Here is a 72,089-nt window from a genome sequence, read left to right on the forward strand (position 1 = left end):
TAGGTCGAAACAGTTCCTCTGATATTTCTAACCGTTGGTTATAGAGCTCAAGTATAAAATCTCACTAGGGGCTACGTTTCTTGACGAGGGGCTTAGCTGAAGAACTAACTCCCCTAAAAGCTAAAGCTCCTCGTACAGAACAAACTAGGCGCTTGGTAACGTTAACCGTATAGATAAACTCAAGGGGCTTGGCTGAAGAGCTAGCTCCCCTAGAGCTAAAGGCAAGCCAAGGCCCCATACAAAGAGAAAACTAGGTTTTGGACAGAACCAAGGCATTGCATAGTCCTCGGACTCAAGCCTGTGGGAAAACCAACTACCTGGATGTGGAAAACTAGGTTTTGGACAGAACCAAGGCATTGCATAGTCCTCGGACTCAAGCCTGTGGGAAAACAACTACCTGGATGGGAAAACTAGGTTTTGGACAGAACCAAGGCATTGCATAGTCCTCGGACTCAAGCCTGTGGGAAAACCAACTACCTGGATGTGGAAAACTAGGTTTTGGACAGAACCAAGGCATTGCATGTCCTCGGACTCAAGCCTGTGGGAAAACCAACTACCTGGATGTGGAAAACTAGGTTTTGGACAGAACCAAGCATTGCATGGTCCTCGACTCAAGCCTTGTGGGAAACATACCTGGATCCAGAACCAAGGCATCATGGGACTCAAGCCTGTGGGAAAACCAACTACCTGGATGTGGAAAACTAGTTTTGGACAGACCAAGGCATTGCATGGTCCTCGGACTCAAGCCTGTGGGAAAACCAACTACCTGGATGTGGAAACTAGGTTTTGGACAGAACCAAGGCATTGCATGGTCCTCGGACTCAAGCCTGTGAAACCAACTACCTGGATGTGGAAAACTAGGTTTTGGACAGAATCAAGGCATTGCATGGTCCTCGGACTCAAGCCTGTGGGAAAACCAACTACTTGGATGTAGAAAACTAGGTTTTGGACAGAACTAAGGCATTGCATGGTCCTCGGACTCAAGCCTGTGGGAAAACCAACTACCTGGATGTGGAAAACTAGGTTTTGGACAGAACCAAGGCATTGCATAGTCCTCGGACTCAAGCCTGTGGGAAAACCAACTACCTGGATGTGGAACCAACTATGGCACGTAAACCTCAAAATCCATCCGAGGAGGACTCCTAGTTCACAAATGGGATAATACCTTGAATGCATAGATTCTACAATCTGCCCTCGAGTCCCTAGTGTCAAAGGGGTTGATCCGGTACGACGCAATTCATTACCCAAAAACACAATCAAAGTTCCTCGCTACTTAGCTACCCTTTCAGACGAATTATTTAGAGATTATCGTTCTCGGACATTGGTCTAGCATGTATCGCGTAGTACTCAGCGCTTATCCTGGTTAGTTCCAAGAATTTAATTTATTGAAAGTTATCATTGTTATACTTGATAATATTTGTGAGTTTGAATTAGTAGGAACCTGTATTAAAGCATTTTTTCTGCTCGGAATATCCTTAAGAGCAAGCTTGCATTTAATATTCATGCATAAAGTAGTTGTTACGGAGAAGAAAGATATGCATAAAGAAATGGACTCATGTTCTATTAAGACAAAGGAACAGTACAGTGTACAATGAAAAGCTGAAACAAGCTTACACTAAAGCTGACTACATAAGTAAAGGGAAATACAAGCGAGTGGAGAGAAAGCCGTGGGGACAGCTCAGAGGAGAGGTTGGCTACTGCGCCAAGTTGTTGTCTAAGGAAACTATTCCTCGACGCTTCTACATGCCCATAACTCAGGCAGCCAAAGAACCTGACCTCAGGCTAACACTATCTACAGAAAAGGCGCAGGGAGCCGAAAGTTGGGAAGCCCCCGCAAGAATTTGCCGGTTACAAGGTAGACAGTGCTGATGGTGGAAATTCCTTCTTCGGACATACCAAAAATCTGGCATGACCAGAACCTGCTTCGGATTTTGACTGAAAGGGGGGGAGACACCCTCCCCCCTCCGTAGAAGTGTAAATTTCTCTTAAGTTTATGCTTTCTTGGCCCGTGCATCACTCCTTCGAGTCTCGGGAGGACACGGCGCCTCCGCGGTGGAGAAAGTTCTTTTTCCCTAACCCTCGCCTCAAACATGATTTCCTAAAGGAGGAAGCTGAAGGGTTTGTGAGTAGGGAAAGTAACTTTCTCTCCTATTTATATCAAAAGATAAGATAGTAGCATTTAATTCACGCAGCGTCCCAAGGAACGCTACAGACAAAATGTCTCTGGCTCGATTTCCAACGTCGTCTGCAACCCTGAAGTTAGAAGAGTCTCGAGAAGGCGCATCTCGAATACTGGGACGCCCAGAAAATATCGCGTGGCCTAAGAATACGGAAATACCCCCTAATTTTGGGCCCAGTCAACTCACGGCCCAGGCCCGATTCAGCACAAGGGCCCGGGGATAGAACCTAGGTCTTGAAAGGTCCTCGGACTCAAGCCTATGGGAAACCAAGTACAAAAGATGAAAATTACAAGTGTCGGACAGAACCTATGTCTTGCATGGTCCTCGGACTCAAGCCTATGGGGAAACCAAATACTTGGGTAAGTAAAGGTTTGAATTTCGTAAGATGGGCTACTTGATAAAAACGTCAAGTCACTTCGTCTACGGCTTAAACACCATAGAAGGTTAAGGCCAATAAGGGGGTAAGGAAGGTGGTGGGACGCCTCAGCATTTAGTCGTATAAGAGGGCTATTCATTTGGCAGGGGATATGTCCTCGGACGGTTATTTCTCACACGGCATCAAGCTTTCGGTTCTCTCCTCGGCTAGTTCCGGGTAAGTACTATTTTTTACGGGTCGGCCTTATTGTGCCAAGCACTTCTATTAAAGCTATGGCGACATCATTTTATTATCAAATATTTTGGTCTTAGTCGTCATTGATTTAGATGCTATATTATTGTGCCGAGCAGCGCTTGCAAATTTATGAAAACATAGAGACATAACATGCGAAATAAGGTAGACAACAATTTTTATTAATATAAAAAATTATTACAACATACAAAAAGGGGCTCAAACGAGCCTATACAAAATGTAAACTGCCTAAGCAACCATTACATCTGTAGTACAGAAAAGTAAACTGTCAAGCGTCTTTTAAACTCGTCTTCAAAGTTTCTCCAATCTCTGCCTCATTGCTGCTCATGCTAAGAGAGGGACTCACTTTAAAAAAGAAAATGAATGAAGAAGAAGGAAATAGTAAGGAAGAAATCAATGACGAAGATGAAGGGGATGAATAAAGAAAATGGAGGACATGAGTAAAGAAGGAGGAGAAGAGGAGAGAGAGATGAAGAGACAAAGAGAGGAACAAAAGATAGAAAAGAAACAGCACCAGGGCAGAACTAGTGCTGGGAAGACAATAAGAAGAGGGAGGGGGAGGGCACCAAGGAGCAAAAGAGGGAGAAACAGAAGCACTTAGCCCCTGCCTCAGCCCTGACTCCTAACACGCCGGTGCCATATTAGGTACGCTCGTGAGGAGCCGGATGGTAACGATCTTGGGTGTTCTCGACTCAGTCACGTCGAAAGTTTGACGTGACGAGTCCCTGCTTCGGATTTTGACTGAAAGAAGGATGAGGTTGATTTTGAGTCTTCGCCATCCTTGTCCCGATCGAGCCATGATAAGCTTTATCGGAACGTGGCGTTTTTGGGAGGGGTGGGGCTTTTGCATCCCTTGTTGTTATGGTAAAGTATTTTACGATTAAGTGTATAAACCAGCAAGTAAACCGAATCCTAAGGGAGGCTAAGTATTCCAGAGTCGCAGGGGGATGAAAAGGGATTTTTGGTAAAAACAATCACCTCCTCCTGTCCTACTTATACAGAGGGCGGAGCGGGGGGCATTTAATAGGTTCAGATCTCCAAAGGAATCAGCAAACCCAAACACGCCGATTCCACTTCTCCACCCCATCAAAATAAACCGTTGAATTAAAGTAGTCTCGTAAATAGTGATTATTCAAAGCGCGTTTTGGATACTCCAAGCGATAAGAACGCCTCAAGCGCGAAATTAAAAACTATCTCGTAGACCGGTGAATCTCTTGGGCATATGAGGAACCGCCAGCATGATTAATAGGCCGAATAGATTGGGCCACAGGAAGAAGTTTGGCGTCACCAAAACCCCCCTGTCCAGCCCAGAGGTTGGACAGCCGGGTTTTGAGGGGCTAATGTAGGGCGTAAAAGATTTATGGGCCAAGCCGAGGAGGATTATGGCCCAAGTTCAACAAAATAGCCTTTGGGTACCGCCGAGGGTAGTTCAGTCCTCGGCAGACCCAAAGTTCCCCCTCGTAAAGAAGGGTAAAAATGGTATAAAACTGAAATTCGGAAAAAAGATCTAAAATATCCGGGGAAAGCTGCTGTTATTATCATTTAATGTTCTGAACCCGACAGGGCCGCATTCTTTGGCTTTTACAACCACCCCCAACGACTTTGGGGGATAGACTGATGGGACAAGTATCAGCTTTGGAAAGATTGACCCTACACGTGGATGAAGGATAAATGGATACAGGCGAGTATAAAAAGAAAACAAAGTAACCTTGGGGAGAGGCTGGGAAAAATGGCCAAGAAACGAGAGCCTCCCAGCCCACCTCCATAAGAAGTACTCTAGGGGTGACGATCATTTAACCTTGTATGAATCCCCTGAAAAACCCACCGCCTATCGATCAAGGCCTAGCCTTTCAAACCCACGCTCTACAAATGATATTGTTAGGGCCATTTTACGTGCGAACCCGACACTGTTACGGTCCGCCACGAATCGTGACCCTACAATTTCAAAACTAATACTTTCAAAGCATTGGTTAACTTCCCCTTTTAAAAATTTAAAAAAAGGTTATGAATCCAAAATCCTTCAAGGGATGTTTAATTCGTCATGATGTTACATTACATCATGATATTACGTTATTATAATCTTATATTAATGTAATCTCAATATAAGAATTTAATATTATATTGTTTAAAAATGTGATAATATTATGATAATGTAATAGATTTTATAATTTTAAATTATGATAATATTAAAAACAATAAACTAAAAATTTTAATATTATATCAACATAATATATATCACACCAAAAGCTCCTTAAAGTCAATTCTGTTTGGTTTCGTAGAATAGTATTGGTGGTTGTCAGTCTAACCAAAGCCAATTTTCTACGAATTGGGACCATATCGGTCATTTTCTAATATTACTGCAGATGTTTCTTCAAAAAAAAAAAGTATTGTTGAAAATGGTATTAAAGGCTATAGCTAGTCAAGCAGTCAGTCACTTTTTTTTGTATTTTTTATATAGCTTCTTTACTACCCACAGAATCACACTCACCCGTCAGACTCAGGCCACCCACTGAGAGTTAGAAGCTTCCAACCTCTTTCCCTGTTCAAAGTCTCCGGGATTCCAACACCAAACAAAGGTCAATCAGTCAATCAATCACAACCTCTTTCACACTATTGGGATTTTAAGACAACCGCTTCGCCTGTCCATGTGCAACTGCCTCACATGGATAAGCACAAACAAATGAAAAAGGAACCTCATGACACTATTTTCCTGTTGTATATACCTCCACGGCTCCACCGCTTCGCCAATCATCTCAAAGGAAAAAAAAAAAAAAAAAATATCATGCAAAAATATCATTTTCACTAATCTCTGTTTTTCTTTCCACCATTAGAAAACTCTATACACTAATCATATGCAGCATAACTCCATTTAACCACTAAGCAAATTATCTATAATGTCACTTTCACTATTTATTAGAAATATCCAGAGTGTCTAAACGAAGTTGCCTAATCTTTACCCATAAAAGATTAAAAAAAAAACACTCGTTTTTAATCATTGTCACAAGGTCCCACCGCTACCACACAGCTATATATGGTTCTTCATATCCCATTCCCACACTCAAAACATTTTGGAACGTGACTATTTCTCCTCATAGTTTATTTAACTCCCTACGTCTTCCTCAGTCCTCACTCCATTCTTTCTCCTTCCTTCACATTAATTTCTCATTCACACTTTTCTTTGTTTCTCTGTTTCTCTCTCTTCACCATGGCTCTCTCCAACACCTTCTCGCTATGTTAGGACCGCCCTTCCCAGGTAATTAATCTCATTCCTAAGCTTTCTGATCCATTAAATTGTTCATATTATATATATTTTTCCCCTTTGATTGAATGAGATTTAGTAATTGAAAGCAGATTTTAGTGATAACCTGGTGATATAATTGTTTTGTTTCATATCATCTGATGCAATGATGATAGAGAACTCTATGTATCTCTAAGATGTTAGCATACCAGATCATATATATATATATATATATATATGTATATGTACAAATAAATAAAATAGTGAAAAAATGCACTACTATATGCATTTTAAGGTTTTGATTTTATGGATAATTAATCTTGAAACTAGCTTATTCTCAAATTAAGAAGGTAAAAGTGAATCAACACTATCTGGTTGGAAGTTTCCAAACACAGATTTTAATTTGTTTTCAAAGTAAATAAAGATAACTTACAAAGTTGATATTGTCAATGGTTTGTTTTCTTTGAACTGAAAGCTAAAAGATTTAATATATATATATATATATATATCTTGATTAAATAATAAAAAGTAAAGACTAAGCAGAATTTCTCTTATTAATTTTTAACAAATTTGTACAAAATAGATAATATCTCAAAAGGTTTAATAAACTAATTTATTTAAAAATCATTCAAGACAAATAAAAAAGAACATTCCAGTATTCCACATGGTTCTTTCCTTTATGTGTATTCTATTTGAGTGTCGTTAGACATATTATGATTTTCTCTGAATTTTTGCAGCCAGAAATCTCAACAAAGGACATGTCGTTTGAGAGCGAGAGTGATCAAAATTTCAGCCTTTCAGGGCCCGTGCATCTCAACAACGTTGACTGGTAAGACCATTAACCAATACTTCACTAACAGGGTGTAATCAACTCCTAGGAATTCTATTCAACAAAAAATGCTAAATCTTATTACACACTTCTTATCACACATTCTATAAATACTTTTTGGGAAATCGTGTTTTGAAAATTTAGGGCTTGCTTGGTATGTGTGTTTAAACAACAGTTTTCATTTTTTTTTTTTTTTTGAAATATGTGTGAGAGAAAAAGTGTGAAAATATGTGTAATATTGTTTAAAAACTGAAAACATGTATTTAAACCACTCTACTAAACAGGGTCTTAATTTTACAATTATATCTGAAATTATGTTTTCAAAATACGATTTCAACGAACATGATAGTATGTGTACGATAATTGTGCAATAGTTAGTGTATGATAATTATTTTTCAACCCAAAAAAAAAAAAAAAAAAAACCTGCAAGTGAATTCTGATGCATCCAAAGAACAAGATGTTCACTTTGACCATTCAAAACTCTCCCTCGATCGTAATCAGCCACAGGGTAGTTATTGAAAAATATATGACAGATTGTGGTCGAAGGCTTTTGGGCTTGACTAGACATATTTTTTTGGCCCAACTAGAAGTTAATCTTTCTCATTCTTTCTTTTTCTTCTTTGGAATTCCATTCCTATTTTTCCTTCTTTTTTTTTTTTTTTTTGGTGTCCTCTGTAAGCTGAAAGTCCATTTCTGAGTAAGAATTTGATCATTTTTTTGCTGGGTTGATGTTGAATTCTAATGTATTATTACATAACTCACTGGAATTTTGGCCCATGAAAAAATAACGGGGGCACATGTCCCATTAAATAGATTGGTTATACCAGGTGCATCATATCTCAAAGTTGTTTGTTATCGTCTAATGTAATATGTTTTTTCCTAACTAGTTGATATATCATGTGGCTTCTGTTCTTGAAATTCTACTTATTAACAAGTAAACTTCACTATATATTTTACTATTTTACAATGTTCTCCATGCGCGCAGGAACAACATGGATCACCGAAGATCGGTTCTCGCCAGCTTGGTTAAAGGAGGATACATTCTTGAACGTGACCGCCAACAACGCCGCCATGAATCTCAAGCTCTTGCTCCATTTTGGTGGGAATCCTTCGATTTCAAATTAAAAGACAAGCTTATCGACCATGATGGCAAGTCCATTTGGCATAAGGATTCCATATTCGGTGCCATTTATGAGTACGAATATCCATCACCAGATTCACCGCGTGATCCAAACATCCCACAATATGTTATTGCCTTTCGCGGCACAATCATGGAGCCAGACACCGTGTTACGTGACAACAACTTAAACTTACAGTGCTTCTTTAACAAACTTCACAAGACTCGCTGCTTTAAAGTTGCAATGGATTATGTTCAAAAAATGGTTGATGAAGGTGCAAGGGTTTGGTTAGCAGGACATTCTCTGGGGTCAGCTATGGCATTGCTTGCAGGAAAGAACATGGCCAAGACAGGTTGTTTTCTTGAAACTTATCTTTTTAACCCTCCATTCTATTCAGTCCCCATAGAGGGTGCGATCAAGAGTGAAGACCTGAAGTTTGTATACCGCTGTTCAAAGAGTGTTTTGAAGGTAGCTCTCGCGGGAATCAGCCGTGCTGTAAATGGTGCCGAATCACATGAACCTTTCGTAGAGCTATCTTCATGGGTTCCTAACCTTTTTGTGAACCCAAATGATCCTATTTGTTTCGAATACATTGGATATTTTTCACACAGGAAGAAGATGGAGGAGTCTGGACTTGGACTAATTGAGAGGATTGCAACAAAGAAGTCCGTAAAGAGTCTATGCTCAAGTGTGGTGGCAAAGGCTTCCCGTTTAGAACCACTGCATCTCCTTCCTTCAGCATATCTGATCATTAATAGGAGTCCATTCCTAGATGATGATAAGGGTCAAAATTTTAGAACATTTCATGAACTTCAACAGTGGTGGAAATGTTTTGCCTGTGAATCTACGCTTTATAAGTACTAACACTACAAGGTGTGTGGGGGCATTAGCTTCAGCCAGGACCTCTACTCCTGATTCATGTGAACCTTATCTTGACATCCATAGAGTTATTACCATTGCAGAGTTCTATCCGACAGAAGATACGTCTCCAGCTAGGCCCCTACCTTTTTGCCACTTGTAAATCCATGGCTTAGGCCCCTATTTTCTTCTAAAATGCATAATATTGTACATTATTTCTAAGCTTTGTGGTCTATAAATAGAGTCCTTGTAACTCAGAAGAGGCAAGAGTGAAGAGAGAAAGGAAACTCTTAGAAGTCCTTGTAAGATTATTAGTCCTAGTAAAATGTTCATCAGTATTTTTTATATCTAATGTAAAAAAGTTGTTGAATCTAATAATATCTCTTAGTTTGTTGTATCTTGTGTTGTGCTCTATCCCATATTCTTCTTAGTGATATATGTTATTAACCAGTTTCCATAATCTTCTTACACCCCCTTTCTCCAGTCTCTAGGTCTTTCTCTCAATAGTTGGTATCAGAGCACCAAATATTTGAAAACTAACAAATATTTTAAAAAGTCAATCTAATTGGGACATCTTTTTAGTTGCCTCATTAAGAAGAACTCTTTTTAAAAAAAGATTGATAAATTTATTTAATGGTAGTTTTATAAATTTATACATTTTTATTAGGCAAAAAAGACAATAAATGATATTCTCTTAAAAAGTTTAACTTTTCAAACAAGACAAACAAATTAGGACGGATGGAATATTTCACTGAGTTATTTGTTAAACCCAACAGTCGATAGTGGCCACATGTTAATATTGGGTTATTTTAATGCACCTTATAGATAATAGTAATACTTAGGGTCTGTTTGGATAGAACTTATTTTGCTGAAACTGAAAACTGAAAACTGAAAACACTATAGCAAAATAATTTTTAAATGTGTAAATAGTACTGTGGGACCCATTTTTAATGAAAAAGTTGATAAAAAGTGGAGTTTGTGGGGGCTCATGAACAGTACATAAGTCACTGTTCATGGCTGAAAAGTCAACAATATGCGGCTGAAAAAAAAAAAAAAAAAAAAAAAAAAAAAGGAAAACGCGGACGCAGACGTGAAACGCACTATCCAAACATACACTTAATGGTGTCAATTTTGTTGTAATGAATTTTGTTTGGTTATAACTTATAAATGCCCCTAACTGGGACAGGATTGTGTTTTGATTTCTCTCGTAACGGAAATGTCATTATCCTCTAGTTAAAATATTTGTTATGGTTCAAATTATACAATTTTGCAACTTTAAGTAATATTATATCAGCTAATAAATTGTTATGAATTAAAATTATGGAAATCCAACAGTTAGATTACATATTCTCTATTTCATTTATTAAATGTTTAAATTTCATTTTTTTTTTTATTGTTAAACTATGCATAAAACATGAATTTATAGATCAAATAGTAAATAAAATCATATTTGCACCAAATTTGACATACTTGTTAAGAACATAAAAAACATATAATCCAACATAGGATTTTTTAAGTATTCATTTAATAAAAAGTTATTAATTAGTATAACTTTGCTTAAAATTATACCTAATATAGTTAACTTGAGCCCAACTATAATTGGTATAACTTTTTGTGTTACACTTGAAATATCTTTTATTTTTTAATATTAAATGAATATATAGCAAGTTTTTAACATTTTGCCATCTCAAAAGTCTATTTTGGCCTTTCATGGGTGCAGAATTTTTTATAGCTTTCTTTTTTCGGGGTGGGGGTTCTCAAGAAAAGGCCGACCTTCTTGTTGTTTCTTTTTTATTTTTTACCCCGGCTAGAAAAACAAAGCTTTAGAGCCTGTTTGGATGAGTGGGTTTTTGAATCATATCACTCAGTTTTCATAACTGAGTTCTCAAAACACGTGAGTCTCACAAAAAATTTTATGTTTGGTTTGGTTTTCAACACTTGTTTCCATCACTCAAAATTCAAAAATTTGAGTTAAGAGTGATGGAAACAGGAAACAGGAAACAGCAAATAGCAAATGAGTGTTTTCAAAAACTGAGAATTGAGTTATGAATTTTGAAAATTGAATTATGAAAACTGAGCTATCTCTAAAGCAAACGGGCCTTAGTAACTTTCAATTGGCATATGTGAATATAGTACACGAACTCTAATGACGTCCCATCCGTATCAATTCCAAATTTTATTGTTGTTCAGCATCTCAATATGTGAGAGACATTTGATCAAGTGAAACCAAGAATATGAAAACTAATAATTGCTAACGTGTCACTTGATCACTCACTGATTTATTTTGCTATGCTGAATTGAGCACTCACTACTATCATTTATTAGTTTTTATATTCTTGGTTTCATATTGTGAAATAACTTATATTTCATTTGATCATGTAGTCCGTTCATACATACCATAAGCTATGTAGTTTGTTTGAGTAGACTAGTGATTGCGAAAATTATTGGTATAGTCTCTGCAGTATGCAATATGCCCACTTAAATGGTTTTCATCCACTTAAAAATCATTATCTTTAATAGGATTTAATAAATTCTAAGCCGCTGGCTTGTTTCTAATTCATTCTGCTTTGATTTGAACCTAATGCAGAATATGGTTATACACTTCGGGTGAATGAAAAGAGCGATATCTATAGCTTTGGGGTGGTCATATTGGAGTTGGTCACAGGTAAATGCCCAACTGATCCTGAGTTTGGGGAGAAAGACTTGGTGAAATGGGTGTCCACCACCATAGATCAGAAAGGAATCGACCATGTAATTGACCCTACACTTGGATCTAAGTACAAAGAAGAGATCAGCAAAATTCTTGACATCGGCCTTCTTTGCGCTGGCTTACTCCCTATTAACCGCCCTGCAATGCGAAAAGTGGTTAAATTGCTGCAGGAAGCAGGGGCAGGAAATAAGTCCAAGAGAGTTCACAAGGACGGGAAGTTCTCCCCTTATTACCAGGAAGATGCCTCTGATCAAGGAGGTAGAGTTTAAACATCCTTATGGTGTTTGGTTTCACGGGAAAAAGAACAGAAAGTACCGAAAGATTGAGAGAGATTTGAGTTCCACATAGTATGTCCACTCTGAAATTGAGGGTAACCATTGGAGCATGTGAAAGTCTAAGATTGTCTCCATTAAAAACACCAAAAAGTTAAAAGCTCTCTAGTTGGTTTAGATAATTGTAGCATTTGCATTCTGAATAATGTCACTAATTTCCAGTTGTAACAATTAAAGTATCTTACTGTAGCTGCTTTTCATAGTTTTTGTTTGGTGGTTTGAACGTGCAAACGTAAAAAATGTCAAAAAAGTTGAGACATGCTTTTCAATTAAGAACAGCTCGGATACTTTTGATTGGTGAACTTCGGCAAAATTCCTAGTTTTTAATGTATGATTTAGATGGTCCCGCTGCTATGATCACTGTGGAAATTCCAACTGGCGGAAAAGTAAGGAGCTTGTTTCATTTAAGTGTTTGTCAGTTTGTGTCTTCGGTGGCCGCCTTCTTTTACCGAATTAATTGGGACCCAACGCTTAGTTACGCTATTGCCTTTTGTCTTTCTTCTTCCGCAACACTTTAAATAGTCAATATGGTGTGAGACCGAGGGCGGGCTCATTATTATTTGAAAATGATAAGATCGAGACCAAAATGTTGACCAAAGAGGCAAGAATCCGAAGAAATAAATTGTAGACCCGGAAGTTAGGGGATATTTGCTAGCATAGTGAGGAGAAACAATATCATAAGTTAAATAAATGTTTAAAAGAATTATTTAAACTAGTATCTCGAGGCTCGATTTCAATTTAAAACTCGAGGGTTAAGGACTTGATTTCCACTTAGTGAGTTGGTAGTATGATGTCATATAGATCTCGAGTCTCATAGACTTAAATTCTAAAAAGCAAAATCGAGTCTCTAAGACTCGATTTTGGAGAACAACACAGCAAGAACGATTTGAAGAACAGATTGAAGAGCCGTCTGGAGCTCCGAAGAACAGAGGAAGAACGAAGAGACGATCTGGTTGATTGAACGTTGGGTGAGCCGATCTGGTTGATTGGACAATTGAACGCTAGGTGGACGATTTGGTCTTTAGATCTGCAACGTTGAAGAACGAAGAGAAGAAGAAGAAGGAAACGCATGCGAGGAAGAAGAACGAAAAAATAAAAATGTGAAACTCGAGTCTTAAAAACTTGAGTTCCACGTGGATATTTTTCCACATCAAATGCCACAGCTTACAAATCGAGACTTAGAAACTCGAGTTTTATCTTGAAACTTGAGTTTTAGACACTCGAGATGCTAGTTTCCCACATTGTTTTGAAATGTGACAACTAATGAAATGGTTTGATATTTAAGGTTATTTTGGGAAAAAAAAATTCCTGAAAGTTATGTTTAGAGTTGGATAGCCTGGTTAGCAATGAATGTCGTAGGCTGTAGCTTGCACTTTAAGGGTTTGTTTGTTTGGATGTGAAATAGGGTGGATGGAAAACTTTGGAGAGAAAATGAGAAGGAAATTTTTTTTGAGTGTGTTTGGTTGGGTGAGGAGGAAGGAAAATAAATGGTGAAGCTCAAGTATTTTCTCTTTGACCTCACTAAAAAGTTTTTCCCAAAAATAGAGAGAACTGAAAGGAGAAAATGAGACTGCTTAATGGACAAAAATGCTCATGTCCACTTCTTATCTTTATTTTTTTTTTCCTTGTTTTTTTTTTTTTTTTTTTTTTTTTTTTTTTTTTTTTTTGTTGTGCCGGGTACGTTCCCCTTTTTTTTTTGGGACATGATTTTTAAAAAATAAATTGGGTGAGTGCTTTTTTTTTTTGTTTGTTTGTCACATTTTTGTTTTAATTGGACATTATTTTTTAACAAGAGTGTATGAGTAAATTTATATAAACTCACTTTTTCCATCTCTCCACTTTTCCACTCCCAACCAAACAAAAAAAGAGAAAAATTAAAATATTTTATATTCTCCCCCTTTTCCATCCACCCCACCATTTTCTATCTTCCCAATTTTTCATCCCTTCAACCAAACAGACCCTTGGTGTGCGTTTGGCATTGGCTTAAAAAGTCAACATTTTTTACTATTCAGCTTATTTTTGTTATTATTTATGGGTTTCACTATAATATTTCAGCTACCTTTTAGTTTTATCTATAGTAATTTAGTAAAAAATTTTCAGTTTCAGCTAAATAAACTGTTCCCTAACATACACTAAAAAAAGAAAAAAAAGAAATACTCAATGTGTTCCATAGCCAACACTCATTTGTAACTAATACCTCACTGAGTAAGTATAAGGTATTCTATGCTCATAGTTAAAAATGGAAAGTTTTATATAGGGTGCAAGAGATTCACCATAAATATGAGAAAAGGAAGCACCACGTCACTATATTTTAGAATACCTAATAATTTTACATACCTTATAGGCATAGTATTTAGGTGCTGTTTCTTAGGTTTCATTTTTAAGATTTTGCCATGTGAATTTTTTTCTCATGGAAATGGAAGTGTATTTTTTAAGTAGTTACATAGCTGAATCTTAAGAAGGGAATTTAAAGAATAACACTTAATTCTCTTTATTATAACTTATTAGAACAAATAATATCATTCCTCAAAAAAAAAGAACAAATAATATCATATGATAAAGAGCGATTATCAAGGGGCAAAGGTCAAATGTTAAAATTTTATCATATTTATAAAAGGAAAAAAAAAGAAGATGTATAATCTTACTATGTTTGCATGGGTCCAATAAACTTTTATGCAACTCGATTGATGAAGCAAGGTCTCAATTGTAGTATAACCCAACTTTGCGGGGATTTTGGAAAAATACTACTAGTTAATAAACTTTTTTGCTCTAATTTTTTGCAAAACTGCACTTAATTCTCATTATTAGAACAAATAATATAGTTCCTCAAAAAAAAAAAAAAAAAATAAAGAAAGAAAGAAAGAAAGATGTATAATCTTATTATGTTTGCATGGGTCCAATAAACTTTTATGCAACTCGATTAATGAAGCAAGGTCTCAATTGTTGTATAACTCAACTTTACGAGGATTTTGAAAAAATACTACTAGTTAATAAAAAAAAATTCTCTAATTCTTTGCAAAACCATATGAGAAAATGTAGAAGCAAGATCTCAATGGTTATATAACCCAACTTTACGGGGATTTTAAAAAAATATTACCAGTTAGGAAACTTTTTTGGTCTAATTCTTTACAAAACTATATGAGAAAATGCGGAATAATGCAATTTTTTAAGAAACTAGCGTAAAAAAATAAAATAAAAAAAGCATGAAATTGGCCAATATAGGTCATTCCTGTTGCACACAGTGTACGTACAGTAATGTCGTACACACTATGTGCAACAATCACTACCCTAAATATATAATGTTGTATTTATGGTTCCTCAAGTACATGGTATGTTTTATTTTAGTTCCTTAAATTTTAAAATGTAACAGTTTAGTTCCTCCTATTTTCTATTCATATATACTGGTGGAATGCTGAGTAACACCAAGTTTAAGTTATCAAAATTGAACCAACATCATATTTTAAAGGAACAAAATGGTCAAAATGCAGTAATAAATGGATAGAAAACAGACTGAGTGATGATATGATATCTTTCTCCTTTTCAAATTTAAATTGACCAAATTGTAACATTTTAAAATTACGTGACCATTGCATCTTGATTAGACCGTATTAAACTAAAAACCCTTAGTATTAATGCATAAATATAAGAAAGTCATAATCGTAAAAAAGAAGAAGAAGCAAGTGATGAATTTTTTCTTTTTCTTTTTACTTTTTAATTATATATATATTAAAAAAAAAAAAAAAACTCTTTCCGACTCAAACACTCATAATATCTTTTAAGAGTAATGATTGGTTCTAGAGTCTAGTTGTACTGGACCCATCTAGATGATGCCATGTGTCCATTGTTGGACATGTATCATCATTTGGATGGGTCCAGTGTAATGAAAATTAGGTCCAATCCAAGTCCATTCTTAAAAATGAGTTTTCAAACTTTTAAAAAACCCTCTATAAATAGGAAGAAAATGTAATTAAAGTGTGTGTTTTGAAAATTGTTGAAAAAAGTTTTTTTTTTTTTAAATGAACTAGCTTTTAGCTTTTTGTAACAGATTTAACATAAAATTAATAAATAAAAAAAACTATATCTTTTGATAAATACTATGCAAACAATCTACCGAAAATAAACAAATTCCCAAACTGACGATGATTCTCTTTTGTTAAAATGTCATTATCGTGTTAGTATGTTAATTCACTTTTTCATTCCAACCACCAAAATCCATGAAATATTTCAGTAGAAAAAACCATTTTCACCATCAATAATCACCATCCCAACAAATCAAGCTAACTAAAATCAAACATCTTCTGAAAAAAAAAATCATAACTTACAACATGGCCTACAAATGTAACAAATCTTCTTTTACATATTCATAGAGATAGACTGTGAATTGTGATTGTTTGTGGGAGAACCTAGAGCTAACAAACACACTGATCAATGGAGAGTCAAGTGATGAACAGTTCACCATCAACAACATAATTGAAGAAGTGTATTCAGGTATAGCCTTCTGTGCCCAATTTTTAAGTTATTTCTTTCTTTAAAAAAATAAAAATCTAAACGTCATGGTTTCCTTTTCAAAACCTACCAAAGTACAGTAACAGTAATTCAACCAAAAGTGGTTACGTAATTAGATGATTGCAATGAAGGTGAGCTGGCCGGTTAGCCCTGCTATTTGTCAAGGAGACGGAGGCCAAGGCAACTATGTTAGGCACTTTGCTAAACTGAGTAAGAAGTACTTTGGCTATTGGAGGGTCAAGGTTTATGACCACCATGAAGAATGAAAGATTAGGAAACATTCTCGTTTTGGAAAATGATTGTAGCCTAGTATAGACCATCCTAGACGTGGTCCAAGGCCCAAGGAGTATGCCACTAACTCAAGTTGTTGATTAAGACGAGGATACCAAATTGCTAAACGACATTCTTGAGGCATTAGAGAGACAAAGTAAAGGGGTTTAGACTAAACATCGGGAGATTGAGGCAGCAAACTTGGCTAATGAGGAAGAAAGCTCTATCGAAGTGAAAATAGGTGGCTGGTTTCCAGTGGAGTTGAAAGATAATTTAATTGCCCTACTTAGAGAATTCCATGATGACTTTGCTTAGCCACCATACTAAAGACATGCTAGGCCTAGACAAAGATATTGTAGTCCACAAAATTCCAATAGAAACCAAGTGCACACATATAAAGGCAGATCCTCCAACATATGAAACTACACATAATTCGTACAATCAAAGAAGAGGTTAAGAAACAAAGAAAGATGGATAGGTTAATTAGTGGAGTATTGGGATTTAAGTAAGGATTGTCCTAAGGACAATTTCTACTCTCTCTCCCCTAAGCTTGGCCGATTACATCGTCCAACTTCATTGCCACTAGGCCCACTACTAAGATCACACCTGTTAGGTTTTCCTATTTTTGTTTGCAGCCCCTTGAGATGGGATTGTATGGTTTTCAATATAATGGATTTAGTTGAAATGGCTGAGTATACTTTGCGTTTTGATTTGGATGGTTAGTGCTACAAAGAGGGTCCAAAAAATATTCAATTTCCAACACTTGTCCAAACCCGAGACCTGATGACCAACCTGCAGATAAGAAGATGTAGAGTTGAGGACACCCCATAGTCAAAGCATTTGCTTCCCATGAGCAGAATGGTATACAAAATGCCAAGGATACAGGTACACCATGATGAAATTTGTATTTCTCCACTACTTCCCTCATCTAAACTGGGTCCATGTATTTCTCCAACCAGTCAATTTCTTCCTAAAACCTTGGCCGACTGACTCTTTTTTAGATAAACAGATAAAGATTTTATTGAAATGAGTAAAAACAGAAACTAGGAGCTGCCTACAGAAAAATTAATATAGCTCTGAGCTCTCCACCATTTTGCTCTACCAGTACTTAACTGCCCTTTTCTTTCACTTTTTCCCCTTTAGTTTATTTTAATCATTCAGCTATTAAAAAAAAGATTTACATGAAAATTTGGAACCGATTTTATCCATTAATTTGAGTTCCAAGTTAAACATTTGATTAAGCTTTTGTAAACCAGACAGAAGGGAGTTTGAACTTCCCTTTAGATAATTTGATAGTTGGGAGGGGGGAAATTCAAACCTGTATAGATTTTCTTCTCTATGGGCCAATCAAGATTCTAAAAAATGCAGATGAAGCAGAAATTATTAGAAACAAGGCAGGATAGACAATGTAAAAGAGCAACAGGGCCAATGTATCTTACTCGATCGATAGAAAATCATCCCTATGTTACATTAACAATTCTTGATGTTCAAGATTGTATCTAAGATGTCAGTAAACAGAGATGCTAGGCTGCCAGGTGATTGGAAAGGCATCATAATGCCAATTTACACAATTGCTGGAATCATCATCACTTTCCACTGTAAATTGAAAAGAAAATCATCAAGAGAGAGAGAGAGAGAGAAGAGTGGCTTTCGGTTCAGTAAACTTACGAGTTCATCATCAGAGTTATGTTGTCTCCCTTAAGAAGAATCCTCCCTGAACAAAATAGATGAACCACTTCAAAGAATGCACATTTAGGAGAAGGTAAAGAAAAAGGAGTGAGAAAACGAGCCCACCTAAAGATTTTCTGCTCTTCTTCTTAACATTGACTTCTTCAGCATCATCCAGCACCAAATTCATGTACTCATCAAAGCCCTGTAGGGCACAAAAATTTACATTTGAATAAATTTATATTTATTCACTTAGAATTGTAAAAGATGCTCGAAATTCAGGGTGATCTCAGCATTTTAACCAAAGTTCAACATTTAGAGATGGCGCTAAATATGGTGCAATTATGGCCATTTTCAGTTGGAATAGACATCTTTTAATGCATGACAAATAAGGTGCAATTATGGCAATAAAATCTCACTCAACAACCAAGATTAGACAAACTCCATGTTTATTGATCTAAGAAATCTGTAGAATCCTGATCCTAATAAATAAAATAAACACATGCTATATTCATAATCAGGCGTGCGGAACAAAAGATTACTGTTCACAAATATTTCAAAGTTATTACAATGGAAATTTTAAAATTTCACATTTTAGACATGTTTGCAATACATATTATATGACAAAGATAATTATCATATATGTTACTAAAAATCCAGCCACTTTCAAAATCTACTTCCAGAGAATCATTCTTAAAAATTAGCATTTTTTCAGAGAACATCACAGCAATATTTCCTAAAACTATTTCTTTTGTTTACTTATCAAAAAAAAAAAAAAAAAAACTATTTCTTTTGTTTACTGCTTAAGGAAATTTCTTTTTTTTGAAAACAAAATCATTTTGGAGCTTTCTTATTGCTCTCTAAAACCAGTTCTTAAAATCTATTTTCTGCAAACATAACCAAACAGGCCCTAATAATCCCAATACCCAGCAGTTTTAAAATTTTCTTTTTGCAAGGGTTTCAATTTTAAATAGAAACAACAGTTTCCCTCTTTTTTCTTTTTTCTTTTTCTTTTTTTTGGGATAAGTTACACTTGCACCTTGTGGGTCTTGAACCCATGGTCACACCCTCTAACCAGTTACTATGGGAGAAGTGCCAGTTGAGTTATAACTCATTAGCACAGGAATCTACAGGTAACAATGTTCATAAGAATTTCATGAAACATATCACTCAGGAATTCCAACTATTTTAGCATGACAATTATTGAACAAATCTTTAGACATTGCCTAGGATTCACACCTGACTAAAACAATGTTCATAAGACATTGCCTAGCATAACAATTCATAAACCTGACTAAAACAATGCTCATAAGAATTTCATGAATCATATCAATCAGAAATTCCAACTATTTTACCATGACAATTCTTGAACAAATCTTAAGACATTGCCTAGCATTCTCACCTCCTTTATCAAATGTATCAATCATGAACTTAAACCTTTGATTACACTAAAACATTCTAGATGTTAACACATCTTTCTTGCCCCACTAAAATTCTGTCACTTTAATTTCAAACGCTGTGGCACTACCCAAATTTAATTTTCCCTAAAAAGTAAATATCATTCTAAAGCTAAAATAACACTAAATGTCTAAATCTCAAATTCTACAATGTAAATTGCAACTCAAAACACCATCTACAGTGTGATAAAATAACCACTAAACCCCAGTAAACCTTTCTTTCCCCCCAAAAACCAATCACAAAGCAACCCAGAACCTACAAAATAACAAAGATTTAGCAGTGATTAAAAAAAATGAATAGATAAGCTTAGACATAAAACATACGATGATACGGCCCTCGATCCTCAGGTCTCGCTGCTCAAAAAGCCATATCTGAATGCGAGCTTTCTGTACCAATTCCCAACCAAAACAGAAAAAAGCAAAAATTAGCTCAAAAACTTCACAACCCATTAAAGAACAAACAAAATCAAAGCAAACCCAGAAGACAAAACCATTCAAAATGGCCAAAAATAAGGACTTACACTCTGAAGAAACCTGAAAATCAGGTTCTGGCGGCACACGAACCCCAAGAAATCAACAAAAAAGAGAGTGATAGTGAGTGAACAAAGAAAGTAAAGCAAACCCTAGAAAAAATAGTAAACATATTGAGAAAGGAAAGTAATGAAGTGAGAGCTTACAATGGGTTGGGTCATAATCCTCTGAACTTTGGTGCTTGCCATGGCTGCGGTTCTGCAAAATTCGACACTCACAGAGAAAGAGAGAAAGCTAATGTAAAATAACTTTAGGGACGGTTTTATAGGAGGCCTATCATGCTTGAAAGGAGAAATTATAGGGTACTTTTATCACTTCATTTGTTCACTGTTTCATTAAAAAATTTCTAAATATTTAAAATTACTGAGTTAGTAATTAATTTTAATTAACAATTTTAAACAAGTAGAATTTTTTAATGAAATAGTAGACCACGTCACTTATCCATCATGTGAATCTTATAATTTCTCGGGTGTTTAGATTTTACACATATTTTAGAATTTAGATTTTACTCTTAACTTTTAGAGGTGTTTGGATTTTACTCCTTAAAGTTTGGAATAGTTGAATTTTATATTTTGAAATTTCAGAATTTGAGAGGTAAAATCTCAACACCTCCAAATTTTAGGATGTAAAATTTAAATTCCAAAATGTCAAAATTAAAAATCTAAACACTTTCAAATTTCAAGGTGTAAAATTCAAATTCTAAAATTTATGGAATAAAATCCAAAAACTCTAAACTTGAGGTAAATTTGCAATTTAATTTTTTTTTTTGAGAAACATGAATTAATATTGTGTTTCTACGTGGAATTTACTTATAGCACACATAGCAAGCTCATTATTTTTTGGGCCAGGCCTTTTAATATTAGGGCAAAATGAGATGTCATGTATATAAATATAAACGTGTGTGTGTGAAAATTTTCTGTTTCAATGCAATCCCACTCGAATATGTCAGACTATCTACCAGTCGAGATAGTCATCGAAATCCTTAAAAGACTCCCCGTGGTCTCGATCATAGGATGCAGGAGCGTTTGTAAGTCATGGTGGTCTCTAATTTCTACTCCTTATTTCATCACCATTCACCTCAATTTCTCTCTTTCCAAAACCCAAAACCAACTTCTCCTGCGCCATTTTGACCTTAATATTCGCAAACACTGCTTCACTCTGCATTCCTCTGATGATCCATTCCCTCACGACCATTTCACCAAGCTCCTCAACTTTAGCGACCCAGAGAAGTTGAGATGTACACGATTCGTACTGGCAAGTGGTGAAACATTGATACAGCATGGACATGGTACAAGCTCTTTCCATTATCTAAGTCTGTGTATGTTATTGGCGAGGAGGGCTTCTCCATTGTTGTTAATAGGGCATTCCATTGGATGGTGAAAACTAAAACGGGCAAAGAGAAAGAGAATTCTCGAAGCATGGTTGTTTTGTTTGATATGGGACCTGAGGAGTTTGCTGAATTTACTGTGCCTAAGAGTTTGGGAAGGGGAAGAAAAATTGATCAACATGAGTCTTGCAGTGGTTGATGGGTTGCTTGTGCTTGTCCCGTGTAACCTATACACACAAGAGGAATGTTATAGCGTGTAGGTTGTTAGAAATACTGAATGTAATAGTATTGTATTTCTCAAATGAAAGAATATACATGAGTGCTTTTATATAGGAGGCATATGAGTGCAGTACAAGTAAGAGTGTAGTACAAAAATGTGTGCTATACAAGTAATCTAGTTGGGCCTAAAGCCCACAACACTATACACATTAACAGCCCCCTCAAACTCAAGGTGGATGTGAGACCAACTTGAGGTTGTCAACCAAAGTACAAAGGCGTCCTTTAGGATTTGACTTGGTGAAGATATTTGCAAGTTGATCTTTAGAGGAGACTGAGATCAGCTTGAGAGCACCATGAACAAGATGATAACGGATAAAATGACAATCGATCTCGATGTGTTTAGTCCGTCCATGGAAGACATCATTGTGAGAAATATGAATGACACTCTGGTTGTCATAATAAAGAGGAGTAGTAGAAGATGTAGACACACCTAAGTCTTTGAGAAGCCATCGTAGCCAAAGGAGCTTAGATGTGGTATCAGTAAGGGCACGATATTTTGCTTCAGTATTGGAGCAGGCCACATGAGTTTGTTTCTTACTTTGCTAAGAAATTAGAGAAGAACGAAGAAGAAAGCAATAATCAGTGGTGGACTTGTGATCAGTGGGATCTCCTACCTAATCAGCATCAGAAAATGCACGGAAAATAAGAGGAAATTGAGCAGAGTAGAAAAGACTATAAAAGAGAGTGCCCTTTAGGTATCGAAGAATGCGCAGAACAGCAGTATAGTGAGTCAATCGTAGAGCAGATAGATATTGGCTCACCTGGTGAACAACATAGGAAATGTCTGGACGAGTGACAATGAGATAAACTAGACTGCCAACCAAGCGTCTGTAATGAGAGGGATTAGACAATGGTTTCCCCCCTGAGGGAGTCAAATGCGCATTAAGCTCAATTGGAGTGTTAACAGTCTTGCTGTCAACAGTCTTACTATTAGTGTGTCCAGCTCGAGACAAGAGTTCAGAGGCATACTTGGCTTGAGTAATATAAAGTCCATCTATAGAATGAGTGATTTCAAGACCTAAGAAGTAGCTGAGATGTCTAAGATTTTTCATCTCAAATTGCTAACTGAGAAAATCCTTGAGTTTTTAAATGTCATTGAGGTCATCACCAATTATGATCATATCATTCACATATAGGAGAAGTAAAATAGTTTATTTATTAGTACGACGAAGAAATAAGGCAGAATCATAATAACTGGCCATGTAACCCAAGCGAGAGATGGTAGAGTTGAATTTGGCAAACCAAGCTCGTGGAGCTTGTTTAAAGCCATAAAGTGCACGTCGAATGTGACAAACCTTGTTGGAGTCAACAGAGAGACCAAGAGGAGGTTGCATATAAACTTCTTCACTTAAATCCCCATTAAGGAATGTATTTTTGACATCCATTTAAAAAAGATCTCATTTACTAGCAGCAGCAACAGCTTAGAGGGCACGAACAAATGAGATACGAGCAACTGGAGTAAAGGTCTCTTCATAATCAATCCCATACTCCTGTGTAAAACCTTTTGCAATGAGATGAGTTTTGTAGCTCTCAATGGACCCATCAGAGCGAGTCTTAATCTTGTGGATCTACTTACAACCAACCACATATTTCCTAGAGAGGAGTGTCACCAAATCCCAAGTATGATTTTTAGATAATGCATCAAGTTCCTCTTTCATTGCAATCTGCCATAAAGGGTCAGTGAAAGCCTCACGATAGGTGTGAGGGTCATGTAGTGTAGCAAGGGCAGTGCAACAATGATAGTCAAGTAAATGTGCAGGAATGGATCTTACCCGAGTTGAGTGACGAGGTGGAATATCTTGTGCAAGATCTTTTGACGGAGCAGGAGCAGGAGCAGGGGACCTAAGCTTAGGGTTGGGGTTAGGTAGCTCGTCTTTGACCTGTTTATCTTCCACCTGTTCATTAAAGGGTGAACTAGGAATTGGATCAATGATATTTGGTGATTAGATAGAGAAGTCTACAGGAGAATCAAGAGCAACTACAAGAGGATCAGGAGTAGTTACAGAAAGAATATGTGCCTCATCTGGAAAAAGATCTAAGATAGAGGAGGAAGATAGGGAGGCACGAAAGTGAGAGAGCTCAACAAAGAGGCGATGTTCCTAAAAGACAACATTACGGGAGATACGAAAGCGATGAGAGATAGGATCATAACACTGATACCCCTTTTGTGTTTCGCCATAGCTAAGAAAATAACAAAGCCTTGACCGAGGCTCAAGTTTGTTATGCTCATGTGGCTGAAGAAGAACGAAACAAGCAAAACCAAAAGAGTGAAGGTAGTGATAGTCTGGAAGTGACCTAAAAAGGCGCTCATATGGAGTTTGATTTTGGATAACAGGACTTGGAATGCGATTAATAGTATGAATAGCAACTTCGCCCCAAAAAGGAGTAAGAACTTTGGTAGAGAGAAGGAGAGCATGAACAATGTCAAGATTATGACGAAGTTTTCGTTCGGCTCTACCATTTTGCTGAAAGGTACCTGGACAAGTTAGTTTATGAACAATGCCATAGGAATGCAAAAAAGCTTGAAAAGCATATTGAGTATACTCAAGAGCATTATCAGATCAAAAAAATTGGATGTGTTTGGAAAATTGAGTTTCAACCATTTTTACAAAATTAGAATATACTTGCAATAATTCAGAACGATGTTTCATATTAAAAATCCAGCTATAGCGAGAGTAATCATTAACAAAGACAACAAAATATTGAAACCCACCAATACTAGTGTGGATGACTAAATTTCTTGGTTCGAAATAAGTCGGACAAGTAAAATAATTTCACAAATGCGAATTTGTATTGATGATTGTGTGGTACAATTCTCTATAATTACAAAAGAGTTATCCTCTGATTCGATCTCCTTAAAAGACTTGTTGATTGGATTTGTAGTAATGTGATTTTGATTTGAACACCAAATATACTTCAATTTGGCTGAAGAATGGATCAAAGATCTTTGAAACAGAATTACAATGAATCTCTGACTATGAGCTTGTTAGAAATCCTTTGTTCTTTGTGTGTTCTTCGTCTTCGAAGATTTGTGGTGGAAGTTCTTCGGGGCTTTAAAGGCTTGAATCCGTAGAACATCACTGATTTATGGTTTGTGAGGTTTCTGGAGGCTTTTGAGCTTGATTCCAGTGAACTTTGAGATCTAGGAATATGATTTGGATGATTCCTCTTCGAATGTTTTTCATATTTGAAGGTTTGTGGTGGAAGTTCTTCGGGATTTTGGAGGCTTGAATTCGTAGAGCTTTACTGATTTGTGATTTGTTGGGGTTTCTGAAGGTTTTTGAGCTTGATTCCAATGAACTTTGAGATCTAGGCAGATAGTTTGGATGATTCTGCTACGAATGTTCTTTGATTTTGGGGTTGAAGTTCTTGAAGGCTTTGAGGCTTGATTCCTACAGAGTTTCTGTACTTTCTGAGTGCTTCTAAACCTTCTCTGATGCTGCTTGTGCTCCAGATGGCTTGGTCCTCTTAAATGCCTTAGGAAGGCTTCTATTTATAGGAGTTTAGGGGTGGGTGAGCAACACGTGGCGGAGTTTGATTGGTGACACATGTCACAGCCTGATTGGTCCACTTATGTCATCACTTACATGCACTGGATTGCATATGTCATCGCTTACACGTGCTGGACTGCTTACGTCATGCTTATATGCGCTGATGTGTGATTGGTTTTTGCATGACACTTGAGAAATTTCTGTTGGTTTGTGAGTAGTGATAGCAAAACCTAGCAGCAATACATGACGCTTTGTAATTGGCTGTATTTTTTGGACTTGGTAGTATGATGTGTCAGCTTGTGATAGGTCAGAAATTTTCCCTTTCTACAACTAGAGACAGAGGAAGGCCCCCAAACATCAGAATGAATAAGGTCAAAGATATCAGTGGATATTGATTCACTAGTATTGAAAGGCAAAACTAGTTGTTTTCCTAACTGACATAAGACACAATCAAAATTTTCTGTAGACATTGAACCTAACAAACCTCTAGAAGCCAATTGTTGTACCTGAGAGGAAGATGCGTGACCAAGTCGAGCATGCCAAAGTGCAAGGGAAGGAACAGAAGAAACTGTAGTAGCTGCAGCAACAGAAACAGGAGCAATAAGTGGAAGACGAAGGTTGTCCATGGGAAATATACATCCAACTTTGGGTTTGGTCCCAAGCTCTTGTCTCGTCCTTAGATCCTGCACAATACACCCAGAATAATCAAAGATAATGCGATAACTCAACTCAGCTAATTGTCCCACAGAGAATAAATTGTAAGAAAGGTCAGGAATATTAAAAACCCCAGGAACCGAGAGGTTGGAGGTCGAAATAGAACCTATATTATGACTAGACATTGTGGAACCATTTGCTGTGCGAATATTAAAAGGGTGTGGTGTAGGTTTAAGTTCAGAAAATAAAGATAACTGAAGTGTCATGTGATTGCAAGAAGCAAAATCCATAAGCCAAGAGGTAGGAGACATACTAGATAAAGTTGAGAGAGAAGAGGAATAAGATGCATTACCAACCATATGAATGACATTAGCGATGATGTTTATAAGGTCATCTCTGAAAATGGTGAAAGTGGATCCAGAAGACTGAGATTGTGCAAAGACAGGAGCCATTGGTTAGACACTCTTAGTGTTAGCAACAGTAGCTGCATAAATTGAAACAGCTGATTTATTACGATGATAGCAAGTCTTAATACTGTGGCCAAAACGTTTACAAAAATTGCAAAAACGTTTGCTGGATTGTCGGCGACGATTGTTGCAAAAGGAAGAAAACTTGTCCTTATTCTCCATTTAGAAGCAAAATATGCAAAAATAGACTGCACAAATGAAATCTACACATAAATTGGGTAAGGAGCACCTGAACTGCAAATAGTCAACCCTGGCAAAAGGTTAACGATCAACCTTACGAAAGTCAACGGTTAAACCCTCAGAAGTCAAACGATGACATCAGCGACTGACACAAGCAAGTGACGTTAGCAACGGCGCAACTAGGGCTGACGTCAGCGGGAGGGTTGAGGCACATGAGAGCATGTGAGGGGCGTATGACCTGAAGATGCAGCACGTGGTGGCACATGCAGTCTCCGATGGCGTCGAGGCTTCCACGAGTGTATAAATCGGCACAAGACGATCTCAGTGGTACCTTCACAAACGTAATCGGAGCAATATTTGCAGTGGTGATGCAAAGGGCAGTGGTCTGTTAGAAATACTGAATGCAATAATATTGTATTTCTCAAATGAAAAAATATACATGAGTGCCTTTATAGGGGAGGCATATGAGTGCAGTACAAGTAAGAGTGTAGTACAAGAATATGTACTATACAAGTAATCTAGTTGGGCCTAAAGCCCACAACACTCTACACGTTAACATGGGTGATGGGGGAGTACGAAGTAGCAGAATCTTGGACTAAGCTATTAGATATTGATGTTGGGGAAGGGGAAGGGAATATTGATATTGATATTGATGTCCATGAAGAGGAAGAGGAAGGATTGGGAAGGGTAGTAGGTTTTACAAAGAATGGTATAGTTTTTACCAAGGATGAAGACTTGCTTTCTTACGAACCAAGTAGTAGAAGAACTTTGAATCCTCACATTCGTGGCCAACCAGAATCATTTTATATGAATACATACGAGGAGAGCCTTGTTTTATTTAATAAAGCAGGTGGAGCGGATTCTTCTGAATGAAGCGAATGGAGAGGATTCTTCTAGTCTTAATAAGGGCAAGAAGAAAATCAAATAAAGACAAGATACGTGAAACTAGTTTGTTAAAGATAATTTTCAGTTCTATATAGAATGATAATTAATCAAATTGCTTGCCCAGTGGTTACTATCAACTCTTTGTGTATTGTTTCAAACAAACTTCAGGGTGCAACAATATGCATATTTTACATTCCTCAATCAAAATGCTTGAAGTAATGTTAGCAACTTAACATTGTGGTTATTCGGTCTCATCTCTGTATGATCGATGGCTACAAATTGGGAATCAACTTTAGGGCTGTATATGATCTAAGTCATTCATAAACAGTTCAAACTTGGCTTGATAAAAAGTTCATTTATGTTTGTTTATTTATAAATGAACCAAGTTTAAGCCTTAAGCAAAAAATAGTATTCATGGACAAGCTCATGAACAATAGGGCTTGATGAAAAATAAGCTGATCGAGTTTAAGCTGATTTATGGGCTTAGTAACTCTAAGCCTTTAGTTTAAGCTGATTTATGGGCTTGGTAACTCTAAGCCTTTAATTGTTGGGGAGTTGGAATCATATTTCTAAATCAAATGAATTTAATAATATACTTAATATAGGCTTGATAATGTACTTGTATTAAATCTCGAGCTCAAAAACTTGATATTAAACATGAGTTTGAGTTTGATTTTGAGCTCGAGACTGTCTTGAGTAACGAATCAAGTCAAGTCAAGTCGAGCTCAAGCTCAAACATAGTTTGTATGCTTAGTTCAAGCTCAAATAAAGTTTGAACATTTTATATTTGTTGTCAACTTGAGCTTAAACATTTAATACTCAACTTGTTTACTGCCCTAATCAGCTGAGTAAGCATGAAAAAGAGAAGGTCTATTAATGATAGACTTCAGTAATTTGAAGCTAATGAATCATGCTTTGTTGCTGTTGAAGCCGCACTTGTTTTGTTTCACCTGTGCCTTTGGATTCCTATTAGAAGCATGAATCATGCTTTAATCATGTTGGAATTTATAGGTTTCTATTTTTTTATTTCTGAATTCTATTGAGTATGCTTTTGAAGATATATGGGTTTACTTGCCACTTTTTGCTTTAGACATGAATTTAATAGGTATCACGAGAAGTCTTTTTTACTCATCTGGATTCTGATGGCAATATTTGAAATAGTGGTGACTGGTGAGGATATGGATTTGGAAATCTAGTAGCATATTTGGCCCACTTGAAAATTGGCAATGAGAAGAGTAGGTGGATTTAGCAAAAGAAAAGGAAAAAGAAAAAACGTAGGTATTATTTTCTTTGAATATTTGAGAGTATTTGTTATTGAATTAATTAATGTTGTATTCTTTTATTTATTTATTTATTTTTATATATTTATATATGGGTAGTAAAAATATATATAAATCAGAAAAACATGAAGTGCACTGGAGTAAACAATTAATTACAAAATGTTTCATAAACCAACAATAGAAAATAAAGAAAGAATCCTTGAGGTTGACAATCAATCTAATAACGTCGAAAAAGAAAAACTTGAGGTCAGACATAAAACTCTTGGTGTTTTCAAAACGCCTGCTATTCATTTCCATCCAGATGTACCACGTCAAGAAATGAGGGATAACCATTTAAACATGATCATTTTGATGACAGCCAATTTGACCTTGCCAATAAACTAAAAGCTAAACAATAGATTCTGGTATCACCCAATTAACTTCAAATAAACCCAAAATCATGGACCGTAAGTCTAAAGCAATAAAGCAATGTAGTAAAAAGTGATCAACAGATTCACCATTATATTTGCGCATATAAGTTATAACACTATTACCTTTGCTGCTTTGCACATATAACAATTTAATTAACTAATGTTGTATTCTGCGCTTCAGTCCTATTACATTATAATTTTTCATTCTTCTGTTATCATATTTAGGATTCATTATCTATTGCATAATTCGGATTTTTCCTCTTCTGGACTTTGGATGAGTTACTCACTAGGTTGTGAATTTATTTGACTGTTTGACTATTTTTTCAGAATAATTTATGTTCCAAGTATGGACATATGGGGATATATGTTGATGTGGGTTCTTTCAATACCAAGTTGTCAAGTGTATTAAACAACGAAAATTGGATGTGAAAACTTGCGAGGCGAGAAGCTCTAGCCTTTATCCAGAGCAAGCTTCCTTAGGTTCCCATTGGGGAGTATGATAAAATCACATGGGTCTCCTCCAAGACTAGTACCTATCTGGCTATCTTTGTACAAACACTTGGGAGCCAACTCGATACAAAGCACCTATAGTTTGCTAGTGGATACTAACATGGTTCTCAAAGGCTATTCTTAGACGTGCCTTCATAGTTCATATACTTGACCACCAAAGATAGACTAAGAAGCTTTAGTTACATGGGGGAATCCTTTATGCCTACAAATGGCCATTTATTTTTATCGAATTACTGTATTTTTCTTTCCTCATTCTGCCAAATGGCATAGAATGAGAACAAACTATTAGATAAATATTATAGAGTGAATAAGAAATTGACTCATAATGTGTCCACTTAAACATGATATTGAAGTGATGAGAATCTTTGAGTCCCACATAAGAAATAATAAAGAATATGAGTTTTTGGTTGGATATTGGGTTGGGCCTTAAGCATGTGTGGACTAGGCCAACTCATCCAATTAATAATAATATTTTATTATTTTATTTTTTGAGCTAGTAACTCTGTATGCAATAGTTATTTCTAAAACAGTATGTCTGTTCAGTAACGTATATTTTCATAGTCCCTCATTTATGAAAAATAACTTTTTGAGAAACTCTCTCAAAAAGAAAATTTTTGTGCATTCATTTGAGTCAAAGAGAGAGAAAGAGACATAGAGTAGTTCACAGAGCACGGACTTTGTGTGCTTCTTCTCCTTGCTATAGATCATTTTATCATGGGAGGCAGACGTCTATGAGTCTCAAAGCATCACAGATCGTGTGAGGGGTGAAATCTGCTTTAAGGAGATTGTGTCAAACACAAGACTTGATCTAAATCATTTATCCTTCACGCATTTGATCTATGAGTTTTTAATTATTTGCAAATTTCTTCTTATATATATACAATATTTATTTATTGCTTTTGTCTATCACATCTATTTGTGTTATTGCTTATATTTAGATTTGTATGTTGTTCCTTTTGGTTAATCACAAAAGTAAATTGTTTTTTTTTTTTTTTTTTGAGAGGGTAAATTGTTAAAATATATTCAACACAAACTTGTGTGTATAAACAATATGCCGCTAAATTACTACAGGAATTCGCTTAACGGTTTATCCAATGCACTTGATTGAAAACAATCAACTCTTCAACCATCCCAAGTCAAAGATGCACTCATAACAGAAAAAACTACTCCATCCATAACGCAAACTTTTTGAAAATTGGATTAAAAAAAATAATATCAAACAAGCTTATTGAAAAAATTGAGTATTACGCAAAACCCAAAAATAACTTTCCACCCATAATGCAAAGCACTAGCCTTTTAAATTCTTATTCAGTATCCCAATTCAAATACGTAGTGTCCATTTGGGAACAACTTATTTAGTCGAAACTAAAAACTTTATGTTGAAAGTACAGTAGATAAAGGTAAAAGTTAACTAAAATTGTACAAAGAGACTCATAAATAGTACCAAAAAGTGCAGTGAAACTCATGAATAGTAGCAAAAATAAATTGAAATTGCAAATAAGCTAAAATTTTCAACTTGTCCCAAACAGACACGTAGTCAACTCTGCCACCATCCCAAACCAAAGATGCACCTAGATTCGACAAATGGATTGGATTTGGGTTGGGTTTATCGGGTTATATATCAAATTTAATTCAGGTTAGAAACTCGTATTTATTCATATGTAGATAATAATAATAATGATTTTTTCTTCTTCCTTTCAATACAAATAAGAGACCAAATAACAAATCGCTCAAAAATAAAATTTATAATACTTAAATTTTTAAGTTTACACAATCTATAGTTGACTAATGATTTCACCACCATAAAAGAACGGAAAACCAAGACTAAATGTCATGGACCAAAAAAATTTTTTAGGTGTGGTATATCATGATTTTCATCACTATAAATACTAAATGTGCATGTAAAATTGCGAAGAATGAATATATTGTATTCTCCCATTGGAATCTGATATGTGACAAAAAAAAAAAAAAAAACTTTATAAATGGATTACGTTCAAGTTGATCTAACTAACCCAGAGTTAAGAAGGTTGGGTACGGGATGACCAGTTTTTTAATTTGTGCGATTAAAAAAAATCCCAAGTCGGTTGAGTATTTTTCTTCGAGTTTAGTTTGGGTTATCGAGTGTGAGTCCAATATTGCCACGTCCAGATGCACCTATGCACTCTACTCCCAAATCAAAGACACACTCAACTCCATCACCACTAAGGGGAGAGAGAAAGGGAGAGGGTGACAAAAAAGAGATAATTGTATAAACTTTTCCGGGCGAAAGGGCATTTACGTGGCCAAATTTTGTCCTTATGATAAATATATGCATAAATTTTAATTAAAAATTGTTATTACTAAAAATGTGCAGTGTAATAGTGTATAATTAAGCAGGTTGGTTAATTGACAAGTTTTTGTTAAGACACCAATTGATTTTTTGTGTAAGCTTTATGTCAATAGATTTTACTAATTGGGCTAGTTAGAATCCATAGTTGAGCAGGATTTTAATGCTCCATAAAAAATGCCAATTTTAAATGATTTGCCACTCAAAATATGAAATACTAACCCTTAAATTTATTTATTTATGATTTTTTTTAAGAAAATGATGAAATTTTGTTATTAATTCATAATAGTCAAAGTTGTACTCATGATTATCAAAATCACGATCTTGGATCTTATAATCCTAAGATCTTACGATCCTACCCCATAAAAATGATCTAGATTAGTGTAGAATCTCGTATGGGGTAGGATCCTTATGATCCTAGATGATGGAATATAAGATCCTACGATCTCCAAGGGATCCTATCCTATAAAATCAATTTGAATCGGTGTTTATCATTCATTAACTGATGCATCTGGTTAGGTTTAGTATTCTAATTATTTGCTTAGATTATGGCATTATAGAATGTTGATAGTTATTTTGATATTTGGTGGCTAATTAAACATTTTTTAAACTTTTGGATACATTATGTTAAAACATTTTTTTTTTTTTTAAGAATCACATTATATTAAAACTTAAGTATATTTGTTTTGTTAGTATATATGTAATGATATATGATATACAAGTTATATCATATTGATGCAGTTTTTTTATATGGATAAATTCATAATTTAGGTGATTATTCAAATATACAAAGTTACAATAAATGTTTTTTTTTTTTGTGTGTGTGTTAAGTTATAGAATACATAGAATCTTACTATTCACATTTTGATAATCTTATCCATGATCCACCTACTTTTTAAGATTTTAAGTAGGGAGATGTTAACGAATGCCCTAAGAGCATTGGCTTATGAACTATTTTTAGAAATATATTTATTAGAAAATGATAAAATAAATAATTTTTTGATAGTTTTTTATATTTCCCATGAAAATGGTATTAAAACTTTTTTAATATATTTTATTAACAATTACCCTAAATGCACCTATTAACATGATTAAAGTAAGTAATATCTCGGTTTTGACAATCTTGGTTGTGCCTCCAAAAGTACAAAAAGCATATCAGTAGGGACTCTTCCAAATTCCCAAACATACAATCCTTTAACTTTAACATCATGGGCTTTCTTAGGTCCTAGCTAAATTGGGAGAAGTTATACCCTGCATCGGGTATATGCTTCTCCTCTCTCACAATTAATGGGTCCCACTCTTTAGTGGGACCCACTAATTGTGAGAGAGAGAAAATATATACCCGATGCAAGGTATATTTTTCCCTAAACTGGAGAGCATCATCTATTCCCAATTTCCCTTCTTTTTGCATAGTTAGAGCATTCACATCAAAGATGTGAAAAATGATAAATCCTGATTTTAGCTCTCATCCTCTACAGTTTAGTGTCATCTTTGACACCCTACTGTAGCAACAATCTCATTTAAAAAAATATATATTATATTTCTCTCTCTTCTCTCAATAATAAAATATTTTTGCTCTCTCCCCTTTTCTCTCAATCTAGCTTCTCTCTTTTTTCCATCTCCCTATCTTTTTCTTTTTCCTTCTCTCCAATCTCCAACATGTCTCTTCTTCTCTCTTTTTTTCCTTCTTTCTCTTTTCTTTTTCTTCTCTCTAGTGCCTATCTACTCCCTCTTTTTGGGTCATTCTTGGCATTTTTGGGTTGAGGTTAGAGAGGCTGTGGTAGCCGGTGGGTGGTGTTTGTTTTTGTGGATGGCTGAAATCGAGCTGGGATTGAGATCGGGCTGGTTTGGTTCTAACAAAGGAGTAGAGGAGCGTGGTTCAATCTCTCTCTCTCTCTCTCTATATATATATGTGTGTGTGTGTGTGTGTGTGTGTGTTTTTTTTTTTTTTCATTGATGTTTAGGGGTTTGTTTGGTTGCTGAGAAAATTAGGAAATTGATTGTTGTTGCTTGAAGTTAATCTAAAATAAAGGGCTGTCAATTTGATGGTTTGTGGCGAGGGGTTTGACAGATTGTGGGTGGTGGAGATGGTGAATGATGGGTTGTGAGGGTGAGCATCAGATTGTACAAAAAGAGAGAGGGAGAGAGAGTGACAGAAAGGGGAGAGAGAGAAATCAATAAAAAAAAATGAATAGTTTTTAACTGAGACATGAAAATAAAACTTTTGTTATTGGATAAATGGTAAAGTGAGTTGTTAAAATAGGTAAAGTAGTGTTTTGAGATATTAAGTGTCCGTTTGGCACGATTAATTTTGCCAACTTATTTTACTATTCAACTTATTTTTATTAATATTCCTAGACTCCACTACACTTTTTGGTACTATTCATGGGTCCTACTATACTATCTTAGCTAACTTTTATCTTTACCTACAGTATTTTCAATTAAAAGTTTTCAGTTTCAATAAAATAAGCGAATATTAAACAAACCCTAAATGCTAAAAATTTTTAAATTTTTTGATGTGAATGCTTTTATACACTATGTTAGATATATGCTTTTTATCTCTCACAATTAGTGGGCCTTAGACCTTGGTGGGACCACCATTTGTGAGAGAAAGAAAATATATACCCGGTTATATAGGCGTCGTTTGGTCACCATGTTTAAACACTAGTGTTCAGTGTTTAAACACTGAACACTAGTGTCCAAAAACAAAAAAAAAAAAAAAAATGTGTTTGGTGTACCAGTCCTGTTCCCTTGTTATTTGGAAAACATTATTCAAAAACCAATGTTATAAAACCCATTTTTGAAATCACCTCCGGACAGTTTTTAAACAACAAATACTAGTGCTCAGTGGTAATTCCGTAATTATATTAAACAACAAACACTAGTACTTAGGTCAGCTTTTTCGTACTTTGGTAAGTTTTTTTTAAAATGTTTTGGTCAGCCATATTCTCTCTCCTGATTTATGGGCCCACCATGTTCTCTCTCCTGATTTAAAATATATTTATTTTATACTTTGGTCAGCTTTTTTTATCATTCAAAACACATATACCAAACATATATTTTATATTTTTTGAACACTGGAAAATGTTATTTAAATCATGATACCAAACACTTTTTTTTTTCTTCATATTCACACTAAAAACATGTTTTTATACAACACTTTTTAAACCACAGCTTTTACATCTTTTTAAAGAACAAATTTTGAAAACTATGACCAAATGGACCCATACTTTCCCCTAAACTAGAGAGCATCATCTGTTCCCATTTTCCCCTAAACTGGAGAGCATTTCTTCAAGTTCTGTTCAGCCCACTCGAAAAATGTTAGATTATCTTCCAAACGAGGTCATCATCGATATCCCGAAGAGACTCCCTACAGATTCACTCATCAGATGCAGATGCGTTTGCAAGTCATGGTACTCTCTAATCTCCATTCCTCATTTCATCACCACCCACCTTAATTTTAAGGCGTAAATGCTCTTTTCGTCCCTACATTTTGGGGTCATTTCTATTTTGGTCCCTACGTTTCTATTTTACCACTTTTAGTCCTTAATCCAATTAACGCTTGTTATTTTAGTTCTTTCCGTCACTCAACTAACAGAAAAAGCTGACGTGGCAAACAGAGTGCACTGTTGATACAGTAAATACTGACGTGGTGAATAAAAAAAATTTTATTTATTATTTAATAAATGCCAAGTCAGCATAAAATAATTAAATAATAATAATAAATGCCACCTCAGATCCATGTCAGTTTAGAATTTTAAATTTTAATTGATCAATTTAAAAAAAAAAATAGAATTAAAAATAAAAAACACATGAATTTAGATCTAACATCCTCTTCATCATGAACACAGAAGAGCACAACCCAGAAAAAATCATACAAACCCAGAAAATCAAACACAAAGAACACAAGAAAATCAAACTCAGAAAAATCATAAACGAATATTGTACAAAACAAAATCAATCCACATATATACATAAACCAAATTAAAAAAATAAAAAATAAAACTTGAATTTAGATCTGGTAATTCGTTGGTTTCTCCATCTTCATCTCTCTCTCTCAAACACAAAAAAGAAACAAAACAAATCTAAAGTTAGGCTTTGAATCTAACAGCAACCCATGAATACAACAATTACAACTAAATCTGAACAAGGTGGAAACCCAGATCAGCAAAATCATAACCCACAATTACATAGACAAAATTTCAGAACTCAAACCCAAAACTTAACCCAGTTTTTTTTCACTACTCCATTTCCTCAATGCCCCACTTTCTCTCTCTCTTCATTCACCATGAACCGTAGAATTAGAGCATCTACCAAACCCTTCTCCTCTTCCTCTCCAACCAGATCTGAGCCTTTCCACTTCCACAAGTACCTTAAACCAGGCGCCCTAGCCCAAATCCGTGACTCCCGAATCACCACCCACCGACTCAACTCACTCTACCTCCTCTCCTCCTCCATCTCTCTCCACCGCACGTCATCTCCACCGTCCTCCAATGCTACCGCTCAACAAACTCCGGTCAACGCCTTCACCGACGATATCCCCTGCTTCTTCGGCAGGATCTACAGCTCGCGCTGTCCCCAGAGGAAGAAGCTCGTGGCGGCCAAGTCTGTGCTTTTCCTCAACCCGATCCTTAACTCGGTCCAGGACTCGCCCGATTCGCTCAGTAATGACATTCTCCTCGCTCACTGAAATGGATTACTTCGATTCTTAGTCAAAGATTTTTCATGTTGTAGAGAGGGTTCTATATGTAGTTGTTTCTACTTTGTTCAATTATGTGAAAAAAATTTTGGGTTTGGGTTCTGAAATTTTGTCTATGTAATTGTGGGTTATGATTTTGTTGATTTGGGTTTCCACCTTGTTCAGATTTGGTTGTAATTGTTGTATTCATGGGTTGCTGTTAGATTCAAAGCCCAACTTTAGATTTGTTTTGTTTCTTTTCTGTGTTTGAGAGAGAAAGAGATGAAGATGGAGAAACCAACGAATTACCAGATCTGAATTCAAGTTTTATTTATTTATTAATTTGGTTTATGTATATATGTGGATTGATTTTGTTTTGTACAATATTCATTTATGATTAATCTGAGTTTGATTTTTTTTGTGTTCTTTGTGTTTGATATTCTAGGTTTGTATGATTTTTTCTGGGTTGTGCTCTTCTGTGTTCTTGATGATGAAGAGGATGTTAGATCTAAATTCATGTGTTTTTTATTTTTAATTTTGTTTTTTTATTTTTTTAAAAAATTGATCAATTAAAATTTAAAATTCTAATCTGACATGGATTTAAGGTGGCATTTATTATTATTTTATGCTGACTTAGCATTTACAATAAAATCCCACAAAATACAAGGAAATAAATTAAAGCAATTACAATACTTTTTTTTTTTTATGGAATAAAGCCAACATAAAATATAGTTGTAAATCAAAATTTTATAATATCTCAAGAAGTAAAGAAACAAGAATGAAAAGAAGGGGGAAGCTTTTGTAAAAGTTTTTATAAAAAGTTTAGTTAGTTCTTGTTAATACCAAGTTTAGGCTTGGTATTAACATGCCGGTTATGGTCACAAATCCAGGTATTGAGTTTGGGACGTGACAAAAGTAAGTAATATCTTGATTTTGACAATTTTGGTTGTACCTCCAAAAGTACAAAAAGCAAATCAATAGGGATTCCTCCAAATCCCCAAACATACAACCTTTAACTTTAACATCACGGGCTTTCTTGGGTCTTGGCTAAATTGGGAGAAGTTATACCCTGCATCGGGTATATGCTTCTCCTTTTTCACAATTAGTGGGTCCCATTGAGTGGGACCCACTAGTTGTGAGAGAGAGAAAATATATACCTGGTGCAGGGTATATTTTTCCCTAAACTAGAGAGCATCATCTATTTCCAATTTCCCTTCTTTTTACATAGTTAGAGTATTCACATCAAAGATATGAAAAATGATAAATCATAATATTAGCTCCCATCCCCTTAAAATGTCATCCACATCAAGGTTGATATTCTTAAAAGTTTTGACATCTTTGCTACAGTCTAGTGTCATCTTTGACACCCTACTGTAGCAATGATCTCATTAAAAAAAAAAAAAAAGATTTCTCTCTCTTCTCTCGATAATAAAATATATTTTCTCTCTCCCTCTTTTCTCTTAATCTGGCTTCTCTCTTTTTTCTATCTCTCTATCTTTTTCTTTTTCCTTCTCTCCAATCTCCAACACCTCTATTCTTCTATCTTTTTTTTTTTTTTTAGTGCCTCTCTACTCCATCTTTTTGGGTCATTCTTGGCATTTTTGGGTCACCGTTCTTGGCGTTTTTGGGTTGATGTCAAAGAGGCTGTGATGGCTGGTGGATGGTGGTTGTTTTTGTGGATGGTTGAAATCAGGTTGGGGTTGAGATCGGGTTGGTTCGGTTCTAGCAAATGAGCAAAGGAGTGTGGTTTGATCTCTCTCTCTCTCTCTCTCTCTCTATGTGAGCATTTGGGGTGGGCGTCTAGGCGTCTGCGTTTTCAGTTTGCGTTTTCAGAAATTTTTTTTCCCCTGTGCGTGAACAGTAACATCACATGGGTTCACTATGCAGGGGACAAAAATTACTGTTTATACACTGTTTATCACTGTAGCAGCACTATTCATACATTAAAAAATATTAAAAATGGGTCCCACGGCACTATTCACATATTTAAAAATTATTTTGTTATAGTGTTTTCAGTTTTAGTAACAATAAGTTCAATCCAAAAGGACCCTATATATATATATATATATATATATATTGGTTTCATTGATGTTTGTGGGTTTGTTTGGTTGCTGAGAAAATCAGGAAAATTGATTGTTGTTGCTTGAAGTTAATCTAAAATAAAGGGTTGTCAATTTGGTGGTTTGCAGTGGGGGGTTTGATAGATTATGGGTGGTGGAGATGGTGAATTGTGGGTTGTGAGGGTGGGCATCAGATCATACAAAAAGAGAGGGAGAGAGAGTGACAGAAAGGGGGAAGAGAGAGAGATCAATAAAAAAATGAATAGTTTTTAATTGACATGTGAAAATAAAATCCTTGTTATAAGATAAATTGTAAACTAAGTTGTTAAAATAGGTAAAATAGTGTTTTAATATGATAAATACTAAAAATTTTAAAACTTTTGATGCAAATGCTTTTATACACTGCATCATGTATATGTTTTTTCTTCAATCTAAAAACAAATAAAAAAAGTATATTTTTTTCTCTCCCAAAATTAGTGGGCCTTACTCCTTAAGAGAGACCCACCATCTATTCCCATTTTCCCCTAAACTGGAGAGCATTTCTTCAAGTTCTGTTCCGCCGCAGCCCACTCGAAAAATGTCAGACTATCTTCCAAACGAGGTCATCATCGATATCTTGAAGAGACTGCCTGCGGATTCACTCATCAGATGCAGATGCGTTTGCAAGTCATGGTACTCTCTAATCTCCACTCCTCATTTCATCACCAACCACCTTAATTTTAATCTTTCCAAACCCAAAACCCAACACCAACTTCTCTTTCGCCATTACGACCATAATCTCCACAAACACCGCATCACTCTGCATTCCTCCAATGACCCATTTCCTCGCAACCATTTCTCCAAGTACCTTAAATATAGCTTCCTAGCCATTCATATAAGTCACCTTTGTCTCGACCGCGAAGTAGAAGATAAAGGCGGTTTCTTCGCATACCCATCAGATTTCGTTGAGTTAGATTGCTCATACGAACGCATCAACCCAATTTCAACAATTGTAGGCTCATCTAACGGCTTACTTTGTCTCACACATCGAGATCGAAACGATTCCCAATATCAACATCTCTATGTTCTCTGGAACCCTTCTATTCATAAAGCGATTTTCCTTCCGGAACCTGACTTCAGATTAAATTCTAACCGTCACTATGCACTTTCTCACGGGTTTGGATATGATCCTGCAACTGATGATTATAAATTGGTGAGGGTTGTGTACGTTGATGGCAGTGTTCCGCCTCAGGTTGAGATGTACACCCTTCGCAGTGGCGGGTGGCGATACCTTACTGCCTCCGGTCCTGCCAATGTAATTGCTGACCGGACCTTATCGGTTTTCATGAATGGAGTGGTTCACTGGCTGGCTCAAACTTCAAATGGTGAAGGAAATATTCGAAATTTGATTGTGGTGTTTGATATTGGACATGAGGTATTTGATGAAATGCCTGTGCCTAAGAGTTTGGAAGGGATGGAACATTTGAACATGGAAGTTGCTGTGGTTGATGGGTTGCTTGCGCTTGTCCCGTGTAATGGAAATGAGGGGGAGGAATCTTATAGCATTTGGGTGATGAGAGAGTATGGAGTAGTGGAATCTTGGACTAAGATATTGGATATTGACGTTGGAGTAGGATTAAGGAGGGTGGTAGGTTTTACAAAGAATGGTGAAGTTCTAGTGGTAAAGGATGAAAATTTGCTTTCTTATGAACCTAGTAGCCAAGAAATTTTCAATCCTCACATTCGAAGTCGAACTGAGTCCTTTTATTTGAATACTTATGTGGAGAGCCTTGTTTTGCTGAATGGAGCAGGTGGAGAGTGAGAAGGCAGGTTAATTCGTCTAGTGTTTGTGAGGTAAGATACATGAAACTAGTTTTAAATATAATGCTAATTTTACACTAATGCAGAATGCTAATTAATCAAATTGCCGCCTAGTTACTCCTGCCTCTTTTTTGTAGTGAACCTTCAGGGTGCAGCATATACATATTTACATTCCTCAATCAGAATGCTTAAGTAATGCTAACATTGTGGTTATCCAATATCTCACACTGTTTACTTTATTTGCATGATAGGGCAAATTGATCAGCTGTGACTAAGCATGAAATGATGAAAAGGTAACCTATTGATAATAGACTGCAGTGGTTTATGGTTTATTGGATTTGCTTAAACTCTTCTCATGTTATATATAGAACTGTATCAATTTTTATTTATTTTATTTTATGAGAAAGAGTTGTATCAAAACTCCAAAGTAAATAAATCAAATATATCATCTAAGTTCATTTTTGTTAGCAGAAGTTGATAATGAGTTATATATATCTCAAATGACACTCCTTGTCCTTAAAAAAGAAAGGTGGAGGGTGTACTCAGATTCAATACCACCGTATAACTTACCAAAAAATATGAGGAAAAAAAAAAAGCCGCACTTAATTTGTTTCACCTATGTGCCTTTGTATTCCTAGTTGAAGTTAATGAATCATGCTTTGCTCATGTTGGAATTTTTAGGTTAATTCTTGTTTATTTCTAAATTCTATAGAGTATGCTTGTGAAGTTATTGCTCCTACCTGTCACTTTTTTCTTTAGACATGAATTTAAGCATCTCAAAATTTAATTTGTTTTGATCCATCTGGATTCTGATGGCAATATTTAGACTGTGTTTGGATTGCGCGTTTGCGCGTCCACGTTTTTTCTTTCTGCGTTTTCCTTTTTCTTTTTTTTTTCCAAAGCCGCAGTTGTTGACCAGGTTTTCTATGAACAGTGCTTCTGTATACTGTTCATGGACCCACAAATTACACTTTTCAATAACTTTTTCATTAAAAATGGGTCCCACGGCATTATTTACACATTTAAAAATAAGCTCAATCCAAACGGACCCTTAGTGCCAGTTTGGATCCAGCTGAAAGTCAAGTCTGCGTTTTGCATTTTACTTTCTTTTTTTTTTTTTTTTTTCCTGCACCGTTTCTGTTTTAGGGGGACAAGAACACTGTTCATACACTGTTGAATACTATTCATATACTGTTTGGCACTATTCACGGGTTAAAAATTATTAAAAATGGGTCTCATAATACTATTCACATATTTAAAAATAATTTTGCTACAGTGTTTTCAGTTTTCAGTTTCAGCAACAATAAGTTCAATTCAAACGGACTCTTCGTCTCATTTAAGGGTGTGGCTTTCCTCTAATACCTTTCTAACTGGACATGTCCTTTTGTTTTAAATATACAATGACAAGTGATAGTGAGTCATAATCTCTACCTTTTATTTAATTAGTGGGTGATGTGACAATCTCTCATTAAAAAAAAAAAATTCATTTTTAAAAAGTACTAGAGGTAAGCCAAACCTCTTATTTAAAATGGCAAATGGGATTTTGGCATCATTTGAAATAATGGTGATTTGTGAGGAATTGGAACCTAGTTATATGGTATATACTTGGCCCATTGGAAAATTGATGGTGAAAATTTGACCTCATCTTAATGTTGGTGGGGATATTGGAAGTTTGGAATTTCTAATGTAATTTTTAAAAAGGTTATTTCAAGATAAATTATGTCTGGCTTTGTGAGCTATTATCACATTAAACTACTTGCTTCTATTAGATTTGTGCTCCTAATAATTGAGAGTTTTTATATTTTATTTTATTTTTTAATTTTTAATTTTTATTTATTTATTGAGTTTAATTATTAACATCGTATTTTGAACCTCTGCATTCTCATTTTTCATTCTTCTATTGTCAATTGTCAATTTTCAATTTGATAATTTGATAATATGGGGGGAGGGGATTTGAACTTGGTTATATCCTAATAAATGAGAGCATGTCATGTCATTGAACTACAAGGTCCTTGACGTCTTCTGTTATCATGTCAAAGATTCATTATCTATTGTGTAATTTTGATCTTCATCTTGTGAACTATGGATTAGTTACTAAGTTAATCGAAGCTAGAGAATGGGAAAAAAGTTGTAGGCTAAGCCATTTGAAGATTGGTTGTATTATGTTAAGATTTAGAGATGAATTACGATAGGTAACATGTTAGCATATTTTAATTTTGAGCCATGATGGTTTATAATCTAACTATTTATGATTCCTCTTATAAGGAAGGATATACACTTCGTCATCTTTAAGCTTTTATGGATACAAAAACTGACTTGCGCTCAAGTAGAAAATTTTTCTAGTTTACCTAACACCCAGATAATTCTTCTTTTTTGTTATTTTCAACTTCAGAGGCAATTTTTCTTTTTGAAAATCTCATTCAATCTATTTGATTCATCCAAACATATACCCAATGCCTCTTATTTAAGTTTAACCCTTTTTATCTCTTCCTAGAATATCTTAGCAATTTTCAAAGATTTAGGTAATTTTTTACGAACAGTTTCACATACATCAATTAAATCTATAGAATCATTTGTCTTTTTTATTTAAATTTTTGCAACCATGAGTAGTAAGGTCCTTAAAACTATCCATGACATTAAGGATCATGGATCACACTCAAAACAAATAGTCATATCAAAGTGTATCTGCTCTGATAACAATTGCTAAGGTTTTTTTAGACTCGTGCTTGATTTTACAACAGAATTAATTAACTTTAAATAATTAACCAGTTATGAATTTAGATTAATTTCCAGGTTAATTGCCATAGATTAAATATGTCCCCAATAAAGCAATAAAATAGTAAATTATGTGGAAATAACAAAAGACCACAGCTTTGAATCCACACGCAGTGTAGTACTTACTAACATGACCACACGCAGCTATGAATCCACAGAGTCTTTTACTATAAAATTGTATTACACGAATTCTCCACTTATGAGTCCAAGAAAAACTCTTGAAGGTTTAAACTAGCAACTTTGATAAAGATTGGATTGCTTTATGGCTTCAAACAAGATCTACATTGTGGTAGCAATAACTTCATGTTGATTTTTCTCTATTTTCTCTTGAACTCTAACATGTTGAATAGGTGGAGGTTCAGATTTACACTCTAAAAAGTTTAGGGTTTTTGCTTCTCTAACCTCTTCATAAGTCATTCTTAATGGGCCTTCATATAGGCTCTCCATTAAGGTTACAAAAACCCGTGTGTACAACCGACTAAATAAATTACGTTAGATCTGAAAATCTAAATTTGTGATTCTTGATCAGTTGGACTTGAAGATTCTTGGTTTTCTTCAACAAATCTTGGGCTTTCGTCTTGGACATATAAATTTAGACTAAAAACTCAAAAAGACTCAAATCTTTTTGTCATGAGTTGCCAACAACTAGTCTGCTGACCTAATTGCTACCATAACCTTCTCTAGACCCTATGAAAGTGGAAGTTTTGTGCATTATATACGACTTAAAAAAAAATTAATAATAATAATCAAAGCTTTATAGCACATCAAAACAAATGTGCCAATCCCATCTCTCTTCACAGCGAAGAAACAAAAGGAGAGAAGGGAATAGTGTGGATAGAGTCGATAACCCAAAGATAATACAAAAGAAGGTACACTATGCGCCAGAGTATTTATAGATCTAGGAACAAAAACAAATTGTCTACAAACACATAGCAAAATAGATCTAAAGTAAGCAAGCAAACCCGAAATGAGACAAGGGAAAGTTGATACATAATCAATAGCTTTTCAAAAATCACAAAATTTTTAACCCGAGGATAGCATGTTCCTTTCACTTTCTTAGAGGAAATCAACTGCATTCCTCCTTATGACGAAGATGAGGTGAAAGAATCTTTTATTGAGGTCTGAGGCTGTGTGAGTGTGTGTACCATTGAATTTTGGACTTTTTCTTCCAGAGTAGTTCTCCTCTCACATATTATCCTGAAGCTTAGATTCTAACTGGTTTTGTTTTTCTACTTCAATATGTTCCAATCATGCTTTTGTAGATTTTGGATCATGCCTTACAACAACCTGATTTTGAGTTGTGAAGTGACTGTTCCTAAAACAATTTTTATTTCAAATACTTAGGCTGCTTTGGTTGCTCTTAACTTGTTTCGTAATTTATAAGCATGAGTTATTTGTACAGACTTTTTCTAAGCTCGAGCTACCACACGACTACTGATGATGTCCCTAGTACAGCCCATTTCAAACTTAAATGGTCTTAGCATGTATTGACTTTCCCCCTCAGCATCCAAGAAAATTGGACTATGCTCTGAAGCTTAAAAGGAACACGCAATAGATTAGCTTTGGGATCCAATCCATTTTTGCTAGTTCTCGATCCAGCCTTTCTTTCATACGAGCTTAACTATGTCATTGTTGGACCAAGTAAAAAGGATCTCCATTGAAACCAAGATCAATGTTCATCCCCATCCACCAAACCTTGATTCCTCCATTTGATGAAGCTGCAAAAGCCTTTCCTCCTCTCTTAATTAAAAGGGGATAGTAGGGTATTGTAATCCCTTATACCCAACCAAGGTCCAGGGAAAGATTTAATGATCTTATTAAGACTAATAAAAAAGGAAGCTTTACTAACTTGATCATGGGGGCGAGTCAACAACCAAGGTTGAAGTGAAGGAAGGGGAAAATATGCAATTCTTCCCGAAAATCCACAACTCTATTGGTTGATCAAACAGGGTTGGTTTTTCAATTACAGTTTTCTTTAATTGTGATTGAAAGAAGGGGATCAGTTGAAACTTGAAAGTTACTACAGGAAAAGTTGGTTCATAGGTTTGATAGTTATGGCAGGGTTAGAGGTTTTCCACAAGATGTGGCTGGATGTTAGAGACGCCTTTGGATTTTTCTTGGGTTTCAATAGAGGATGGGTCAAATAAGGCTTTTCATTGGAAACCACTTCGGCCAGCATAAAGGTTGGACTTTAGGGGAGGAATTGGGCTGGGTTCAGATCGAGCAATTGGAAGTGAGAGCATGGGTTGTAACTTGTAAAGATTTTGGGTTGGTTTGTTTATTTCAAAATTTGGGCCGGCGAGAGGCTTGACTGTAAAAATTATTGGTGGAGAGGATGATTTAGCCCAATATCAACAGTGAATTTGGATTGATTAAATGGGACTTAAATCAGGACTTTGAAACTTGAATGTCTTGGTTTGTCTTTGTCAGTTGAAAAGATTCCAATAGGAGGTCAGGAGAATTTGGTTCAAAATGACAATACTTTCGTCCTTTGTGAGAGGGATTTGGTTGCTATTTAAGCCAACGGGATCCCCTACTTTTAGTTGGGTTTGATTTCATACGCTAGCTTTGGGATTCGGCTCGTGTGTAAGCTAGTTGATTGGAGTGTTAGTGGGGGCTAACTATCGATAGAAGGTGTGCCCACACTAAGATGGTTAGACTGCAAACATGCTTGGAATTTTAAGAAGTTGTTTGGACGACTTGTTTCCATAATTCATAACTCAAAAATGGTGGAATTCATAGCTAGAAGTCCGTTTGATTGCAGCATAACTCATAACTTAATGACATTTTTGTAATTAAACACACATGGGACCCACTAGTCATAACTCAACCACAACTTTTGACCAATCTACCCTTTTTTTTTCCTCCTCTTGGTTTGGTCTTCAATTCTTTCTTCTTCTTTTTATTCTTTTTTTTCTTCTTTCACTGGGTTCGGTCTTCAGTTTTTTTTTTTTTTTTTCATCTTTCACTAGGTTCGGTTTTCAGTTCTTTTTTTTCTTCTTCTTTCATTGGGTTCGGGTTTCTAGGTTTCCTTCTTCCTTTTTTTTTTTTTTTTTTTTTTTTTTTTTTTTTTTCATTGGGTTCGGTGAGTTTGGGTACTTGAAAAAAAAAAAAAAATAGCATTGAGTGATAGGTATAGGGCCCACAAACAATATGAAAAAAATTGAGTGATGAGTAATGAGTGATGGTGCCAAATGGGTAGGGTATTTTAAGTGATGAGTGACAGAAATTGAATGATGAAAATGAGTGACCTAAACAACCTCTTAAGTTTCAACCATTAATATGAAGATGACATGTGTTTCGTCATGTGTAATACACACAACTTATTTGGTTAGTTGGATTAAGTGAGTCATATGCATTTCATATGACAATGACTAATATCATCTTTCTATTGATGGTTGAAACCCAAAATTCCAAATATATTTGAGAAAATTATACTTTATCACCCTAAACTATATCCCCAAATTACATTTTACACTATAAACTTTCTAAATGCTTGGTTAGCACTCTAGACTATAATTCTTGTTACATTTTGCACTTAGATGCCAATTCTGCCATTATCTTAAATAGAAAACTCAATCACATGCAAATCACATGACTCATTTGGGTATTTTGACTTGGTTGTGCCACTTAAGCAAGAGTCATGATCACATGTGATTGAGTAGAATTGAATTTGAGTGCAAAGTATAACACATGCTATAGTTTAGGGTACTAACTTTGCATTTTGAAACTTTAGGGTGTGAAGTATAATTTAAAGTGGTAAAATGTAATTTTCCTAATATGGTTGGAGCTAAAATCTATCCTTTATTAAGGCTGATAGCGCTATCTGGTTTTGGATTTTCAAGATTAAAAATTCCCCTATGATCTATGTTTAAACTTCACACTCTAGCAGTGTGTGGATCTACACATATGTAACATGTTTTTCCTTTATTTAAATATAGGGTAATACTAGGTTAACGTCAAAATCCATATATTTTCACCCTATCAAGCAAACAAGGCTTGCTCAAACTTATTGCACATAATTTCCATTGGCGCGCACCCAAAAAAAAAAGGGCTATCGTCACCAATGACCAAACGTGCTTAAAGAACAAGAACTTCCAAAATTTTAAAAAATAAACAGTCAATTTTGCATAAAGTACATTAATTTGACACTTGTTTTTGATAGTTATTAAGTTTCACATAACAAAGTGTGGATCAAATAGCAAAGTCCCAAGATAATAACCATTTGACCAAAGGTAAGACTCGTCTTTGTACAGTTATAAAGTCAGCACTACCATCACAAGGATCATGGCCCTTTGAATATATACATTTCCCGACACTGTACAAAGCATACACAAGAATTACCCTGAGAGAGAGAGAGAGAGAGAGAGAGGATATGCTATAGCCAAATCTTCAATTTGCTCCAAGAAGAATCAGGGTCCTAGTCTTTGGTTACAGAAATCATCCTCCACCTTATTCCTCACCTATTACTATTAGTCCCTCCTAAAGATATCGATATATTAATTTATCAGTGCATAATAATATGAAACATCATTTGGCGCCTCCATAGTATATATATGTAGCCTATTCTTCTTTATTGTCATCCAGCTTGTTTCTTTCTTTCTTTCTTTCAAGAAATGAAAGACCCATTGTGGACTGCGAAATGAGAGAGTAGTTGAGGAGTGCTTGCTCTATTTTGGTTGCCCTGTTCGAAGGCTATCAAAGAAGAATTATAGTACTCAAAAAACGCATTGGTTCGAAGGTTACCATCCTCATGTCCATTTTGTCCATTTGATTTTGAAGAAAGTGACTCCTTAATGAACGAACCGCATTGTCTTGGTTGGGTTTGGTAGAATACTTTTGACACCACCAACTCCCCATCTTTCTCTTCTTCATTATTACCAAGGTGGTATTGATGCATCACCCAATTTGTTTTTTCAGGCTTTCTTTGTTTCCCATAGTTGGTGTAGAGCACAAGTATCTTCTTATACCCTTTCACCTTCCCACCGACAAAAATTGGCCTTGTCTTTCCTGTTTTGTGCCACCGGGTCTCGCCACCTTCTATGTCTGTGTGCACCTTTCTTCTTTTCCGAGTTCCTGTCGTGTATGCTTTGGAAGGTCGGTGAAAGAAGTGACGGACTAGACCATCTTTGCTTACTCCTGCATTATGCCAATGGAGCATCAAATGAGATTTTAATTTATATACATTAACTATGTGTTTTAATTAACATGAAATCTAGCTAACTGCCAACTTGATATATGCCAATTATTTTCAGTTCTTTTTGAAAGAGTCTTGTTGAAGCCATACATAATGCAAAATGATCAAGGGGAAAAAGAGCGTTCAACAAATGCTTCACTGCCTTTGTCCCTAATAGGGTTAGTTGAAGTGTTTCTTCATTTGTGAAGGCTATGTATATACTACGTGGTTAATTAGTTGGAAGGTTTCTTCATTTCTAGTTGTACATGCCACACAGATGCATTAATGCTAGTTGGAGGGTTTCTTCAAACAAATTAAGAGATGGATTAACTTATTCATCAACATGATTGATTGAATGTGTTCCCATATCTTCTTGAAAGACAGAAAGAGTAGAGGTCTATTCTTTCAAAAAATCATGGTAATATATTCACTATTCGTACTCTAATATGATCTAAGATAAAATATGAGGTCCCTATATATAGGACTGTGCCTAAGGGCTTCAGTAAGAATTCCATTGACTATCAAGAAATTGTACTTAATACCGCTGGGTGTGGAATTCAAACCAGTCTATTTTAATTTGAACCTAAAAGACTGATATCACATAACTCAATTATATAACCGGATAGTTAATCGTTGCTATTCATAACAAAAACAATGAACTACATAAAGTCATCTTAGTTTCATTGTTTTCAAAATTATCATTAAATTGTTTGTTGAGAAAACCAAATGATAACACTATCATATTTTACTTTTATTTTTGCATGGGCTAGATGCACAACACCATGCATTTGCTCAAAATCCTACACCTTAACGTACTGTTCACCTGGCAGCTTCTCTGGGTGGGTGTAACAAATTCCATTCTCTCCTTCAAGTGTGGGGATGAACTCATCGATGAGAGGGTGAAGCTTACAAGCATCAGACTGCACCTTTCCCTCCAAATGCTCAAGAATTTCTTGATCAGTTGGATCAAACTTCACTCCCGCAGGTAGCCCCGGTAAATCATGAATTCCAGCCTATTGTTATTTTTTTTAATAGAGCAAACCAAAAAACATAAAACACATAAAGATCTTATTAAAGTAGAAAGAAAACAATGATATAGCAATAATAAAAAATAAAAAACTTTTGCAAATTTTAAAACCTGCTTATCTTCGCATTTGATCTGATGACCGCATGAAGGACAAGTTCTAATCGGATTGTCTTTGCTTTTTGCGTCAAGAATTGTTTGGTTGTCACCACGCTCATTGCATTGAGTCATTTCCTTGTTTTCCTCTTATGTGCCCATCCCACAATAAAGCTTTTTCTTTCTTGGTTCCACCACTGCTACTCCAAGATAAACAAAATCCTAAGAATAGAGAGAGGAAGAGAGAGAGAAAGGATAATTAAAAGGAAACAAAAGGAATGAAAAGCAAACTTGTCTCTTCTAAAGCCTGCTCCCCTCATGCATGTTATTCTTGAGTGTTGGTAAGGAATTAAATGCTTCCTCTCTTTTTAGTCCTTTACTTTGCATAAATGAATACAGTAGCCCTCTTTCCCTCCTTGTTATTAATTACTAGAGAGAGAGAGAGAGAGAGAGAGGGAAATAAAAAGAGATGAAATCAAAATGAGAATGAAATTGTCAGAAATATAGCAAGTTGAAAAGGAAAGAATAATAAAAAAGTGTAGCTTGGATCTTAAGTTTTGTGGTGCTTGCATATATATACGGAAACTTGTAGAAGAATAAATGTTGTTTTGGGTACTTTTTAATTTGACTAATTAAAGGAAAATTAGATTTGTAAACATGGGTTATAATCTTGAAAACAACCAAAAGTTGGAGAAAGAGTTTGAGTGGCAATGGGGCAACCAAATATCTGTGTGTATGACAGAGAGATTGAGATTTTAGGTCCAATGTCGCCCTAGAGTGTACATAAAGCTAGAGTATATATAAATACCACTCTTAATAAAACGGGATAAGAAAAATAAATAAAAACTCATATTTAGCGGCCAACCACAATTTCTATTCCTTCACGTAGACTTCTCATGCAAAGCAAGAAACCTCTATTTCTCTCGCTCTCTCATTACCTCAGTTGACAGTGCCACTCTCCATCTTCATAATGTTGGAATAGACACATTTTATTTCACATGGAAAATAAATTTGCCATTTTATTTCACATGGCAAATAAATTTGCCGTGTCATACAATTAAGGACCAAGAAAAGAGAAAAAAATTATGCTGATGAATATTCTACAACCAACTATATTATGATGCATTCCTAGGAGCTCATTTTATGGCATTCTAATTTTAATTTTATCTCAAGATATAATCTGTACTTAAAAACGAAAGTGCCCCTCATTATGTGTTTAAAAAAAAAAAAAAGGTTCAATAAAGATTGTCTTTGGCTATAGAAGTTAATATATAGCATAAGAATGTCTAAGGCGCCCAAGAATATTATTTCACTGCTTTTTTTTCTTATCCCTAAACTTAATTAGGTGCATAATTAACTAGCGAGTTCGTGTGTGTGTTTTGGAAAATTTCCTAATAGCCTTTGTTAAAGATGCTATAGAGTTTTGTTTATATCACATCAATAAAATCCAATGATACAAAGAAAGTTGTCGAAATTATAATTGTTATAGAATATTTTGGTTTTTTTTTTTTTTTTTTGTGGGGGGGGGGGGTAATTTTTAGCCATTGAGCAGTCTCTATAACAATTCATAGTTGATTGAATAATTCTTTTTTTGCTGAAGAACTAAATCATCGTTATTAATGACTAGTTTTTGCTGTTAATCATCACTTTTGAAAGTTGAAACTAGTATTAGATATTATGTTAAACCTTAAGCTCATTTATAATTTAGAACCACTACAGCTGATTTTATTTATTTATTTATGATGCTGCATATATGTGTATTAAAAGATGTTAATTTTTTTTTTTCACATATAAGATATATTTACAAGAATTAAATGAGATTAATCTAAATTACAAATGATGCAGAAAAATATAATTAAATAAATTCTTTTTTGATTATTCATTTTTCTTCTTGGTTTCATGTGAATCAAATCATTTTATACTTCACTCATTACTTTTAAATTTTCCCCCCTCAAAAGTAAAATCCTAAATCTATCCCTGGTCTAGAAATGTTACAATACAGAAGATTTTTTTTGTCTTAACTTTCAAATTCAGAAGTTTGTTTATTTGTTTGTTTTGTTTTATTTTTTAGGTTGAACTAGAAGTGTATAAAAAAATTGTGCAGATAATCTGAAAATTTAATTGCTCGAAGTTGCTTTGCGGGACCGGACTGGATGATTGACTTCATATTTCAGTACGGTTGCTATGGATTAACTTTTTCGAGTAAAAAAAAAAAAAAAAAACCAACCCTATTATACTGTGAAAAAGAAAAAGGAAAAAAAAGTAGCATCATACGGTCAAGAAATAAAAACACTTTTTTTCATTTTACTCAAGGCATTGGTAGAATTTCATGATATATATATATATATATATATATATATGCACACATATATTACATGTTTTTTTTTTTTCCTTTTTTCCCCCTTGAGTTAAAATGGGTAGGAGGGTGGAATTTTATTTATTTATTTAAATATTGTTTGTTATCACCATCACCCTGTAGCATTAATTGACATTTAGTTTTCTTAAATTTTGGTGATATTTGTAGACAAAATTTCAAGATCAGATATTTTTTTTCATGATTTTAGATTTAATTTTCTTGAATATATGATTATATATTGTCACGCAATTTAAAACTCAATTTTATCAAATAATAACTCAGTCTAACTGACATAACATTATATTTATCTTTAGATTCATTGAAAACTAAATTTAATTCATAAAAAAAAAATCGTTATTTAGTTTCAAAGTAAATAGAGAGAATCATATTATAAGTTTTTGTGTCTTAAACAAGAGTGGTATCTTGTGTAAATGTAATAGATAACATTCCTTTCACATGAATGTAAAATTCACTTGGGTTTTTCATCCTTGATACATGAGCAGAAAAAATAGATGCACATTGTTAAATAACTGTTGGATAAATATAATAATAAAAAAATAAAAATAAAAAACCTATGCAAGAGTGCTGACAAAGCAAAGGAGTAATCTAACTATAGATCCTAATCAGCCTTTTAATTTAATAGAATCGGCTTTTCATTTTCGGATATTGATCTATAATTAGTTAATTACACCGTGTATCATGAGTTGCTGAGAATCAGAATGTGGCCAAAAGGAAAAAAACAAAATTCCCATATATAGACAACTCGTACGTGGACCCCAGCTTATGGAATTTTTAATACTTCAGCAATATTTTGCTTTGTAGGGTAACGCCGAATCCTAGCCCAAAAAAGGACAATAAAAATAAAAATAAAAATAAAACAAAATATAAGATTGGGTTAGGTAGGTTTTATGTGATACATAATTGTCAGCTTGAAAAGAGCAGAAAGGTATAAAAATGTTTAAAAAAAAAAAAAAAAAAAACCCCATTTTTTATTGCGTAATCTTCCTCCAAGCGTAAAGGTAATGTACAAGCAAAAGCACCCACTCATGATTCATATCCTACAAAGTACAAAGTACCAACTGCACAATGCCTTGCTCATGCAACTTTGAACGACGTCGTTAATGATTTCTTTTATTTTTATTTTATTTTTCTACTCGTTCCCTTTTATAGATGAGAGGGTTGTTGAATTTCTCACAAAACTTCAATGATCTCATACATATGCAATGTATTTTCTTTTTTATTTATTCAGTTCTTTTATATATAATAATGCCTACCTAATTGTACCATTGGTTTTATACCAAGGGCAATTAGTTTCCATTCTCTAAATATTATTATTTTATATATATTGTCAAAATACTAAATAATTACTCTAGATTGATTATATTTATTCTTTCTTTTAATAGTATTTTCAATCTATGACATCCGTTTCTAATAATTATACATTTTATCATTAGTCCAAGACATCAATCAATTTTTAGTATAGATAAGAATTAAACATCAAATTTCTTATTTAACCTTTAGAGATTTTATCAGATGAGCTAATTGAAACCCATGATTATAGTTATGAGAAGTGCCACATCATTAACATCTTTACAACAAATCATAGGTGGTAAGTTGTTCTTGGTTATAATTTAAATTTACAACTTAAATTACTTTTTTACCCATTCATAACAACCAATAATAACTTACCTCTTAAAATTTATTGTGAAATTATTGTGAAAATATAACATTTCTCTAATAACTATTGTTAAATGGTTGTCGTTCATAACCACAACAACCTCAAAATAAACTGGTGTCTTTAGTGTATTTGTTAAATACTAAATAGTTGTCATTTTTCCCTTATAATGTTAGGGTTCAGTTAATGGATGCTTTTAGGATATTCGTTAATAAATTATTTTGAGAAAATTTTGATACTAATTTTATGTAAAATATAAAAAGCTGTTAAAAAAAAAATTAGCTACTTTTTTCTTTTTTGATAAAAATTTCTAAAATCAATACCCTTGGATATCCGTTAACTTTTTCCATAATCTTAAAAGTCATATAATAAAATCTTAGGGCCTAATGAACCTTTTTTTTCCTCATTATCCTACGAATTTTTCCCTTCTTTTCCCTCTAAATTGCAGCTATAAAATTTATTCACATACGTTTTTTTCAAGAACTTTTTTCCACCTAATTATGGGGGCCTTTGGGCTTTGGACCATACATACCGTAACTAAAATAAGGCCCCAAAATGAAGCAAGCCTTAGATCCATTTCCCAATGGTTTCACCTTACCTTAAAAACAAGTTCATATACTTACAAGTTTAGGTTAACTTCTAATTTCTAAATTTACTCCTCGAATTCTAAAATTTGTAATTTACATCTTCAACTATAAAAACAATGTCAATGTATCCCCTCTGTTATGATCCGCAAAATTTTTGTCATTAGCCCACCTCAAAATGACATCATTTTTTTTCTTCTATTTTCTGTCCAAAATAATTCCATGGTACAGGTGGGTTATTAGCAAAATTCTAATGAATGTTGATGGGAGGAACACTTTGATATTGTTATAATACTTGAAGGTGTAAATTAAGTTTCCATAGTTGATAACCAATTTAGACGTGAACCCAAATTTCAAAGATGTAAATAGCACAAGCTTGAACACGAGCAACAAGAAGAGAGTTAGCAGAATAGGATAAAGAATTTCTTATTCCCGTTTACCTTCTATCCCATCCACGATGCACCTTGATTCTAAATCTAAATAACATAATTTGTCCTAATGTTAACTGTGATGCCGTAGAAGGCTTCTTACCCTATTTTGGCAGGTTTAAACAGCAAGAAACAAGCAGTTAATTCAACAAGTTCTTACACTTCTTCAACTTAGCTTTAGCTTACCCAGAAAAAAACAATAATAAAAATAAATAAATAAATAACAACTACAAACTTTTTAAGTGTGCATTTGAGAATTGTTAAAAAATGTTAGCTTTTTGTTTTTTTTAATCAAAATTATTATTTTTTCCTTCAAATAATCTAGCTTTTAGTTTTTTAAAAATAAACTAACTTTTAACTTTTTTGTAACACATTTAACATAAAAGTTGTTTCTCCAAAAAAAAAAAAAAAACATAAAAGTTATCCAAAATTATATCTTCTTATAAATATTATACTAATAAGCTATTGGAAATAAGTAAATTCCTAAGTGGACAATGTTAACTATTGTCGGGGACCTTTTTTTTGTGTACAACAAGGGCCGAGATTGCAGAAATGAGCCCAAAACTCCCCTTGGGTTCGTCAAATTCGTTAGTTATTTGGAGAGTCAAGCCCAAAATTCACAATGTGGGGTATACAAAGGCTAATGGTGCTTTATGGACAAAGAAACCAACACGAAAATGAAAACATAAGAAAACTCAGAAACTGTATATTCATGAGTCAAAAATTTCAGCCGGCAGTCACACAGAGGAAGAAATTGAAGGAGGTCCCAAGCAAGAGAGGGAGAGTTCCTCTATCTCAATATTTTCACCCCCAGCCCTTCAAAATCGTCCATACACTAGGTAGCTGACTGGGCTTTTTGTGTCAAAGTTTTTGGGTTTTTTGTGTGGAAAACGTTCCCTTTCTTGTGGGCTGGTGATGCATATTTATACCAACCTTTAAGGGATGCTTATGACCAGTTCTTAGGTGGGAGGAAGGCCTTGAACCTTTCAGATGCTATCTTTATGACTTGGTGTGTTATGTTTTATGCTTAGGGAAATGTTTGGTTGCTTTTTGCATGATTTTGGAAAACAAAGTTGTTTCCTCTTTATAGCTGCTATCTCTGGTCTTTGTAGGCCTTGAAAGACTAAATTTAGGTGGCTGAGTGGGCTAGGCTGCTCAGCCTTTTTCTTAGAGTCAGCTGCCTTGGTGTGGGAAAATTGAGCTGGGTTGAAAATCAGGGGCACAGTCACACAGAGCATGGAGTCAAACCTGGGGTGGAAATTTCTGACATTGGACCTCCTTCATGGGCCCTAGATGCCCCTAGTGTCCCTAGCCCATTTTGTGGCACATACAGGCCGGGCCTATGTAAAAGATCCAATGGGAATTAACCCACACCCACCAAAACCATTCCTATTCAATTCTCCAACCATTCGCATGGGCTTGGGCCACGCAATAGAGCAAAATACATTGATAAAATACATTAGTTGAACCATAAAATTTGTTGCGAAAATGACCGTTAACATTAACCCCCCTCACACAAGTGGCGCTTGCGGCATGCGTGTGAGCTTCATGGAATTTTCGCAAGCTCCGAACACTTGATGAAGCATAGTATGGGCCCACACTTGATGTTAGCATGGCCCATTAAATCTTCGCACTTTGCACATACTAGTAAAAAATCTCCTTTCCTTGTCTCATGTTGTTTCTTCTTAACTTCAAGTAATAAGCGTGTCAAAGTTGACTTCTTCATGAATTTTGTCTTATATACATATATGTATAAATATATATATATATATATATATTTATATTTATATATATTTACTTGTCTTACTCTCCCCTTTCTTTTCACGCCTTTTTTTCTTTGTTCCTAGTTTTCATTTTTCTTCTTTTCTTCAAGTATCAGGTGTGTCATAGTTGGCTCCATTATGGCTTTTGTCTTATACACACATATATATATATATATATATATATTTATATTTGTACATTTATCTGACTTTCCCCTTTCTTTCACGTCTTCCTTTGGTCAGTCACGTACCCTTCTTTTATTTTATTTTTTGGGTCCACACCTTTTCCTTGGGTAAAAGGCGTGTCAACCTAAGGCCCACATTAAAAGAGTTGCTTCCTCACCGCTTGTTTATACCCACTAATATCAGGTCCCCTAGAAACAGAGACATAAACTTCTCAGCTCTCTTTTTTTTTTCTTCTTCGTCAAATGGGTCTTCAGTCTCCACCCTGCTGTGTGTCACTTTGCCACTCCATTTGTTATCACCATGGCTGACCAGTGAAGCAGGAAGAAAAGCCAAAAAAAGAAAGAGTACAAGGGAGAGAGTGAGGCGACCAGCTCTTCCGATTTTTTTTTTTTAGTCTTGTCTCATCATCCTACTATCTGCTTAGAGCCAAATGGGTTCAAAACGGTCGCGTTCCAAGGGTGGTAGCAAGAGCTCAAAACGGTTACAAACCAAGGATAGTGGTGATTCTTTGCTGTCGTCTAGTGGGTCGGTGGTTGATGACTCACCGCTGAGACCGCTCTGTGATCCATGGGTCACGGCAACTTCGCCTTTCCCTTTTCCTTTGCTGCTCGATCCCATAACTCCGATTGAGGAAAAAATGGAGATTGGGTCTGACATTGTGGATTCTGATGAGTTTAATCTTCCACCTCCGGATAGCATTACGGAGCTCCGACTTCGTTGCCAAGAGGTACTTCCTATTCCTATCATTTTTAGAATGGAATGTGGCCACTCTATTGATTGGGACCGTTGGGTTGATAGTGAGTTGCAAGATATTGAGTTTGTGAATTTATTGAAACAGTCTCGAATTTATGGTAGTGTATTGGTGTCCCGCGGTCTGAATATGAAAAAAGACATTGCCAGGTTGCGACGTGTAGTCCGTAGATGAAATTCGGCAACCCATACATTCTTTTTCGCTTGGAGTAAGGCTACTGTAACTTTAGAGGATGTAGAGAAAATTTTATTGTTGCCGCTGGTGGGTTGCAGGCGGCCATGACCGATTATGTCAATTGAAGGGAGTGAGGGTATCATTGGACAATTATACACAGGTTATGGTGGCCGTGATGCTCCACCATGTAATAAGCATTTTCGATTTGCTGCATGAGTTCGGCATTTTGAAAATTTTGAGGGAACCTTTATTCGTCGTGCTGCTTTTGTGGTTTATTGGCTGAGTCGTTATGTGTTAACTGAGTTCTCCTTTGATCATGTAAAAGCATATTTGTTTCCTCTTGCTGTATTGTTGGCTCGTAGCGAATCTCTCCCTGTGGGTGTTATGTGCTTAAGTAACTTGTATAATCATTTGGATGCTCTTCACATTTTCGAAATGGAGGGATCACCGTATTATGCTGTGGTGACTCATTTGAACTTGGCATTACTGCAAGTTTGGGCATGGGAACGTGCTCTTCCTCTCGTAACACATGCTCGTTCCGTCATAGCTGTTCGCAAGTGCTATCCACCAAGTCCGAAGAACAACCAGCTTGATTTTTTATAGAAATTCTGCGAATCTCCTCCCATACTTCTTAAGTGGATAGGAGTTAAGTCTCCCTCACTATCTTAGGTCGAGTTGATGGATACGGAGGCTGACTTCGTCTGGCGTCAATATGTTAGCATTTCTGATGGTTTTTCATTTGCGTTGTTGGATGAAGATGTTGAATCTGATGTGAGCGCATATAGTTCTTTGTTAGCTTGTACTCCGCTTTGGCTATTTCCTTGTGGTCCCTCAGGTTCTTGGGCACGGTACAACCCACACAGAGTTAGGCATCAATTTGGGTATGATTAGAGTGTGCCGAGTGAGAACCCAGTGGTGCTTGACCATGAGCATTCTATGACTCCATTCATTTTACGAACCAGGCGTTCTTGTTTAAATAAGGAACCTCTGCTGGCATTGTTTTCTAAAAATCCGAGAGTTGGGGTTCTTACCCGGAGAGCTTGTCAATATTGGAATGAGATAGCTGTTAAGTTCAACGATTACGCAGCGTTTGGTAGGGATGAATGCACTTTTCCTCCCTCGCCTTCGGCACCAATTAACAAGTCGTGTCACATGAAATTTAGTTGTGGATTGGTCGCATATTTTGCAAAGGAGAAAATAGGTTTTGTGGCTTGGCATGATGAGGTAGCTGCTTGGGTGGCGTATGCAGGCGAAGTTCCTGAACTTTGGAAAAAAATATGAAAACATGGCTAAAGCTCGCGTCTCTACTCCTTTGGCGCATGGTGAGGCCTTGAATGCCAAGCCCCCAACCAAGAGGGAAAGACCAGAAATTTTCGTCAACGCCTTTGCCTTTCCTCCTCCTTTATCTAAAAAAATTCGTTCCTCAATAGTTGCAGGCTCGAGGGTTTTACCCCGCACAGTGTTGGCGCTTCGTGCAATGAAGGATGATGCTCTCGCACCTTTAAATTGTGCTGTCACAATGCGTCCTTTGCTTGGACCTGAGGTTTTTGACAACCAGGTACTTCTATTTCCTTCTCTTTCCTTTTTGTCTTCGTTTATTTGTGCATATATATTTTTTGTTTTGGTTATTTTATCGTTCATATATACATACATATATATATATATACATACATACATTCATATATATATATATATATATATATATGTATTTATATACATATATACACGTACGTATGAATATATATATATATATATATATTTATATATATTTATCTATCACTCCACTGGACTAACATCGCTCCCCCCTCCCCCCATTTTTTTTTTTAGGTTCCTTCCTCTCTCGTGGTTTCTGAAGGAAAAGTGGACATCCCAGAATCATTTGAAGATGACTTGTCGGACGATTGTGAGGATGTTGCAGTACCTATTGCTGTTGCCTCTCCCTTTATCACTACAGGACAAAGGTCTTCAGTGGGTGACGGCGATGAGATGACAAATGAAAGCTATGACGGGACAAGTGAAAGTTTAGCTGGAACCACAGTGAACCTTACAACAAAACTTCATTTTCGCCCCTTCCCTTTTTTTTTTTTCTTTTTTTTTTTTTTTAATAATAACAACTTCATGCCTCTATTCATATTATGTGACTTTTGGTGCGTAGGGGACTTTGGATGCAAGCAAGGGAGTCGACACTGTCGGGGAGGTGACCAACATGAAGCTTATGATTGCGAAAGGATCAGTGAGTATTTTAATACACACACACACACACACACACACACACACACACACACATATATGTATATGTATATGCATATACGTCTTTCACTTTTCTTCTTAGTTCATACCTACATTATAACTGGCCCTGCTACTTACCTACAGGTTTAGGTTACCCTCGGTATGCGCGTTGAGGCACCCGTCGACACCACCATCGTATCAGATTCTCAGGTCGAACCAACGTCCACATGTCTTGATTCCCTAGCTCTCATTTCTAATAGGGAGCACATTGAAACTTTCTTGGGTAGATTCGAACAAGACAGAAATAATGAGCATGAGGCTTCCCATTTCTACAACTTTGTAGGCCCAAGCACACGTATCCATCGGTTCTTAATTCCTTCAGAGAGTGTTCCATTGTTGGAACATCTACGAACCAGGCACAATGATTTCATTGGGCAGTTAACAGTCGGTTCAGTTGTCGGGAATCCTTTATTAAGGATCCTGGCGGCGGTGCTTATGGATATGCGAGAAACTCAGGTGAATGCCTTAACTGAAGAACGGTTGTTTAAATGGAGAGATGTTGTGAGAGACCTACATAAGGCTGGTTTGGATGTTTCCTTTGTTCTCTGTCATCTTCGAGATGTTGCTACATCGTGGTTTCGGAGAGACGTGAAAATTTGATTAGCATCTATTGTGCATCGGATTTCTGAATTGGAAAAAGAGCTCGCGATGCTGAAGTCAAAGATGGCCCATTTGCAAAGAAATCCTCCAAATTCCTTCATTTTGGATAACACCGCCATTCACGGCTTGCTTTGAATTTCCGCTGTCTCCTTGTCACTTTTTTTTTTTTTTTTTTTTTTTTTTTTTTTTTTTTTTTTTATGACAAATGTATTTTGTAGGAGAAGTGCTTAGACCCCTCTCCCCTTTTCTTTTTTTAGGTTGTGTACATGTGCTTAACAACCCCTTTTGGCTCTGTATTTGGTATGTCGCTTGGATTAACCTATCATGGTTAATGCGACCTGCATTTTGTATCTAAACATATTGTATCCAAACATATTATGCACAAAATATATTATCAAACGCGCTTTCGCACTTAGCTCCGGAAAGGTCATTCATGCTTTTATGGGAGTGTATGCATCTATTAAATACTCAAATTAAAGTAGTTTCATACCTTCCTTTTGAGATCACGTATGTTTGCAGGTTACGTATCACTACTTAGAAGCAAGTTGCGATTAGTCAGGCGATCAGCTTACCCTTAATCCATCCTCCAAGGAAGCATCACTGATCAGGGTGCTTGACTACTGTAGCCTTTAAAGGGTGATTTAGGCCTTCTCGTACCTCATTCTCTGCGAGGATTATATATATATATATATATACATATATTTTTTGGCTCGCCATTTAGTGGTTGCCTCCCTTGTATAGTATGCAGGGCTACCACGCTGGCCTTTTTTTTTTTTTTTGGACTATATTTATGTGTGTTGCAGATCATGCCAACCTGCCATTGTCTAGGGGGGATGGTTTTGTTTTCCTATGTAGTCAAATAGTACACCTACCATCCTTACCTATGGCAAGCTGTGGCACTAGTTGTATCCTCACACTCAGTATCTCTGTAGTAATAGTAATTAGCCATTGCTTAATATGTGTTAATTTATAGCGTTTGACGCTAGCTTTTGATTCGTAAGCCCACTCGCTGTTTTACAAGGTTTCAGGTATGAACATGCATTATCGCCCCTCCCCCATTTTTTGTTGGTCTCCTTACTATTTTGTAAGGTGTACCTTTGAGCGAATGTCAGGCTCCCTCTTGTGAATGAGGATTTAGCCGTGTTATTACTTCATTGACTTCCTTACCATTTTGCAAGGATTATCGTTGAAGTGGTACCCAGCTGGCTTCCTTTACCTTTTTGAGAGCGTAGTAGTCTCGCATGTAGGGGTTTTGCCTTGATCGTGTTTTTCATGAGCTCCCTTATGAATTCGTAAGGTTTGTCTCTCGAATAAAGTGATTTATGTTCTTTTAAGGTATGTGCGCTCACATGCACGTGTATATATATATATATATATATATATATGCATATATACATATACCAAAAAAAGAAAAAGCGAAACAAGAATGTGATGATGCCATTTTTTTTTTTTTAAAAGAAAAGAAAAGTGGGCATTCTCATTGATTCGTTACACTCATACATCATGTTTCCCATAAGAAAATGCAAGGTAATAAACTAAAATGCAAATCACATGGAGGATGACGCCCAACCTCAAAAGTGAGCTGGTGTTTTTCGCCTTAGAGGAAAGCAAATAAATAAAAAACACAAGCGTCGCATGATACCTATGTTTCCAAATCAGACTAGCACTTCTTGGCCTCACTAAGCGTGATAAAGCTTGAGCCACTTGCCATTGATGGGATCCATCGTGGTAGACTTGTCCATGCTACAAAGGCGATAATACCCGCTTCCATGAGCCTCCTTCACAACATATGGGCCCTCCCAATTTGGTGCAAACTTGGAAGGGGCCACTACTTTTCTCCTTACATAATTTGCTACCCTAAGAACGAGTTGGCCTTCCACGAAGATCCGTTCACGTACAATCTGCTCATACATACTACTCATTCGTTGCCGGTATCGTCGTACCCTCCCGCGTGCGATGTTGCGCATTTCATCCATTGTTTCCAAGTCCACCATCCGCGCCTCAGCACACATATTTGCATTTGTTTCAAGCTCTTGGCCCTGCAATGTGCAAGCTGTTGGCACCATCAACTCCACTGGTGAGATGGTTTCGGTGCCATATACCAAAGAAAATGGCGAAAAGCCAGTGGCCGTTTTGGTAGAGCTTCTATAGGCCCAAAGTGTGTCGAGAAGATGCGTATTCCAACCTCCAGCATAGTCAAACACCATCTTACTAAGAATTCCCAATAATACTTTATTGGTTGCCTCCGCTTGTCCATTCCCTTGAGGGTAGTAAGGGGTCGACCTTTGATGCTTGACTTTGTAATACTCGGTGATTGTTCGAACACCTTTGTTTATGAACGGAGTACCATTGTCGCTCACAATCTTGTATGGAATCCCAAAACGGCAGAGGATGTGCTCTTTGATGAAATTGGCCACAGTCGTCCCTGTTGCTCTCTTGAGTGGAATAGCTTCCACCCACTTCATAAAATATTCGATGGCGACAAGGATCCAAATGTAGCCATTCGATGGCGGATGGATGGGGCCGATAAGATCAAGCCCCCAGGTATGGAAAGGCCATGGTGTGCTCATGTCTTGCAAGCTCATGGGATGGGTATGGATGAGGTTCGCATGCGTTTGACAGGTGTGGCAGCATTTAACAAACTCAGTGGCATCCCTCTTCATCAAAGGCCAATAATACCCCACAGCTAAGAGTCGTTCGTGAAGTTTCTTTCCCCTTTGATGCTCTCCACACTCTCCGCCGTGTACTTCTCTCATTACAGCCTGCGATTTTGTGAGGCCCAAACACATTAGTGGCTCACCGTTGTATCCTTTACGAAACAAAATCCCCCCCTTCAGCAAAATAGCGCCTGGCTAGCTTCTTAAGGTAATAAGCCTCCTTCTTGTCAGTAGGTAGGACTCCTTCCAAGATGAATTCCAGAAATGGTGTTCTCCAATCAGTCGTCTGGAAGATAGTATATGCTTCTGCCCTATCGAACACATGTTGGCATATTGGACACTGGCTTTGCACTTTGCTAGCTTGGGCCTTCATATCAGGCCAAAAATAACCCAAGCGTTGGAGGCGTCGATAGAGGGGGATTTCGTTCTCGGCACAGTAGGTCCTCTCAAGGACTTCGCTCAACCTCTTCGTTGCTTCTTCTAAATTTACACACCTTGCTAACACCTTTCCAGGTAGCCTCCGATAAAGCTCGCCAGCAACAAGAGTATAGTTTCGTAGCTGTTTGGCATCAATTTCTATTCCTTGTTCCAATAAGGCATCTCTCAAAGGTGCTCGCCAATCTTCAGCTCCTGTGGTCCTATTTTTAAACTCCTCTTGCAAGAGTAGTGTGGTGGGGATGCTTCTTTTGAGGATGGTAACTTTGGTGCTTTCCCCTTCGAACATGATTTTGGACCCAAGCATGGCTAAGGCATCGACATGGCGGTTGTCCGATCTTTGCGTGTGTTCTATGGTCAACTTGTCAAAGTGATCCTCTAGCCTCTAAGCCATTGCTCGATATAGGGCCAGCGAGGGCTCTTTTAGAGACAAATCACCCCTTGCTTAACTTACCACATGATTCGAGTCTCCCCGCACCTTGAGCCTCCTGATTCCCATTTCTCGTGCTATTGCTAGTCCGGTAAGATATGCTTCGTATTCCGCTGCATTATTAGAGCAAAGAAAGTCTAACTTGAAAGACATGGATATGACTTCGTTTTCCCCATTAGCTAGGACAATACCAACTCCTCCGCCAGTGAAAATGGAAGATCCATCAAATGTCATCTCCCACAGACATTTATTCTCCTCCAGGCATGCCACTTCTGTGACTTCTCCAGGCACTTCATCCTTGATTTGTGAGATGTCTTCTCCTGGGAATTGGGCTAGAAGCTCCGCTATTGCCTGACCTTTAACTGCCCTTGGCATGACAGACACTATATCATATTCGGAGAGTTGGAGCAACCACTGTGCCAGCCTACCCGAGAGAATGGGCCTTTGCAAGAGCGTCCTTATCGGATTGGACTTCGTCATTAAGTGCACCGTGTGGGCTAAAAGATAATGTCGCAGTTTTTGCGCTGCATATATCAAAGATAGACAAATGCGTTCAACTCTTGGGTAACGCGTTTCTGCATCTCTAAGGGCTCTACTCACGTAGTATACAGGCTGCTCAGTACCATCTTCACCTTCTTGCGCGATTAGAGCCCTAACAACCTTGTCATTTGAGGCAAGATACAGCCGCAGTGGCACGCCTGGCGTTGGTGACCTAACAGTAGGTAGGCCGGTCATCATCTCTTGCAGTTTGCGAAAAGCTAACTGGTGTTCATTGCTTCATTGAAACTTCACACCTTTCTTCAATAATGGCGTGAGTGGGGCGATTGATGCTGCTAACCCCGGTATGAATCTTCGAATGTAAGAGAGCTTTCCTATAAAGGACTTCAACTCTTTGACTGATGTTGGGGGTTTCATTGTGACTATAGCTTTCACTTTCAATGGGTCCACATCGATTCCTTTTTTATGGACAAGGAATCCTAGCTACCCCAAATGCGCACTTCAAAGGATTCATCCGTAGTTTGTAACGACGACACCTCTCAAAGACTCTCTTGAGGGTTCTTATATGACTCTTTCTAGTTTTAGACTTTACGACTATATCGTCGACGTAGTCCTCGAGTTCCCTATGCATCATGTCATGGAAGATAGCGGTCATAGCCCTTTGATACGTGGCACCCGCATTCTTAAGCCCAAATGGCATCACGGTGTAGTAGAAATTTTTGATAGGAGTACGGAATGCAGTTTTTGCTGCGTCTCTTGGTGCCATCTTAATTTGATTGTAGCCGCTAAAGCCATCCATAAAGGGGAACATCTCATGACCCGCGGCTGAGTCAATAAGCAGGTCCATATTAGGGAGAGGAAACTCATCCTTTGGACAGACCTTGTTCAAGTCTCGAAAGTTGACACAACATCTTATCTTTTCGTTCTTTTTCTTCACGAGAACGATGTTTTAGAGCCACTGTGGGTGTTCAATAGGCTTGATAAACCTTGCTGCTAACAACTTCTTAACCTCTTGAACAATTTAAGCTTCAACGTCAGGATGGAAAATCCTCCTTGGCTGCACCACTGGTTTAGCCCCCAGTTCAATATTAAGAGCATGAGCCACCATTCTGGGATCTAGACCTGGCATTTCTTCATATTGCCATGCAAACACATCTCGATACTCTTTAAGCAAAGACACTAATTCCTTTTTCTCCAGTGGCGTGAGCAAGGGATTGATGGAGATAGGCAGCTTCATATTATGATCGTCGCTCAAATTGACGATTTCAAGTTCCTCATCGTTTGGCGACAGCTTAGGCGGTGTCAACACTTCTTGCGATACTACTTCTTTTTTAGTCAGATCAAATGTTTCTTCTAACAGGCAACAGGAGGTAAGACAACCCCCTTCTATCAGTCCGGGGCCCTCTTGCTTGGCAGATTCAGGCCCCGCGCACCTTCACAAGCGATAAACGGTGCACCCATCAGGCAATTGAAACTTCTCACATCTTGGAGCATCATGGGTTGTCTCTTTTCACTCTTTGCGTTTCTTCTTCCTTTCAAGGAGATCTTGTAAGTCCACTTCAGACCCCCCTTTAACATCCTCCCAACTTGGCAACGGGGTGCCTAAGGTTTGCAATTGCATCCCCTCCACTTATGGTCAATTGATCATAAAAGGCCGCTTCTAGATAATGAGCCTTTGATTGGTCGAAAGGAGTAGGGTTGGCTGGGATGCAAATCGGTTTTCCATTTAAGCGTCCCTTTATGCATTGATGGTAAGTAGACGATATGAGCTTGTGCTTATGCAACCATGGCCTTCCTAATAACACATGGTAGGACAAAGAAGAATCGAGAACATGGAACTTGGTGAGCCCCACGAGTGGTCCGACCTTTAGTACTAACTGAATGTGTCCAATGGTATGCTCACATCCTCCCTCGAATCCGGTAATCTCCATTGGCAATCCTTGTATTTTTTTTTTGAGAAATGCCTACTGCGACAAGAGTACTTAATGGAAGAATATTGAGGGATGAGCTGGTGTCCACGAGGGCTCTCCTCACATGAACTTCATTTATCATTGCTGGGACATGTAATGGCCTCTTGTGATCGGGGTATTGGACTTCCATGCCCTCATCAGTAAAGGTGACCGCGTCGGTCGTCTCTAGAAAGGCTCGACTTGCATGAGCTTCCATTGTAAAACAATCAGATCCGGATGAAGACGCAATGCCAACTATAGCTTCTGTTGCTGCCGTTCTAGCTTCAGGGGTTAATCCCAATTGGTTGAACAATGAACAAAACGCGGGACTTCTTTACAATGTTTTAATAGCGTCCGGAGTAAGTGTGGCAGATATCGTGGGATCTTCTTCTTCGTCGCCAGCATGTATGACCACAGCGACTATCCCCTTTCCCCTGTCATGTTGAGGCAAATGATTTTTTTGTACACCTTGAGCGCCACGGCCTACTTGGAGAGTGTCGTCTGCCAATTTCTCATGAAACATCGTTCGTATGTAACGACATTCCATAGTTGGGTGATGAACATATCTGTGGTAGCGACAAAAATGTGAATGTTTCTTGTCTTCCTCGGTTGGCTCTCTATCAATCTTGTACAATTTTACCACTCCGTCTGCGATCCACCGATCAAGGATGACACTCAATTCCTCTGACGTGCAAGATATGGGTGGATATTCTTCAATTGCCTTGCCCTTCCCGCGCTTCTTGCTAGCGGGCTCATTGGCAGCCACCAAGAGTGCTTGGGGAGCATTCCTCTTATCGGTCTTTGACCGCTCACTCGTTTTCCAAGTTCTCTCGTTTGTCTTCCAAGATGCTGCAGTTTTGCGGGCCTTTTGGAGTAGCAGAGCAAATTGCTTGATCTCCAAATTCTCCAGGTGAATTTTGTACTCCGAAAACATATTATCAATGCAAATTTCCACCAATTCATGCTCCTTGTACTTCACATGGCATTCGAGGGCTTTATCTCGGAATCGCCGTATGTAATCGAGTAAATCTTCGTCGGTCCTTTGCTTAGTGTTGTGCAATCCAATCAACGTAACCTCCTCTTGCTCTTGGTAATACTTCCCACAGAAGCACTCCACCATGTCCTCCCATGACTCGATTGATCCAGCGGGGATCATGATGTACCATGAATAAGCCTTGTCAGAAAGCGACTTGGAAAACTCGCGAAGGCATAACTCCGAATCACTAGCATATGGGCCCATAGTATCTATGAACTTGCTTACATGCTCAAAAGCATTTCCTCGTCGTCCATCATAGAGTGGAAATGTGGGAACTTCATAATTTCGAGGATATGGTTTGTGTAATAGCTCAGACGGGTAAGGAGGTTGGCGGATGAACTGCCTTGGCACTTTGGAGATTTTCGCTTGTTCCCTCTCAATGAGCTTCGCTACGTCAGCAAGCGTGACATATTGGGAAACATTATTAGCATCGAGAGCATCACTGGCTTTGTCCTGCCTTGTCTTTTCGCTATTATCCGCCACCTTTTCATTTTGACCCTTTTCGAGCGTGGGCTCCTCTCGTCGTGGATTTTCCTTATTGTGAACTTTGTTAGATTCTTCAATGCGCTGGATGGCCTGAGCAAGGTTGTCCTGGTTCCGCTGCATGCCTCTCATCATTTCAAATAATTCCTTCATTTGCTGAGGGGCTTGTTCAACTTCCTCCTTAAGACGTACTTCCCTCAAAGAGGTAGCGTTAGCGGCTGCCCCTTGAGATGGAGCAACGGTGTGGGACGTACGTTGGTTTTTTGACTTGGGAGGCATGGTTTCTCCTTCCTTAGCTGCTTGACTCCCCAGTGGAGTCGCCAAAATGTCGGGGACGTTTTTTTTGTGTGCAACAAGGGCCGAGATTGCAAAGATGAGCCCAAAACTCCCCTTGGGTTCGTCAAATTCGTTAGTTATTTGGAGAGCCAAGCCCAAAATTCACAATGTGGGGTATACAAAGGCTAATGGTGCTTTATGGAAAAAGAAACCAACACGAAAATGAAAACATAAGAAAACATAGAAACTATATATTCATGAGTCAGAAATTTCAGCCTGCAGTCACACAAAGGAAGAAATTGAAGGAGGTCCTGAGCAAGAGAGGGAGAGTTCCTCTATCTCAATATTTTCACCCCCAGCCCTTCAAAATCGTCCATACACTAGGTAGCTGACTGGGCTTTTTGTGTCAAAGTTTTTGGGTTTTTTGTGTGGAAAACGTTCCCTTTCTTGTGGGCTGGTGATGCATATTTATACCAAGCTTTAAGGGATGCTTGTGACCAGTTCTTAGGTGGGAGGAAGGCCTTGGACCTTTTAGATGCTATCTTTATGACTTGGTGTGTTATGTTTTATGCTTAGGGAAATGTTTGGTTGCTTTTTGCATGATTTTGGAAAACAAAGTTGTTTCCTCTTTATAGCTGCTGTCTCTGGTCTTTGTAGGCCTTAAAAGACTACATTTAGGTGGCTGAGTGGGCTAGGCTGCTCAGCCTTTTTCTTAGAGTCAGCTGCCTTGGTGTGGGAAAATGGAGCTGGGCTGAAAGTCAGGGGCACAGTCACACAGAGCATGGAGTCAAACCTGGGGTGGAAATTTCTGACATTGGACCTCCTTCATGGGCCCTAGATGCCCCCAGTGTCCCTAGCCCATTTCGTGGCACATACAGGCTGGGCCTATGTAAAAGATCCAATGGGAACTAACCCACACCCACCAAAACCATTCCTATTCAATTCTCCAACCTTTCGCATGGGCTTGGGCCACGCAACAGAGCAAAATACATTGATAAAATACATTAGTCGGACCCGCTAAGCAATTGGGCTTAGTCATTCCATCGAACCATAAAATTTGTCGTGAAAATGACCGTTAACAACTATCATGAAAACTTTTTTAGGCTTAGTACGGATGCTTAAATTCGTTGTAACCAAGGGCCAATTGGAGCTGGATGAATCATCATCAGATGTAGTACCGGCAAATGGGTGAGAGGTTTCTCCAGAATCCAACAATATTGATCACAATTCTCACCATATTGTACCTTATGCAGGTTTCTCTGAAAAATATTGAAGTCTTATCAGCTAGAGCATGTGCATCACGAAGGAAACCATAGATTAGTGCACATCTTTTGGCATCTCAAAAGAAACTCCAACACAAAACTTTTGGCTAAGAAAAGGCGTATGTAATTGTAGAAGACTAGAAGTTGTTTTGAGTTGCAGTCAGACCCTTCTAATAATATACTATGCCAACTATTGGCTGATGTTTGGGTTATTTCCTATCCTAAACTCTTTTACTTGATACCTTTTATTAAATGTTTTTTTTTTTTTCGCCAATTATAAAAAGTCAAAAGGTTTTCGTTTTAGAAAGTTTTTGTTTGATGAGGAAAAATATTTTGCGGATTGGCAATTTTTTAAATGCACCAAGGTATCTTTTTTAAAGATCCTTTCACATCCATAAATGGAGCATTGATTGATAGTGTGTGAGATTAAGAGTCCATTTGAAAACAATTTATTTAATTGAAATTGATTTTTTTTACTAAAAGTACTATAGATAAAACTAAAAGGTATCTAAAATAATACAATGAAACCTATGAATAGTACCAAAAAGTGCAATGAGATTTATGAATAGTAGCAAAAATAAGTTAAATAGTAAAAAATGCTGGATTTTTAAGCCAATACCAAACGCACACTAAAATTGATTAGATCAGGTGAAATCTAATTAATTTTTTCTTTTTTGGTGTACTCTTTGAGCACTTTACAATTCTCTCGAGCATATACATAGAAAAATCCCTTAAAAGTTACTCACTACAAAAAAAAAGTTCTATGGCCACATTTTTAAAACGCGGCTATATGTCAAAAAAACGTGGCCATAGCCTATAGTCGCGTTTTTTTAGGCTGCACTTTCTAATGTAGCCTAAAACCTGTGGCTATAGGACTGACCGCCCTAAAACCTGAGCACTCCAAAATGTTAATGTTTGTTAAGGTTTTAAGAATCACTAAACTAGCCCCATAAAATGGTTTAAGATAAGGATTAATGTGATCACACAAGCATAGTTTCATTTTTTCAATCTAGCCTTAAGATCATAAATTTGATGTTCTAAGTTCTTTTACTAATTCTATATGCTATTAATCTAGTTTACCTATAGTTTTTTTTTTCAAAAAATATTGACATGCATCACATGAATATGCAACTAGTAATTACTAATATTGCAAACAGTTTTAAAATTCTAAATTCTCCCCCCCCCCCCCCCTTCCCCTTCTTATCCTCCATCTTTTCTACACCTAACCAGCCCGTAAAAGCTTCACATTCAAACACAGCTAATCAACTAAACTAATCAACTTCGCGCAGCCAAACTGTAGAGCCCAACCTTGATTAGCATATAATTAATATGGTCAACAAAATGCTAATTCAGCAAGAACCTTTTTGATCCCTGTCAGCTAATTAATTTGGTAAAAATGAGCTCATCCTCAAATATGAAATTCATATACACTCAACAGATGGTATTGAGTTTTTCAGCAAAAACTTTCTGAGGGCTATAAAATAGCACAAATACCCTTGAGCCGTAATTGGAATTTTGCTTGAACTGTAGACCAGACCAGAGCTACAGACATGAAAACAGCAAATAATGTTAATACCACATTTTGCAGGTTGGTTCAAAAAAAGGGCACCAAATGCAAGCTCTATTGTATAGAATAGCACAAATACCCTTGGGCCATAATTGGAATTTTACTTGAATAGAAGACCAGAGCTACAGACATGAAAACAGTACTCGATAGCACATTTTGCAAGTTGGTTTATAAAAAAGGCATCAAATGCAAGCTCTATCGTATAAGGGTCTATGCAAGTTACTTGAGTTCAACACTTTGATGGCAAGATTTGGTGGACATAAAAAAGAATATGCTACGTAATTATATATTAGTTGACTATTATGAATTATCTGGTCTAATCCATGCATGCAGTAGTTTTCCTGCGAAGCAAAATTTCGATCTCTGAGCATAAAACCATTTACAAAAGTAATAGTATAATATTAAGATTAAGCATATAAATTATCCTTCATCCTAGTCATAACTCAATAGAATCAATAGTTCAACGCCCCAAGCACAAAAAGAAAATGACGTTTTTCTCAAGTGTCAAGAGAAGACAGATGTTGAGAATTACGACCACAACATACCAAGGAATGTAGACTAGAGTGAAATGATCAACTAAACCTTGATCCTAATTAAATTGGTATCAACTATGTTTCCAAATGAACTAATTAGGGTCACCCATATGCATTCCTTTCCATCATTCTATCATATTTACAATCATACTCTCAATTGATCTCTAATCAACGTACCCTTCTTCACTACTTATAACCATGTTATTTCAAGTCTCTCCCTTCTACTTTTCACTCTCTTAACTTGAATTATACAACTCTTTCTTATTAGTGCATTAAGAGGTCTTCATTGCAATCATGACCAAATCATCTTAACCGACTCTCCCTTATTTTTTCCTCAAGAGAAGTCATGCCTAGCTATATAGGTATAGCTTCATCCCTTATCCCTACTGATCTATCTAAGTATTCTTAATATCAATT

The 72,089-nt window shown here is 36.4% G+C and overlaps 4 protein-coding genes across 4 annotated transcripts; 2 read left to right on the forward strand and 2 right to left on the reverse strand.

Annotated features, from left to right (window-relative positions):
• Positions 1–5,891: 5,891 nt before the first annotated feature.
• On the forward strand, positions 5,892–9,164 carry LOC115954934 (GDSL esterase/lipase At4g10955-like). The gene is made up of 3 exons (XM_031072937.1): positions 5,892–6,061; positions 6,784–6,875; positions 7,861–9,164. The coding sequence occupies exons 2-3, from the start codon at positions 6,805–6,807 to the stop codon at positions 8,855–8,857; spliced, it is 1,068 nt and encodes a 355-aa protein (XP_030928797.1). The 5' UTR covers positions 5,892–6,061; positions 6,784–6,804; the 3' UTR covers positions 8,858–9,164.
• An 8,885-nt stretch (positions 9,165–18,049) lies between these two features.
• Positions 18,050–20,593, reverse strand: LOC115955110 (small nuclear ribonucleoprotein E-like). Its single transcript, XM_031073160.1, has 6 exons — positions 20,472–20,593; positions 20,316–20,342; positions 20,119–20,181; positions 18,464–18,542; positions 18,338–18,383; positions 18,050–18,265 (listed from the first exon to the last, which is right to left on the reverse strand). Exons 1-6 carry the CDS (start codon positions 20,511–20,513, stop codon positions 18,256–18,258), a joined length of 267 nt encoding a protein of 88 aa, XP_030929020.1. The 5' UTR covers positions 20,514–20,593; the 3' UTR covers positions 18,050–18,255.
• Positions 20,594–39,354: 18,761 nt separating this feature from the next.
• On the forward strand, positions 39,355–41,139 carry LOC115957423 (F-box/kelch-repeat protein At3g23880-like). The gene is made up of 2 exons (XM_031075657.1): positions 39,355–40,705; positions 40,924–41,139. Exon 1 carries the CDS (start codon positions 39,450–39,452, stop codon positions 40,671–40,673), a length of 1,224 nt encoding a protein of 407 aa, XP_030931517.1. The 5' UTR covers positions 39,355–39,449; the 3' UTR covers positions 40,674–40,705; positions 40,924–41,139.
• Positions 41,140–47,639: 6,500 nt separating this feature from the next.
• Positions 47,640–50,206, reverse strand: LOC115957424 (NAC domain-containing protein 73-like). The gene is made up of 3 exons (XM_031075659.1): positions 49,762–50,206; positions 49,447–49,636; positions 47,640–48,586 (listed from the first exon to the last, which is right to left on the reverse strand). Exons 1-3 carry the CDS (start codon positions 49,876–49,878, stop codon positions 48,057–48,059), a joined length of 837 nt encoding a protein of 278 aa, XP_030931519.1. The 5' UTR covers positions 49,879–50,206; the 3' UTR covers positions 47,640–48,056.
• Positions 50,207–72,089: the final 21,883 nt, after the last annotated feature.

Source organism: Quercus lobata, chromosome 8, assembly GCF_001633185.2.
Source record: "Quercus lobata isolate SW786 chromosome 8, ValleyOak3.0 Primary Assembly, whole genome shotgun sequence".
NCBI classification, from domain to species: domain Eukaryota; kingdom Viridiplantae; phylum Streptophyta; class Magnoliopsida; order Fagales; family Fagaceae; genus Quercus; species Quercus lobata.

What these genes read in the sequence shown, in the direction of transcription:
- LOC115954934 (XM_031072937.1), top strand. Translation starts at nt 6,805, where the DNA reads ATGTCGTTTGAGAGCGAGAGTGATCAAAATTTCAGCCTTTCAGGGCCC. An exon ending in CATCTCAACAACGTTGACTG is followed by an intron (nt 6,876 to 7,860) that starts GTAAGACCATTA and finishes CCATGCGCGCAG; the next exon opens with GAACAACATGGATCACCGAA.
- LOC115955110 (XM_031073160.1), bottom strand. Translation starts at nt 20,513, where the DNA reads ATGGCAAGCACCAAAGTTCAGAGGATTATGACCCAACCCATT. An exon ending in TTTTCAGGTTTCTTCAGAGT is followed by an intron (nt 20,182 to 20,315) that starts GTAAGTCCTTAT and finishes GAATTGGTACAG; the next exon opens with AAAGCTCGCATTCAGATATG. An exon ending in GGATCGAGGGCCGTATCATC is followed by an intron (nt 18,543 to 20,118) that starts GTATGTTTTATG and finishes TGTGCCCTACAG; the next exon opens with GGCTTTGATGAGTACATGAA.
- LOC115957423 (XM_031075657.1), top strand. Translation starts at nt 39,450, where the DNA reads ATGTCAGACTATCTTCCAAACGAGGTCATCATCGATATCTTGAAGAGA.
- LOC115957424 (XM_031075659.1), bottom strand. Translation starts at nt 49,878, where the DNA reads ATGACTCAATGCAATGAGCGTGGTGACAACCAAACAATTCTTGACGCA. An exon ending in TCAAATGCGAAGATAAGCAG is followed by an intron (nt 49,637 to 49,761) that starts GTTTTAAAATTT and finishes AAATAACAATAG; the next exon opens with GCTGGAATTCATGATTTACC. An exon ending in CCACCCAGAGAAGCTGCCAG is followed by an intron (nt 48,587 to 49,446) that starts GTGAACAGTACG and finishes GGCATAATGCAG; the next exon opens with GAGTAAGCAAAGATGGTCTA.